Source organism: Tamandua tetradactyla, chromosome X, assembly GCF_023851605.1.
Source record: "Tamandua tetradactyla isolate mTamTet1 chromosome X, mTamTet1.pri, whole genome shotgun sequence".
Taxonomy (NCBI): Eukaryota; Metazoa; Chordata; class Mammalia; order Pilosa; family Myrmecophagidae; genus Tamandua; species Tamandua tetradactyla.
The window spans coordinates 17,869,394-17,941,482 of NC_135353.1; the positions used below are offsets into that span (position 1 = coordinate 17,869,394).

Below are 72,089 nucleotides of genomic sequence, written 5' to 3' on the forward strand. Positions count from 1 at the left end.
TATTTCTAATTCTTTTCATGACGCACCCCCAACACCCCTCATTTCTTCCAGACTTATAACTAGACTAAAGTCCCAACAGGCCCTTAAAGGTGAGGTACAAGGTATCACACATGAGGAGGTATGTTATTCTCCAAAAGAACTGTGTGAGTTTTCCAATTTATATAGACAGTTATCAGGGAATATGTGTGGCAATGGATTTTAAGGGTGTGGAACAATTGTGGGAGGAATATAAAGCTGGATCAGGCTGAATTTATTGACATGGGCCCACTGAGCAGAGATTCTGCATTCAATGTTATAGCTCAAGGGGTTAGAAAAGTCAATAACAGTTTGTTTGGATGGTGGGTTGAAACATGGATCAAAAGGTGGGCCACGTTACCTGAAGTTGAAATGCCAGAACTGCCTTGGTATAATGTAGATGAGGGGATCCAGAGGCTTAGAGAGATTGGGATGTTAGAGTGGAGTTATCATGGAAAGCCTGCTCTTACACCCCAGGAATGTCTGTAGGATACACCTTTTACCAGAACAGTGAGGGATAAATTTGTGAGACTAGCACCATCATCCCTGAAGAGCTCTGTGGTTGCACTTCTCTGTAGGTCAGATATTACTGTAGGAACTGCTGTCACTGAGCTGGAATCCTTAAATACAATGGGGATGTCAGGATCCCAAGTTGGCAGAAGCCAGGTGGCAGCACTTAATTGCCAAAGACAGGGTAGACGTGGCTATTATAATAGACAGCAAACTCAGAGCAGGTGTCAAAGTTATATGACTCGCAGAGATTTGTGGCATTGGCTAGTAAATCATGGGGTACCTAGAAATACAATAGAAGGGCAGTCTACTAAATTCTTGTTTGAGCTGTATAAACAAAAGAGTTCTAGGTCAAGTGAACAGAAGCCTAACCTGAATTACAAAAACACAGAGTCACAGCCCCTTAATCAATTTCAAGACTTGAAACAGTTTACAGACCCAGAGCCCCTTGAATGAAGGGGTGGCCAGGTCCGTTTTGGGGAGAACCCTGTTACACTGCCACAAATTTATACTGTTAATCTTCCTCCAAGCCTTCCCGAAAGGGACCAACAGCCTTTTAAAAGCGTGACTGTGCATTGGGGAAAAGGAAATGATCAGATATTTGGGGGATTATTAGACACTGGCTCAGAAGTGACATTAATTCCAGGGGACCCAAAACGTCACTCTGGTCCGCCAATCAGAGTGGGGGCTTATGAAGGCCAGGTGATCAATGGAGTTTTAGCTCAGGTCCATCTCACAGTGGGTCCAGTTGGCCCCCGGACCCATTCTGTAGTTACTTTCCCAGTTCCAGAATGTATAATTGGTATAGACATACTGAGCACCTGTCAGAATCCCCACATTGGCTCTCTAACTTGTGCAGTGAGCGCTATTATGGTGGGAAAGGCCAAGTGGAAGCCACTAGAACTGCCCCTACTGAGCAAAACAGTAAATCAGAAGCAATACCAGATTTCTGGAGGGATTGCAGAGATTACTGCCACTCTTAAGGAATTGAAGGATGCAAGGGTGGTGATTCCCACCACATCCCCATTTAACTCTCCTATTTGGCCTGTACAGAAAACAGATGGGTCTTGGAGGATGACAGTGAATTATCGTAAATTCAACCAGATGGTAACTCCAATTGCAGCTGCTGTTCCAGATGTGGTATCATTGCTTGAGAAAATCAATACATCCCCTGGTACCTGGTATGCAGCTATTGATCTGGCAAATGCTTTTTTTTCTCAATAGCTATTAGTAAGGACCACCAGAAACAGTTTGCTTTCAACTGGCAAGGTCGGCAACATATTTTCACTGTCCTACCTCAGGGGTATATCAACTCCCCAGCCCTATGTCATAATTTTGTCTGCAGGGACCTTGATTGTTTCTCCCTCCCACAAGACATCACACTAGTCCATTATATTGATGATATCATGTTGATTGGACCCAGTGAGCAAGAAGTAGCAAATACTCTAGACTTACTGGTAAGCATTTGTGTGTCAGAGGATGGGAGATAAATCCAAGAAAAATACAAGGGCCTTCCACCTCAGTGAAATTTCTATGTGTACAGTGGTGTGGGGCATGTCGAGATATCCCTTCTCAGGTGAAGGATAAGTTGCTGCATCTGGCCCCTCCTACGACCAAAAAAGAGGCACAACACCTAGTTGGTCTTTTGTATTTTGGTGACAACATATTCCTCATTTGGGTGTGCTACTCCAGCCCATTTATCAAGTGACCAGAAAAGCTGCTAATTTTGAGTGGGGACCTGAATAAGAGGAGGCTTTGTGACAGGTCCAGGCTGCTGTACAAGCTTCTCTGCCACTTAGGCCATATGATCCAGCAGATCCAATGGTGATGGAGGTGTCAATGGCAAATAGAGATGCTGTTTGGAGCCTTTGGCAGGCCCTTATAGGAGAATCACAATGCAGACCCTTAGGATTTTGGAGCAAAGCCTTACCATCTGCTGCAGATAACTACTCTCCTTTTGAGAAACAGCTTTTGGTCTGCTACTGGGATTTAGTAGAGACTGAACGCTTATCCATTGACCACCAAGTTACCATGAGACCTGAGTTGCCTATCATGAGCTGGGTGTTATCTGACCCACCAAGCCATAAAGCTGGGTGTACACAGCAGTACTCTATTGTAAAATGGGAATGATATATATGAGATAGGGCGAGAGCAGGTCCTGAAGGCACAAGTAAATTACATGAAGAAGTGGCCCAAATGCCCATGGTCTCCACTCCTGCCACATTACTTTCTCTTTCCCAGACCAGAGCTATGGCCTCTTGGGGAGTTCCTTAGACTGAATTGATTGAGGAAGAGAAAACTTGGGCCTGGTTTACAGATGGTTCAGCACGATATGCAGGTACCACTCAAGAGTGGACAGCTGCAGCATTACAACTCCTTTCTGGAGTGTCCCTGAATGACAGTGGTGAAGGAAAATACTCCCAGAGGGCAGAACTTCAAGCAGTGCCCCTTGTATTTTTCTTGGATTTATCTCCCATCCTCTGACACACAAAAGCTTACCAGTAAGTCTAGAGTATTTGCTACTTCTTGCTCACTAGGTCCAATCAACATGATATCATCAATATAATGTTGTTCATTTTGCTTGGAAGGAAAACTGGCCAGAGGTGTGTTTTCATATTGACTCTTGGGCTGTTGCTAATGGTTTGGCTGGATGGTCAGGGACTTGGAAAGACCATAATTGGAAAATTGGTGACAAAGAAGTCTGGGGAAGAAGTATGTGGATAGACCTTTCTGAGTGGGCTAAAAACATGAACATATTTTTGTCCCATGTGAATGCATACCACAGGGTAACTCCAGCAGTGGAAGGCTTTAATAACCAAGTGGATAAGATGACCATTTCTGTGGATACCAGTCAGCCCCTTTCCCCAGCAACTCTTGTTATTGCCAAATGGGCTCATGAACAAAGTGATCATGGTGGTGGGGATGGAGGCTATGCATGGGCTCAGCAACATGGACTTCCATTCACCAAGGCTGATTTGGCTAGAGCTACTGCTGAGTGCCCAATCTGCCAGCAGCAGAGACCTACACTCAGCCCCTGATATGCCACCATTCCCCGAGGTGACCAGCCAGCTACATGGTGACAGGTTGATTACATTGGACCACTCCCTTCATGGAAGGGGCAGCGATTTGTTCTAACTGGAATAGACACATACTCTGCATATGTGTTTGCTTTCCCTGCATGCAATGCTTCTGCCAAAACTACCATCCATGGCCTTACAGAATGCCTTATCCATTGTCATGGTATTCCACATAGCATTGCTTCTGATCAAGGAAAACACTTTACAGCAAATGAAGTGCAGGAATGGGCACATGCTAATGGAATTCTCTGGTCTTACCATGTTCCCCATTATCCAGAAGCAGCTGGATTGATAGAACGGTGGAATGGCCTTTTGAAAACTCAATTACGGTGCCAACTAGGTGGCAATACCTTGAAAGGCTGGGGTAATGTTCTCCAGGAAGCTGTGTATGCTCTGAATCAATGTCTGCTGTATGGTGCTGTTTCTCCCATAGCCAGGATCCATGGGTCCAGGAACCAAGGGGTGGAAATGGGAGTGGTACCACTCACTATTACCTCTAGTGATCCACTAGGAAAAATTTTACTTTCTGTCCCTGCGACCCTGAGCTCTGCTGGTATACAGGTTTTAGTTGCAAAATGGGGAATGCTTCCACCAGGAGAAACAACAATGATTACATTGAACTGGAATCTAAGACTGCCACCTGGTCACTTTGGACAACTTATGCCACTGGATCAACAAGCCAAGAAGGGGATTACATTATTGTCTGGGATGATTGACCCTAACTATCAGGGGTAAGTAGGATTGCAACTACATAATGGAGGTGAAGAAGAGTTTTCTTGGAATATAGAAGATCTCTTAGGGCATCTTTTATTACTACAATGCCCTGTGATTAAAATCAGTGGAAAACTGCAACAACCCAATCCAGGCAGGACTACTAATGGCTCTGAAACTTAAGGAATGTAGGTTTTGGTCACCCACCAGTCAAAGAACCACGGCCAGCTGAAGTGCTTGCTGAGGGTAAAGGGAACATTGAATGGATAGTGGAAGAAGGTAGTGGTAAATATGAACTTCGACTATTTGATCAGTTACAGAAACAAGGACTGTAATGCTGTTTTGTTCATGTTATACTATTTAAGTTGAAAGATATCAAGTTTAAGAACGAATGTCGCCCAAGGATTTGTGCCCCATTCTAGAGAGATTTAATGTGTTTCCAGTTATATGCAGGACAGTTGAGTATTTTTATGCAAAAGTAAAAATGCGCATTTTATTGTTTTTATTTGGAAATTGGGCATGGTTTGAGGTGATATACATAGCTGCCAAGTTGACAAGGGGTGGACTGTCATGGTCAGGTTCATGTGTCAGCTTGGCCAAGTTGTGGTACCTGTTTGTCTGGTTGGGCAAGTGATAGCCTGGCTGTTCCAATGAGGACATTTCATAGAATTAAATCATGTTCATGTCAGCTGTATCCACAGCTGATTCCATTTGTAATCAGCCAAAACAGAGTGTCTTCTGCAATGAGTGATGCTTAATCTAATCATGGAAAGCCTTTCAAGGAGGATTCAGAAGAGACAGGTTCTATTCCTGCTTTGGCTGGTGAGCCTCTCCCGCGGAGTGCATCCAGACCCTCCATCGGAATCACTGGCTTAACAGCCTGCCCTTCGGATTTTGGACTCTGCATTCCCATGGTCACGTGAAACACTTTTATAAATTTTATATTTGAGAGTGTTCCCTGTTGATTCTGTTTCTCTAGAGAACCCTAACTAATACATGGCTTCTTTTTTCTCTTTTATTTAAAAAAAAAATTTTATTGAGAAATAGCCTCACATATACAGTCCAAGGATATTAGACAATCAATGGCTTCTTAGAGGCTTCTTGCATTAGCTCATGCAACTGTCCAAGTTTTTCATCAGGAAAGTCAGTTTTCTGCTGGGAGTAAGGAATTGGAGTATCTAATGTAGTCTTACCTGACAATGCATCCAAAACAGGCCTTTTCATTTGAATTTTGTCTGCTTTCACTAGCTTGCTGCCATAGCACTGCTGAGTATGCCTTCCATCCTTGCAAGAAGCACTAGGCCACGGCAGAACCAAGGGTCTATGTCTCCTAAACGCATTCTTCACATACTGATCCCAAGGGCTTTGAGGTCAGACAGCAGAACTCATGCAGCAGCAAGATGTGATGATACAAGGTCCGGTTGTGGGAGACATGCCTGGCAAGCATCTTGCCATGCGTGGAGTGCCCTGCCACTCTCTTTTAATTGGTATAATTAGACAATTTACATTTAAAATAATTATTGATATGTTAGTGCTTAGGCTTGCGATTTTAGTATTTGTTTTCTTTTTTTCCTTTTCGAATTCCTCTGTTTCCCTTTTTTGCTTTCCTGTGGGCTACTTGAACTTTTTTTTAAAGGATTCTATTGTGATTTATTTATATTGTTTTCTAACATATCTCTTTGTGTAGTTTTTAAAACAATAGTTGATCATGGAGTTACATGGATAAGTTCATATATATACATATATATATAATAGATACATAAATATAAATTTCCTGGAGAAAGGAGAAGACTGCTTCACTCTGCTCCACTGCTGCTTTGGAACTCAGCACCCTACTGAGGGGAAGACAGAAACCAGAATACCAACTAGTCCTGCCATACCATACTCTGTACCACCTGGCTGGTATTACATCGGGGTAGAGGTTCAATGCCCTATGGGCACCACTGACATCAGTGAGGGAGGAAGGAATTGGAGTATCTAATATAGTCTTACCTGACAATGCATCTCCTTGATACTGAGTGTGGGTAATGCTGGCACCAGAAAGCAGGAGAGTGGAATGCTGGTTAGCTCCACCTTCAACTGCTTCATTAGGTTCTTTTGCTGCTGGGTGGGGAGTGGAGGTTCTGCTCCCCAATGTGTCCTGCTATCACAAGTGAAGGGGGTTGACAGGAGTGTTGACTAGCCCCAGTTTGCATCACCTCATTTCGCCTCATTGATACTGTATGGGTATGTAGGTTAAGCTCACCACTGAATCTTATTGACAAGCAGGGTGGGGGGAATCAGAACACAACATGCTTCTTCTGCTAGACCGCTAATGGGAGAGCAGCTCCCAACTCAGCCCCCACTGCTACACCCTGACAGGAGAATCAGAGTACTGGCACCTGCTTCTGCAGGTCAGAAGATGGAAGATCAGCTCCCTACTTTATCTGCCAACACCACACAGCAGGGGATGGGAACTCCTTCTTCTGCCAGGCAGGGAAGAGGGTGTCTGTGTTTATGTAAAGTTCAGCTCACCACTCACTCCTGCTGAAACTGCAGGGAGGAATAAGAAAGTTTTCCACTGGTGCTTGGCTGGAAGGGGGTGAGTATTGTCAAGGCCTCTTGGCTCTGTTAGGCCACCCTTTTCCCTGTACTCTGGCTAGGAGGAAAAAGCTTTTCTTGTTGGCAGTTCTAGGTTGGAGGTCTCTGTAGCACCTAAGATATATGGGGGGGGTGGTGTCAAAAGGAAACCAAGAGAGTTCACCACCATGTCACTCAAGACCCAAGATCCCTAGACAGTCTGCTTTCTTTTTTTCACTTTACAGAGTATTTCTGTGCTTATGTGTTGTGCCATGTTCAGGGTTTGTTAGTTATAAGAGGGAGGACCTGGGAAGAATGGGACTATTCCTCTTGGCTGGAACCCTGCCAGCAGGCTTTTAGGAAAATACAAAAATTATCAACACAAATTGCACTCTCCACCCAATCCCCAATAATAAAATGAATGGAAGTAACAGCTTTATACAATATCCATCTTTTCAAAAGAAGACCTACCACCTCTCACACTAGGGAGGGCAGTGCCATCTGTCTAAATTTTCTGGGGAGCAAAATACAATGTTAGACTCTTCTGGGACCTGAAACTTTTTCTCATGGAAGGCAAGTAACAATTTTCATCTTCATCTCCTAGGAACATCAGAGAACTGGTTTATAAGGGAAGTTCTGCAGAGACATTGCTCATGATGAGGGATCCATCCAAATGTACTTTCTCTGAGGACCACATGGGTTTGGAGAACAACTCACCTTATTTTATAAAGAAAAAAACCAAATTTATGACAAGGCATCAGATTCTTGCTTGGAAATCATCATCACCATGATCATCATCATCGTCATCATTTTATTTGCCAAGATAGCGTATGGTAGATATGGGCTATATGGTCACTATGTGTATCCAAGCAAAAGTCTTCTAAGACGTAGCTTATAGCTCCTTCTGCACTAAACTGACTCCTAATTCATTCAGAAGCACCAATCATCCCTTACCTCAATGGTCCAATATCTCTCTTATGCAGGTTTGTCCACACAAGATGGCAACAGTCTGTTTAAACATCTCTTTCCAGACCAAACTGTTAGCACCATGTAGTAAGGGACAGGGTTTTGTCTTGTTCATAGCTGTATCCTCACTATTGTCATTTTTTGTTTGTCCTTAACAGCTTTATTGAGGCACAGTTGACATACAATAAATTGTACATGCTTAAAGTATACAGTATCAGTGAAACTAATACCATAATCAAGAGAATGAACATATGCATTACCCCCCAAAGTTTCCCTGTAACTCTTTGCAATCCATTCCTGCTGCTTCTCTGTGGCCCACTCCAAGGGAACTACTGGTTTGCTTTCTGTCTTTATAGATTAGTGTGTGTTTCCTAGATTTTTATATTAATAGAATAATATTTTCCTTCCATCCCACCATCCCTCTCCCTCTCTCTCTCTCTCTCTCTCTCTCTCTCTCTCTCTCTCTCTCTCTCAGGTTTCTGGCTTCTTTCACTCAGTATATGGGTGCTGGCACCACCAGTTCATTCCTTTTTTTTTTTTTTTGCTATTGAATAGTATTCCATTGCATGAATATATGATAAGTTTATCAATTTACCTGTTAATGGACATTTGTGCTTATATCAATTATTACGTTTTTGTATCTCAGTTCCACCCTTCAAAACATGCTCTGTGATTGTTATGGTTTGGAGGCTTTATGGATCCCCAAAATGTATGTTCTTAAAGTTAATCTTTCTTTTGGGTGTAGACATACTGTAAGTAGGATCTTTTGACAAGTAGGATCTTAAAATGTGACCCACCTCATTAAGGGTGGGTCTTAATCCTCTTACTGCAGACCTTTATAAGACAATGAAATTTAGACAGAGAAAAAGACACAGAAGCTGAGAGAGAAAGCCACAGAAACAGAGATGAAGCCATTGAAGCCAGAAGCTGGAAACATGAAATCCAGAAGAGAAAGAAGACACTGGAAGACTCTGCCATGTGCCTTGCCATCTGATAGAGAAGTCCAGGATTGCTGGCAACCTGTTCTCAAGAAGAAGGTATCATCTTCATTATGCCTTGATTTGGGTGTTTTCATGGCTTCAAAACTTGTTCTGGTTTGAAATTGTCGTGTACCCAAGAAAAGCCATGTTCTTTCAATCCTGATCCAATCTTGTGGGTGCAACCATATTCTATAATCCTGATTCAGTATTGAAGGGTGGAACATTTTGATTAGGCTTTTTCTGTGGAGAGGTGAGACACCCAATTGTGGGTGTGACCTCTTGATTAGATTACTTCCATGGAGATGTGGCATGCTTAATTGTGGGTGTGGCCTTTTGATTAGCTGGAGATATGTCTTTGCTCATCCAAGATGGGTCTTGATTAGTTTAATGGAGTCCCTTAAAAGGGGAAACATTTTGGAGAAAGCTCAGAAGTGACATAGACACAGACATTTCTGAGATGCTTGGAGTCCTGACAGAGAGGTTTGGAGATTGAGACAGAAAAACCCAGGTGCTAAGCAAGGACTCACAGAAATAGCCAGAACCTGAAGAGAAGAAATTGCTGGTCCCAGGAAATGCTAAACTAAGAGATTAAACCACGAGTTTTGCCCCAGAGCAGCTAACTATGGACCCACAGATGCTTACAGAGGAAGCCACTGGAATTAGTAGCTGGAAGCAACAGAACCAGGAACAAGGACCAGCAGACACCAACCACATGCCCTCCATATGTGACAGACATCAGCCTTTCTTTGGACTCAAGGAATATTTCTCTGGATGCTTTAGTTTGGACATTTTTAAGGCCTGAGAACTATAAACTGGTAACTTAATAAATCCCCTTTATAAAAGCCAATCCATTTATGGTATACTGCATTCCAGCAGTAGTAGCAAACTAAAACAGTACTGTACGCTTGTAAACTAAAAAATTCCCATTTTTAAAAGCTAGCCCATTTCTGGTACACTGCATTTTGGCAGTCTAGCAGACTAAAACAGTGATATATAATAGAACCTCTTTAAGTATTTCTCCTTTAAAGTGAGCATGATATTAAGCTTTTCAGTAGAGAGCACTGGAGGACATTGCAGGAGGAAGAGACTCTGTTTCTGTTTTCAGCATAGGTGATTGAGGAGTGGGGAGTCATTGGAACATGTGTGAGGACTTCAAGTACAGCCTGCCCCAGTTATGGGCCCAGAACACAGTTCCTCTTGTGATCTTGCAGCCTCTGCTTGGTGATAACCATTTTGCAGCCCTTTTGACATGGAAACCACAGCCCCCGTGAAGTCCACATGCTATGGAAACCTCCTGTCCCCCTGAGTACCTGGATACCCACTGCATGCCCAAGCAACAGGTTGCTGATTGCCAGCTCCCCAGCCTGCACTCTAGGAGGTAGCGAGTTGTTTGCCCTGAAGCTCCAGACCAATTCCAACCTGGACAAACCAGCAAACTTCTCTGCTATCTGGTGGCTGAACTACACATTCTCTAAAAATAGTCTGAGTATCTTCCTCTTCCAAGTTTATCTTTCCTTGGATACTCTCCCTCTACCTTAGGGTACCAAATAGAGTTTCTTTATATCTTATAGTCACTCTTTTACCATAGTTAATAATTCTTTATATTAACCCATTGTGTGGTTTCTATCTCCTCATTGGGCTCAAGGTTGTTTCTAGTTTGTGGCTATTGTTAATAAAGTCACTTGAACAAGTACAAGTTTTAAACAACTGGATAGCTATATTTTTAAAACTGACCCTAGATCCATACCTCACACCATGTACAAAATAACTATGTACAAGTTTTTATTTGGAAATTTGCTTTCATTTCTTTTGGGTACATACCTAGGGATGGAATTGCTATGTCATGTGGTAGATGTCTATTTAACTTCATAAGAAGCTGAAAAATTGTTTTCCAAAGGGATTGGGTCATTTTGCTTTCCCACTAGTAGTGTAAGAGAGGTCAATTTGTCCATATCATCATCAACACTTGATATGGTCAGTTTTTTAAATTATAGTCAATCTAATAGGTATGTAGGTGTATCACATTGAGGTTTTAGTTTACATTTCCCTAGTGACTAACGATGTTGAGCATCTTTATATGTGCCTATCTGCCATGTGACTGTCTTCTTGGGTGAAGTGTTTCTTCAAATCTTTTGCCCAGTATTTTATTTGGTTGTTGTTTTATCACGATTGATCTTTGAGACTTATTATTATTTTCTAGAGAGAAATCCTTCATCAGTTACAAATATTTTGTCCCAATTTGTGGCTTGTCATTTCATTCTCTTATCAGAGTCTTCGAAGAGTAAAAGTTTTAAAGGTTGAAGTCCAATTTATGAATATTTTCTTGTACAAATTGTGCTTTTAGTGTTTTTTCTAAGATATCATTGCCTAACTTGATGTCACAAAAATTTTTTCCTATGTTTTCTTCTTGAAGTTTTACGATTTTGAGGTCTGTGATCCATTTTGGGTTAATTTTCTAAAAATATGTTTATTGAGAAATATCCACACACATACATTTCATACATGGTATACAATCAGTGGATCACAATATCATCATATAGTTGTGTATTCATCACTATAAAAATTTTTTAGAACATTTGAATCACCCCAGAAAAAGAAAGAAAAAACTCATACATACCATACAGCTTATCTCTTCCTCTCATTGACCACTAGTATTTCCATCTACCCAACTTATTTTACCCTTTGTCCCCCCTATTATTTACTTATTTTTTATTCATATTTTTTTGCTCATCTATCCATATCATGGATAAAAGGAGCATCAGACTCAAGGCTCCGACAATCATAGTCACACCACAAATGCTATATCTTTATACAATCATCTTCAAGCATCAAGGCCACTGAAACATAGCTCAATAGTTTCAGGTACTTCCCTCCACCCACTTCAATACACCATAAAGTAAAAGAGATAGTGATATAATGCCTAAGAATAACCTCCAGGATAACCTCTTGACTGTGTTTGAAATCTATCAGCCACTGAAACTTTATTTTGTCTCATTTTCCTTTTTTTCCCTTTTGCTTAGGAAGCCTCTCTCAATCCCTTGATGCCAAGTCCTGGCTCATTCCAGGATTTCTTTCCCACATTGCCAGGGAGATTTATACCCCTGGGAGTCATGTCCTACGTAGGAGGGAGCGCAGAGAGTTCACCTGCCAAGTTAGCTTAGAGAGAGAGGCCATATCTGAGCAACAATAGAAGTTCTCCGGGGTGATTCTTAGGCCTAATTTTAAATAGGCTTAGCCTATCCTTTGCAGGAATAAGCTTCAAAGGGGCAAACTCCAAGAATGAGGGCTTGGCCTATGGAGTTGTTTGTCCCCACTGCTTGCGAGAATATCAGGAATTCCCCAGATGGGAAAGTTGAATAGTTCCTCCTTTCTCCTCAGTCCCCCAGGGGACTGAGCAAATACTTTTTATTCACTGCCCAAATCACTCTGGGATTTATCAGGGCCATCACACTACCTGGGCAAACCAACATTTAACACCGTATTCAAGAGTCCATGTACTTATCGTGTTCAACTAAACTGATCATACAAGTTAAATTAGGAAATGCACTACCCACATTTTGGGTTAATTTTTGTACATGGTGTGAAGTATGGATCTGGGTTCTTCTCTTTTCTTTTTCTTTTTGCATGGGTAGGCACAGGGAACCAAACCCGGGTCTCCGGCATGGCAGATGAGAACTCTGCCTACTGAGCCACCATGGCCCGCCCTGCATTCATGTTTTATATGGATAGCCAATTGTTCCAGTACCATTTATTGAAAAACTAACTTTTCTTAAATGCATTGCTTTTGCACCACTGCCAAAAACCATCTATCCATATATTTGTGCATCAATTTCTGGATCCTCTATTCTATTCCATTGATCTTCCTTTTTTAAAAAAAATCCATCTGATGATCTCTGTCTTTCAAAGAAATCCACTGATATCTGCTTAATCCATTGTTTCCAAAATTTATCCTGCCATGGAACCTTCTTTGAGAACATTCTGAGGAACTAGTGCTCTGTGGCATGTACTTTGGGAAAAATTGCTCCAGACACTCATTCAAACTTCAGCGTTTTTTTTTTTTTTTTTTTTTTTTTTTTTAAGAGAGAGGGAGGAAGGGAAGGAAAGAAAGACAGAGAAGGAAGGAAGGATGGAAGGGAGGAAGAAAGGGAAACATCTTTAAACATTTTCTTATTTTATTATATTTTGTTTGTTTGTTTGTTTTTTACATGGGCTGGGGCCGGGAATCGAACCGGGGTCCTCCGGCATGGCAGGCAAGCACTCTTGCCCGCTAAGCCACCGCGGCCCGCCCCTTCAGCGTTTTTTTTAATAGTCAAAAAACTTATATTTAGAATTTTCCAGCTGGACTCAGTTTAGATGATCTCAATTTTGTTGGCAACATTCAAAGCATCATAGTTAGGATCCAGTCGAACACATGCCTTCTTTTCTCTATCAGGCCTGATCAGAGTGTTGACCTTGGCCCATGTCAATGTTATAGAGCTTCTTCACAGCCTGTTTAATCCGATGCTTGTTGGCCTTGACATCCACAATGAACACAAGCATGTTGGTGCCCTCAATCTTCTTCATGGCTGATTCAGTGGCCAGGGGGAGCTTGATGGCATAGTGGTCAAGACTGTTTCTCCTGGGGCGCTCTTATAAAGGACATTTGGGCTATCTTCTGAGATGCAGCGTCTTGGGCTTGGGGGGACTTTGGGTGAAGTGTGGAAATTTTCTTTTTTCTGTCGCTATGGATGTTTCTCAGTACTGCCTTCTTGGCTTTCAAAGCCTTTGCTTTGGCTTCAGTTTTGGGAAGGGCAGAGGCTTCCTTCTTCACTTTTGGCACAATGTTTGTGAAAAGCCTCAAAACTCAGCTTTGAATTAGATGCATCAACATAGCTATTCTGAATAAATACATCATTTGATCATGTCATTTCTCCAACTCAGTTGTAGCTCCTCATATCCCTCCAGTGAAATTTGAGAACTGTAAAGACTTAGGTTCAAATCTTGCCTCTGCAATTCACTGCTTGTGTGCCCTTAGATTAGTCACTTTACCTATTTGTGCTTCAGTGTCATCATCTGTAGAATAGGAATAATTACAGTACCTATCTCACATGTCTATTATGGAGTTAAGTGTCAGAGCATTACAGACTTCCCATTGTGGGGTTTCAAAGGATAAGAACTGCTTCCTGCAACATTTCCTATGGTTTGGCAAGTTAGTAAGATTGCAAAGGTTCTTTTCTGTTTTCAATGTGTTTTATCCACCTTTATTTAACATTGCTATTTAGCTGCCATGTAGTCTCCAGCAATGTATCCAAAATGGATGCAGACTAGGTATAAATGTCTGTAGATAAACAGTTTTATATAACATAAAAAGATATTAAATAGAGAACAGTCGGTTACTAATACTTCTCTTCCTTCTCTAGCCCCATCCCAAAGAAAGATAGAGAAATAACAGATTTTAGAAAAAGAAATACAGGTCTCACAAAGAACTAGATCAATGTGGTGTCTTTCCAATGTTTATTTTCAGTCTAGCTATTATAGAGATACCCGGGCAACTAGTTATTAATTGCAACTTATGTCAGAGGGCATTGGAATGAAAAAAGCCAACAAAGTAAGGAAAGATCATTTAAGAGGATCTTCAAAAACCAGACTAATGAGAAATTGCTGAGAAAAGATAGGTACTCTCTATCTGCTTCAAAGTAATTCTCAAATAGACCATCATTTTCTGCCATCCAGGGAAGATCTGTTCAAGGCAGTAAATTCAAGCATGAACTTTGAAATCAGAAAATAATGGGGCTTAATTTTGTATTTTGCCTCTCACCTGTGTGACTTGACCTGTGTGACATGACCTCAGCAGTGTGACCTGACCTGTGGAAGAAATGGGGATAGTGATACTTAGGACCATGGACTGTGGGAAGGGTTGCATGAGATGATATTGTAAAGAGCCCAGCACTCTGCCTGGCCTGGGGAGAGTACATGCTTGTCTCATCTTTATAATGGGGTTTGTTTAAGCTTTCTAACTATTCCTCTTCTTTCTAAAATGTCTGTTATTAATGTAATGGTCTCTCTTGAGCTTTTAGGCCTACTGCTTCTTTGCAAAATATGCCCTTTCAAATTTTTGTTCTTCCCATAGTTGGTCTTTTCCAGAGAAAAATCATACAACTGTGTGAACTTATGAACTGCAAAATTATCTGGACCCACAATCCTCTTACTTGGTCCATTTCCAATTGCAACCAACTATTCAAAGCCTCACCCCTTTACTGCAAGCCCTGGAATTGACTGCCACATCCCACACTCTCAGGAGAAGACCTTGCTGCCTCCCTCACAGAGAAAACCCTCTAACTCATTATGAGTCCTCTGCTCACTTGTTTTTACCCCCATCTTTTCCTTATCATTTCTCCTCTCAGAAGAAATTTCTTTCCTCATTTTCCTAACCTTGGCTTTGAAGCTCATCCTTTTGGACTCCTTAGAAGCTTCTTATCACCAATTGCCCTCCTCCCTTCTGCATTTAAATCACATGTTCTCTATCGGAATCTTCCAATAATCACAGAAACATGCTCTTTTATCACCACACCACCAAAACCAAATCCTTCTTTTGACTGAACATCCACCCCAGCTACTGCCCTAGCTGTCCCTACTTTTACAGATGATCTTCTTGAAACAGTTGCCTACACTCCTTGTCTCCATTCTGCACTTCTTCCATGTTCTTCAACCCACTGTCACAGGGGTTATGCCCTCACCATTCCACTGAAACCATTTTTATTCAGTTAACTGAGTTTCTTACTGGCAAGCAGTATTAGTGAGGCTAAAGGGTCTGTTGCTATAACAGAAACCCAACATAAGTGGCTTAAACAAGAGAGAAGTTGACATCCCTTTCATGTAACCACTTGCAGGTAGGCAGTCCAGCGCTGGCATAACGACACTGCTCCAGAAATTATCCAGGAGCCTGGGTTCCTTTTATCGTGATAATTTGCCATCTCTAAGATATTCCCCTATCTGTATGGTCAAGGTGGCTTACCATGATGTCCAGCCAATGTAGGAGGGGAAAATAGGGAGGGACAGGGAATATCCTTTCCATTTAAGGCAATGACCCAGATACTGCACGCATCATTTCTGCTCACATCCTACTGGCTTACATTTAGTCTTTTGGTCAACCCTAGGCCTGCAATGGAGGCCGGAAATATACTCTTGATTCTGGGTGCCCACATGCACAGAACAATAGTTTGTTATTATGGAAGAAGGACAGAATAAATATTTGGGAACAACTAGCAGCCTCTATCATGCTAACAACTTCTCCTTAAAAAGCACATGTGTGGTTGGAGGCTGGTTTCTAGAAGTGTTCTTGGATGGAGACATGTGACCTTAGCAGAAACCCCCATTTCTTGTGGACAGTGGCATTTCCTGGCAGTAGATAATTGGTTGGCCACATAGCACACTCATACGGGTGCCAGATGAAAGTAGCTGAAAACTGAAGCTAGTAAGACATAGCCCTATAAGTTTAACCAGTTCAAATCTGATCCTTTCTGAGTGACCCTCTTAGGACTGTATCATAAGGTATAGGCTTTCCAGCAAAGCCTTAGGCAAAAAGTTACAATTTGGAGGTATGTAAGCTGATGGAGGGACCCTTTATCCAGGTGAAAGTGGCAATACTCTACTATAACAAGACATATTCCCTTCATGCAGCCAGGAACCTCACATTGTTCTCTTAGCAAAAACTGTCCGGATTGCACATATGGGACTGACTGCCAATGCCATTCTTCCAGACTTCCTTAAAAATTCCCCAACATTTCAGTGTTATCCAAAAAGTCTTTGGAAAGAGTTAAAATGGCATCATCAGGCAGAGGTGCCTAACAGGGTGATGCTTGAATGTTCTCTGAGTAAATAATTCTGTAGCACATCATTTTGGCTGGGTGTCACAATACCCATTCTCAATCCTTGTCATCTTTCATTATAGAAGCCAGAAAAGCTAAATACTCACTTTCCAGCCTTCCTTAGGGTGGGCCACATGACACAATTCTAGCTAGTGAGTTGTAAGATTCAGTCTTCTGGGGGCTCCTGGGAAAACTTTTGCTACCCTGAGAACAGACAACCCCTTTCCCCTTTTAACTTTCTTGAATACGGACATGATGCCTGGAACCATGGTGGCCATCTTGTGACCATTAGACAACAAGCATGAGGGTGAAAGCCAACATCATCAGAACAATGGAATGTAAAGACGGAGCCTGGGCTCAAGAGCATTGTTGAGCTTCTGAACCACAACCAGCAATTGCCTGCTTTAATTTATATTGTTGTATTTGAAATATTGTTATATCTGAGAAAAATATATTATTAGTGGATTTTCTGCTACTTGCAGTTAGTGTATTCCTAGCCAGTAATCCTTATATGGCTCCCTGTTGGTCTCAGGATAAGGTCTACACTCCCTAGCATGATATTATGATATATAAGACCCTACATGATCTGACTCCTGCCTAAATCCCTAGCCTTGTCTTTCCCCATGTAGTCTAAGCTCCAGTAATACAGAGCTACTTCTGTTACTTTAAGTACATCATGCTGTCTCTTGCCACCTTACTTTCTCTCTGCTGGCAGGGTAGAAGCAAGAGCTGTCTTCCTTGTCTGCAGATCCCTAAAATACAGTAAGTGACATTTAACAAAGGAACTGCACCAAAATGCTATTACTTGACTCTCTTTTGATAACAAACTGATTACTCAATAAAGCTTGTCCATTATATGCATCATATATTTAATATCTCAGCATTTCTTTCTTTATGCAAAGGGATGTGCCGGGCTTATGTACTGACATGGAAAGATCTTTGTGGCATAATGTTAATTTAATAAAGCGAATCTCCAAACTCACCCAGTATGAGTCCATTTATGTAAAAAACAAAACCCAGTAAACTTTTATTTTTGTTGTTCATACACATATATAAGGAGTATGAACAGAGAACGAGCCTTTAAAAGATGGATAACAAAATTATAATAGTGGTACCTCTCGGGAGGGGCAAGGCTGGGGAAATTTTACCTTTTACTTTACAAAAGTCTTTGCGACTTGAATTTTTTACACATGAATGCATTCTTGTGCAACCTAAGAAGTTAAAAAAAAGTACAACTTAAAGAGCAGGAAGGGAAAGGAGAAGGAACATGGGAGATGGAATCCAAGAGCTCTAGGGTCAAGTTCCTGCTCTTCTACCAACTAGGTTGTATGACCTTTAGCAATTCATTACCTCTCTGAGCCTTAGTTTCTCATCTATAAAGTGGTGATTCATTCATTTGTTCATTCATTCACTCAACAAATATCTTCTGAGAGTCTGCTTAAGTGTCAAGCACTATTCTAAGTACTGTCTGAATCCAAAGATGAGCAAATAAATACCTGTCCTGACGGAGTTAATTTAGTAGGGTAGGTAGATATTAACCAAATAGTCACACAAATCACTGCAAAATTGTGAAGGTGCTGGGAAGGGGGAATCTGTGGAGTCCTGACAGTCTGTAACAGTAGAATTTGGCCTTGTCAAGAACGTTAGGGAAGGTTGGGATCTGAAGGGCTCATAAAGGTGGAGGAAGGGCATTAGAGGAAAAGAGGAGAGCATCATAAGATTCTAAAATAAAGGTTGCATGGCTGGAGTGTGTGGGCGTGTGCATGCAATGTGCATGTGCCTGGTAGGAGGGGGTAACTGATACAGGTACAAAATGAAGCTAGAGAAGGAAGTTGGAGTCAGACTTCATATTGATCATGATACTGAGTCAGGGAAGACCATTGTAAGCTGTAAGCAAGGTGATAACATTACAGGATTTGAGGCTGGAAAAGGTAACTCTGGCTGCTGTGAAGGAAGATAAATTGGGGACAGGCCAGACTGGAAGCTTGGAGACCAGTTAAGAGACGACTGGCTGGGTCCGGTGAGAGGTGATGGGGATTTTGGTCATGGTGGTAATGATGGAGATTACCATTGATTGAAGAAAAACATTTAGGACACAAAATCAGCAGAACTTGGTGATGGATTGGATACATTGGGGGTGGGGATTGGGAAAGAGAGATGTGAGAATGGAATCATGGATGACTGTTAGGTTTCTGGTTTGAAAAACTTAGCAGATGAGCACTGGCTGGGAGCAGAATCCAGTTTCCTTCACTTGCTTTGCTGTCTGACCCCGTCAAGCTAGCTGACCTCCACAAGCCTCAGTTTCCTCATCAGCTGATCAGGACTGATGGAAATACCATTCTCACAGTACTGATATAATGTGCTTGGCACAAAGCCACCTCTTCATTCCTAGCATTTAGCCCAGTTGCCATACTAAGGGCACAACAAATCATTTGTCAATGGAAAGTATACCGGACTTGGAGTCAGAAGATACTTACAAGCTCTTTGATTTTGTCCAAATCACACACTCTGAGGATAATCACATCTATATCACAGGGCTGTTGTGAGGATAAAATGAGATAATGAGCTATCAAAAAAGACTATTTATTTATACCCTGCCTCATTCCATGAAGGACCTGTGGCAGCTCAAGAGATACATACCCTTCAACAGGAGAAAAAGAAATGAGGAGAAAGTCTGAAGCAGGAATAAAACAAGGGCAGGGAAGTAAAAAGTATTCAGATCTAAAAATAGTACATAAATCCAGTAGAGTTTGAGCCTAATAATAATGTGACTAGCCATGACACATGGCAGTGGCTGACCTCTCCTCTCGCTGCCCCCTCCCCAATAAAGTCCCACTGAGAGACTCAGCTGGTGCTTAAAATAGCACCAGCCCCAGCCCTGAGCCCTCTCCTCACCAAGATTATTTAGGGTTCTTAACAGAGGATAGGGCTGCCTCTTCCCCAGTGGTTCTTTGGGCTGCCGCCAGCAAATCACAGTTGATCATTTCCTTTCTCATCTCCTCCAGATATCTGGAGAGCTCTTTTAACCTACTCATGGGCACTTTATGTGACAATTTCAGTAAATGTTGGGGTTATGATGAACTCATGCCCCAAGTATTCCACTAGTCTGATGTGGCTGGAGAAAACCCCCTTTCAAACATACACCACCACGACCACCACCATCCCAGCTCAGGGAGAGTTGTTGTTAAGTGCAGATATTGCATGGGTCTTATGCTTTAAGAGTTAGGCAACATTCTGGTTCAGCAACCTGAATTTTGGAACACCCCAGAAATGTTCCAGCATCCTCAAGGCAGTAATTCAAATTCTGAGCAAACTTTATTGAGTACCTTTTAGAATTAGTCACTAAGCCAAAGAAGGGCAGTACAAAGAGCCCCTGAACTCTAGTAGTTCATGGTTTAAGGTGGGGATTTATAAAACCATATTACAAAATTAGCTAAAACTTATTGAGCAGTTACTGTGATGGTTTGAAGCCATATGTACCCCAGGAAAGATCATGTTATTTTAATCCATTCCTGTGCGTGCAGACCTATTGTAGGTGGGACTTTAAAAAAAATTAAAATATTTTTATTGACAAATCTTCACACACATACAGTCCATACACAGTGTACGAACATTGGCTCACAGTATCATCACAGAGTTGTGTATTCATCACCATGATCATTTTTAGAACATTTGTATCACTCCAGAAAAAGAAATAAAAAGAAAAAAGAAAAAAAACATATATTCCATATCCCTTACTCTTCCCTCTCATTAAATGCTAGTATTTCAATCTACCCAATTTATTTTACCTCTTACACCCCATTACTTACTTATTCTTAATCCATATTTCTTTACTCATCTGTACATATCCTAGATAAAAAAAGCATCAGACCCAAGGTTTTCACAATCACACAGTCATATTGTAAAAGATATATCATTATATAATTGTCTTCAAGAATCAAGGCTATTGGAACACAGCTCAACAGTTTGAGGTACTTCCCTCTAACCACTCTAATACACTATAAACTAAAAAGGGATATCTATATAATGCATAAGAATAACCTCCAGGATACTTCTTGACTCTGTTTGAAATCTCTTAGCCACTGAAACTTCATTTTGTCTCATTTCTCTCTTCCTTCTTTTGGTCAAAAAGGTTTTCTCAATCCCATGGTACTGGGTTCCAGCTCATCCCAGGAATTTTGTCACACATTGCCTGGGAGATTTAACCCCTGGGAGTCAAGTATCATGTAGGTGGGGAGTGTAGGTGGGACCTTTAGATAAGGTTATTTGAACTGAGATGTGGCGCACCTCATTCAAGGTGGGTCTTAATTCTCTTACTGGAGTCCTTAAGGATAAAACACATAGAAAAGCCAAGATAAGTTCACAGACAAAGCCCCAGAGAAGCTAAGTGACAAGGAGATACACAGAGGCTCAAAAAGGAGGCCACTGAAGCCAGAAATTGGAAACAACAAAACCTAGGTGAAAGAGGAGATAACAGCAGACATCACCCTGTGCCTGGCCATGTGACAGAGGACCTGATGATCAACGATAGCAGGTCTTCAGGGAAAAGATATTGTCTTGTTGATGCCTTAACTTGGGCGTTTTTACAGTTTCAAAATTGTAAACTTGTAAGTTAATAAATCCCCATTGTAAATCCATTTCTGTATATTGCATTTCATCAGTTTTAGCAAACCAGAACAATTAATGAGTCAGGCACCAGCTTTACATACAGTTATCTCAATGAATCCTCAAAATAACTCCAACTAAGTAGATTCTATTTTTATTCCCATTAAACAGACAAGGAAACTGAGGGCTCCAAGGCTTAGGAGATATATGCAAGGTCACACAAGTGGTAGGTGTTTCTAATCTAGTCTTCTGACTCCATAGCTTGTGTTCTTAAATATGTGGCTACACAAGAAAGGTTGAGTCAAGTTCTTAACAGAAGTACTGAAGGACCTGGGCACAAAGAGGAAACAGAGACCAATGCTAACTGGAGCATGCAGATAATGATGCTGGATATGTCCAAGATTCAAATTTATTAGTGGAGATATTTGACCTGAATCAGTTAATTTGGCTATGCCAAAGGCAAGGATGGGGAAAAGCCCTCTGGATTATGGGGTGACATCTGCAAGGGTACAGAGGCAGCAAAATATAGGGTGTGTTCAATGAAGTGGGCAGAGAATAGGATGGGGGCTAGATCATGGGGTGGGGGAGCAAATAATGGGATTGTGTTTGGAAAGGAAGCCTGGGGATGGATATGGGTAGAAAGTGTCAATAAGGTCGTCAATACCCCAGGTTAAGATTAACCTTAATTTCTCTGGGCCTCAAAGAGGACCCTAATTTGGCTTGCTATCTTGCATTGAATCTCTCCTGGCATCTGGACACATCCAGCCATGGCCTGATTGTCAATTCCTGGCCACCTATTCAAGGCCCTTGTCCCAAGCAAACTGTTCTGCATCCTTCAGGAACCAGCTCATGCCTCCAGCAGGAAGCAGAGCTGCTGACATTCTGCTTGGTGCACTTGTGGTTTCTCCCTAACCACAGGCTACAATTGTCTGGCACATGCCTGGAGACCACCACTTGACTGCTCCTCCAAGGAAGTGCATGAGGTGTGTTCATCTCTCTATCCCCAGGGCCTGGCACATGATGGGGCTCAATATTCTGTTACTGACTGAAAGGAAAGTAGTGGGGAATTTCCACTCGCACCCTAATAAGATCATAACTAAAAATATTTAATGCCATAAAAAGGGAAAAATAACAATCCTTCTGTTTCCACACCCTTTTGTGTTTTGTGGTTAACAACATCCACAACAATAAAATCTACTTCCTCTTGAAAAATGGTTGTAGACTCCCACGAGGGCTAGAGAGACAGGGTTTGGAGGGGATGGTGGTGGTAGAAAACATTTGCTCCAGTAAACTTTGGGGACCAAATATTCACAAGACTGTGCAGAACGTTAGAACTCTTAATTGTTGTTCCACTGCTGCCACCACCAAGCTGGCTCGTGTTGGCCATCTCAGGCTTGCCATCTTCTTTATTCTCATTGCACAGTAGCTGTTCAAATGACAGTGGGCAGGTGGGAACATACCTCCCTCCCACACCTGTTCCAGCAGCACAAAGGGAAGAGATGATAACTCATTCCTTAACTTCCTTGTCCCTCCTTTCATGCTCTCACTTGCTTAGAAGCAACGACTGGGATAATGTGGCTGGAGTTGCTCTGCTTTCCCCACCCCCTAACCTCTCTATTCTCCATCCTGAAAGATGGGGTGCAGAGGCTTGATATATAAAGAGGCACATAAGACAAACAGGAGCAGTCTAGTACTCCCCGAATTGCAGCAGGTCATTTTCTTCTTGAGTCTGCACGGTAAATTTGTCTCCCTTTTAGAGATGAGTGAATGGAAGCTTAGAAAGTGTGAGGCCATTAGTTAGTAAGGAGAGAGCTAGGAGCAGAGCTCAAACTACCTGGCTCTGTAGTTGTGCTCTTAACTGCTCTACCCTTTACTGGTCATAGACACATGCTCTCATTTGATCCTCTCCATACCACATCAAGGTATGGAGACTGATGAGGAAACTGACGCTCAGAGCCTCTCTTACCAATCGGTTCTAAGCAAGGAGACTTGGTCTAGAGAAGATAATGAGCTTAGTCCTGGCCCAATTCTATTCTCGCTGCTATTGCCTGCCCTCCTTTCTTGCCCATCCCAAACAAAGATTCTATCCCCTCCTGAGATCCATGTGGCAGCACAGTGTGGTCAGAAGGGCATTTTTATTTCCATTTTTGGGGGCATGGGCAGGATTCGGGAATCAAACCCAGGTCTCAGGCCTGGCAGGCAAGAATTCTGCCACTGAGCCACCATTGCCTGCCTTCCATTTTATCTTTTATTACAAAGTGAAAATGGCTTTCTTTTTCACTCTGATGAGTCAAGCAATGCACATCACTGTAAAGTAAAAAAAAAAAACCCAGAAATCCTAAACAACCACTGAAGTCTAAAGAAGAAAATAAAAGTCAATCCCAAGCCCACCACCAATGAGCACTGTCAATGTTCTTGCAAACCATTTTTAAACACAAACACATGTTTGCAAAAATAAGATTACATTAGTCATGGTATTTTGTAACCTCTAAAGAAAACTTATCAATACATGAATTATCTCATTCATTCCTTACACTAACCCAGTGATATGGGTATGATTATCTCCTTATTCACTGAAAGGAAATTGAGGTCTTAGAGTTAAGCAACTGGACTGAGGTAAAGCTTAGTAAAACCAAAGTTTGTCTGCTCCTAAAACCCACGCTTTCCCTATCAGATGTTCACATTTGTTATAAAGTGATATTAGCTCACATCATCAAATGATGGGTGTTGTTTTAGATGCCTGATAAGGAACTTTAAACATGTTAGAACATTTTATACTGCAAACAATCATCTACTGCAGGGGTTGGGAAATTTTTCCTATAAACTTCAAGAAAATAAAATATTTTAGACTTTGCAGGCCATATGGTCTCTTTTGAAACTATTCAACTCTGCCATTGTTGTGTGAAAGCAGCTACGGAAAACACATAATGAATGTGCATGGCTGTGTTCCAATAAAACTTTGTTTACAAAACTAAGTCATGGGCCAGATTTGGTCGGTGGACTGTGGCTAGCCAACCTCTGATCTAGGCCTCAGTCCTCCAGCCCCAGGCCCACGTGCCTGCTCAATGCCACCCCACCCCCATCACCTTACAGGCACTTGTTGAAGGAGCAGGTGGCCTAATTAATAGGCACTTATTCTAGGTGCCAGACAAGTCTCAATCTCTTCTGGAAATTACTGCCGCCACTAAATCAGTTTTAAAGTAAAAGATGAAAATGTGATGCTTGTAAGGAGGGACCAGGCTGAGGAGCTAGCCCCAAGAACCATGTCTGAAATAAAGCCACAATTATTATAAAGTCAAAGGATAAGAAGATAAAAGGTAGATCCTTCTGCTTTTATGTTTAAACTGGAATCCAAATAAAGGCAATGTCTTTGTATCTCTCTACTCCTATTTTAAAGTTTCAGTGTAAATTCAAATGAATCTCATTACATTGCACTATTGAAATAGTATCTATCTAATTACAACTGAATTGTGTGTGTGTGTATCATTCATCTTCCAACTATTAAGGAACACACATTCATAGCTCAATGCTGCTGATTTCAGGACATTAATCTATGCAATTCCCAACACAGTTACAACAAATCCCAATTTTGACCACAAAAAAGCAGGCTCTGCAAATGCCAACTTTGGTTCTTGAACTGGACCATTAGGTTCCATACCGGGCTATGTACTGGTTAATTGTCACAGTTTATTTATCATTTTCCTCTAAATGTCATCCTAGAGCAGCACCCTTGGATAAACGTCTTGAATATCATCACTTGATCAGACAAGCTGGCAATTTCAAAATTTCTAGGGACTTGATGCCCAAAACAATGGATGTGCCTTTTCTCTCACTGGCCCTCTTGATGACCAATGGCTGTGCAACTGGAGACATGTTCTCCATGGCCTTTCTACATTGACATTCTGAAGAAAGGACGGTTCTTCTTAGGGAAGCTGAAAGAATTCATTTTGGGGCAGGATGAGGACTTTCAACCAGGACAACTCTCCCAACTGAAGACAACATTATTCTCCTCCTTCTCATCATCATCTTCATCACTTATGCTTACATCTTACTTACTCTGTGCCAAGTACTGCTCTATGCACCCTTGTGTCATTTAACTCATTAAAGCCTCACAACAGCCCAAAAGGTATTATCTCCATTTTACCATGGCACACAGTTTATGTGACTTGGGCAAGCTTTCACGGCTATAATGTGGTATAGCCAGGATCCAAACTCAACCCAGTATAGCTTGAGTCCAGGCACTTCACCACTAAACTATGCAACAATGCTTTATGGGTGGGTTTTACAGGGGATAAATCTTAGTTGTGGCTTATTAACCAAACTTCTATTAAAAGTACTATTATGTTGCAAACTATGGATTATAATTAACAGTAATATCTTAATATTTTTGCATAAGCAGCAACAAATGTACCACACTGCCAGTTTGAAACTCTTATGTACCCCAGAAAAGCCATGTTTTAATCTTGACCCAATCTTGTGGGGGCAGCCATTTCTTTTAATCCTGATTCAACACTGCAGGGCGGAAACTTCTGATTAGATTATCTCCAGAGAGATGTGGCACACCCAATTGTAGGTGTGACCTTATGATTAGATGGAGATGTGACTCCACCCATTCAAAGTGGGTCCTGATTAGTTCATTAGAGTTCTTTAGTAAAGGATTAAACATAAAAGCAGAATGATCTGCCTTTTATCTTCCGATTCATTGACTTTATAATAATTGTGACTTTATTTCAGAATAAAGGGGAAATACTTTGGAGAAAACTCAGATGAAGACTCTTGGAGAACAGCTGCTTCAGAGGTGACAGAGACACGGATGTTTGGGTATGTTTGCAATGCTGACAGAAAGAGCAGATGCCTAGACATAGGCAGAGCCCAGCAGACATTGCCATGTGCCTTCCCATGAGATGCTAAGCAAGCCAGAACCCAGAGCTATGTCCCAGAGGAGCTAAGTGAAAGCTCACAGATGCTTAGAGAGGAAACCACTGGTTTCAGAATCTGGGAGCAATGGAACCAGTAACAAGGACCAGCAGAAGTCAGGCACTTGCCTTCCCATGTAACAGACATCGTCCTTTCTTGAGCCAAGGAATCTTTTCCTGGATGCCTTATGTTCTAGTTTGCTAGCTGCTGGAATGCAATATACCAGGGATGGAATGGCTTTTTAAAAGGGGAGTTTAATAAGTTCCTAGTTTACAGTTCTAAGGCCGAGAAAATATCCCAGTTAAAACAAGTCTATGGAAATGTCCAATCTAAGGCATCCAGGGAAAGATAATCTTGGTTGAAGAAGGCCGATGAAGTTCAGGATTTCTCTCTCAAGTGGAAGGGCACATGGCGAACACAACCAGAGTTTCTCTCTCATCTGGAAAGGCACATGGTGAACACTGTGTCATCTGCTAGCTTCTTCTCCTGGCTTCCTGTTTCATGAAGCTTCCCGGGAGGCATTTTCCTTCTTCATCTTCAAAGGTCGTTGGCTGGCGGACTCTGCTTCTCGTGGCTATGTCGTTCTGCTCTGCTCTCTCTGAATCTCTCTCATTCTCCCAAATGTTTCCTCATTTATAGGACTTGAGAAACTACTCAAGACCCACCCAAATGAGTGGAGACACACCTCTACCTAATCCAGCTTAACAACCACTGTTGATTAAATCACATCTCCAGGGAGATGATCTAATTACAGTTTCAAACATACCATACTGAATAGGGATTAGAGGGAATGGCTGCCTTTACAAAATGGAATTAGGATTAAAACATGGCTTTTCTAGGGTACATACATCATTTCAAACCAGCACACCTTAGTTGAGATATTTTTCTGGGTTTAGAACTGCAAATTTGTAACATAATAAATTCCCTTTATAAAAACTATTCCATTTCTGGTATGTTGCATTCCAGCAGCTTTAGCAAACTAAATACATACACCAATACTAGGGGTCAATAATATGGGGGCAGATAAGGGCTATGGGGTTTTCTTTTTTCATTTTATTTTATTTGAGGGGGGATTAATGAAAATGTTCTAAAATTGATCATGGGGATGAATGTTCATTTTATGTGATGATATTGTAAGCCACTGATTATATACTATGGATGGCTTGTATGGTGTATGAAGATATCTCAATAAAATTGCATTAAAAAGTACTATTATTAGGTTCCTTGTTATGTCTTGAAGTATTTCTATATAGTTAGATCCAGTTTTGTTAGACAAAAGCCAGCTTTCTTTTTTTCCCTAGGAGGAGGAATATACCATCTTCATAAAATTAGCCCAATTAAAGAGATATGAAACTTCCCCTATCTTTTCTGCTCTTACTTCTCATATTAATACTACCAAGCATCTTCATGTATGTTTTCTAAATTGAGGCAGACAACACAGAGTGAGGTAACTGAGGCTCAGAGTCTTAAGTAACTTGATCATGGTCACACATCAGTAAGTAGCAAGGCCATGCTTTTCCATTTACCTGATGGTCTTCTATGTCATGTACAAACTGATTCGGAACAAACCATGAGTGTCCTATTCAAGTGACTGGACTTATTCAATTTCACTATATTTGTAAAAATCGCATTGTTAGTATCTCCAAAAAATATATAGTTTTAAAGGTGTAAAATGCTCCAAGTTACTTTGGAGCCCATTTGTTCTTTCTGCTTCTGGGAATTAAGGGGGTCAGGGAGGTTGGGACCTGACTGGCTACTCGCAGGATCAGCTTTTGCATTTTACTATTCTCAGAAAAAGCCACACAACCTATGTGTATCCTCCATGAGTATTTTCTTTGTCTTGTTCCAACTGAAAAGCAAGATATTCTTATGGTCCTATTTATCAACCCATTCCCCATGTACATTTCAAAAATCAGTTGCTTATTAACAGGAATATAACTAAATAATCTATAAAGTGACACAGAGTCCTACTTCCGGAATGGCAGTGTGAAGACAGAATGCCGAGTCCATTCTTCAATGAAACAAGGATAATTAATGAAAAAATATATTAAAAAAACCAACCATCACTGGATTTTTTCCTGAGAACATACAGCAAACAAAGAAACATTTTTTCTTCAAAAATATCTGCTAAATATTGGTAAGAATGGCAAGAGTCTTTGCCACTTCAGCCATACCTCCTCCTTTCCCCCACCAAGCTCAATTTGATGGAAGCTACATGCTGGGAGGGTATAGCCAGAAAACAGGACTCCCTCTCCCTCCTGCTCCCAATAAAGGCATATACTATCTCACCTAACAGACATCTAAACAACACTCTACCTAACAACAGAGGAATACAAATTCTGCTCAAATGCACAGGGGACATTCTCCAGGACTGATCATAGGCCATGCCAGAAAACAACCCTCAATACATTTAAAAGGACTGAAAGCAAACAGTGTATGTCCTATGACCACAATAGAGTGAAATTAGTAATCAATAGCAGAAAAGAAATTTGTGAAATTCACAGATATGTGGAACATATGAGGCAATTCAACAGCATACTCCTAATTAACCAATGAGTCAAAGAGGGAATCACTAGACAAATTATGAAACAGTTTTAGATGAATGAAAATGAAGACACAACATACCAAAACTTATGGGATATAGCTAAATTAATGTTTCAAAGGAAATGTACAGCTACAAAGTATTATATTTAAAAAGAGGATCTCAAACCATCTTCCATCTTATGACAGTAGAAAAAGAACAGCAAGTTAAGCCTGAAGCAAGCAGAAGGAAGGGAATAATAAAAATTGGAGCAGAAATTAATGAAATGGCAAATAGAAAAACAATAGAGAAAATCAATGAAACTAAAAGCTGGTTCTTTGAAAAGTTTAGCAATATTGACAAATCTTAGATAGACATTTTTAGCTAGAGATGATCAAGCAAAAAATAGGGAAGATTCAAATTATTACAATAAGAAATGAAGGAAATTGATGAGAACCTTAGAGAAATAAAATGGGTTACAAAGAATACTATGAATAACTGTATGACAGCAAACTAATAATTTCAACGAAATGAACAAACACTTAGAAAAACACAAACTACTGAAATTGAATCAAGAAAAATAGAAAATACGAATAGGCCTATGTTCTAGTTTGCAACTGCCAGAACGCAATATACCAGAAATGGAATGCCTTTTAAAAAGGGGAATTTAATTAGTTACTAGTTCACAGTTCTAAGGCCGACAAAATGTCCCAATTAAAGCAAGTCTATAAAAATGTACAAATTAAAGCAGCAACAAGAGGCTACCTTCACTCAAGAAAGGCCGATGAAGTTCAGGGTTCTTCTCTCCACTGGAAAGGCACGTGGCGAACATGGTGACGTCTACTAGCTTCCTCTCCAGGTCTCTTGCTTCATGAAGCTCCCCCGGGGGCATTCTTCTTCATCTCCAAAGGTCACTGGCCGGTGGACTCTGTGGTTGTCTCGTCATTCTATCATGGTTCTGCAGCTCTCGCCTTGTTCTCAATAGGTACTCTATCCAAAATGCCTCTTCTTTTATACGATTCCAGTAAACTAATCTAGACCCACACACAATAGGTGGAGACATGTCTCCATCTAACCAAGTTTAATACCCACAATTGATTGAGTCATGTCTCCATGGAGATAACCTAATCAAGTTTCCGATTTATAGTGCTGAATAGGGATTAGAAGAAACTGTTGCTCCCACAAGATTGATTAGGGTTAAAACATGGCTCTTCTAGGTATATAAATCCTTTCAAACTGGCACAGCCTATAACAAGAAACTGAATTAGTAATTTGAAAATCTTCCCACAAAGTCACAGAGGGCTTCACTGGTGAATTCTATCAAACATTTAAAGAATAATTAATACCAATTCTACACAAACTCTTCTAAAATATACAAGTAGAGGAAACATTTCACAACTTACTCTATGAAGTCAGTATTACCTGATACCAAAACCAGGGAAGACTTCACACAAAAATATAAATATCACTTATGAATATAGATGAGAAAATCCTCAATAGAATATTATCAAGTAGAATCCAGCAATATATAAAAGGATTATATACCATGACCAGATGAGATTTACCCCAGGACTCAAGGTTTAACGTCTGAAAACCAATTAATATAGTATTCTATATTAATAAAATAAAGGACAGAAACCACATGATAATTTCAATAGATGCAATAAAAGCATCTGGCAAAATTCAATGCTCCTTTAGGATTAAAACACTCTAGAAATTAAGAATAGTAGGAAACTTCCTCAACCTAATAAAGGTCATCTATGCAAAGCCCACAGGTGACATCCTACTCAATGGTGAAAGACTGAAAGCTTTCCCTCTAAGATCAGGAACAAGACAAAACTGTCAGGCAGGCCACGGTGGCTCAGCAGGTAACAGTGCTTGCCTGCCATGCCCGAGGACCTGGGTTCGATTCCCGGTGCCTGCCCATGTTAAAAAAAAAGACAGAACTGTCCTTTCTATATGATGATGAATATGCAACTATGTGATGATATTGTGAATTGCTGATTATATATGTAGAACAGAATGATCAAAAGTTAAGAACATTTGCGTTTGGTGTTTCTTGGTATTTAAAAAAAAAACACCTAAAATTGTGAAACTGTAACCCATGTCAAAGTCTGAAATATGTTCTACAACTAATTGTAGTGCTGTGCTTGGAAATTTATAGCTTTTTTGTATATATGTTATTGTTCACCAAAAAAAGAAGGAAAAGACAGTCGATTGTGATAATAAAAAGGTATTTAAGCCCTCTAGCCTCCTATATTCCAGAGCAGCTAGAAGGAAAAATATAAGAGGATCGTATGGTAGCCCATGACAAACTCTAGGATCTATCTTGTAACCACGTTTTTTAAGAGTGATTTGAAAACTATTGCTTTTTTATTTCTTTGCTTTGTATGTATGTTATACTATACAATAAAAAAAGTTTTAAAAAAACAAACAAAAAACTGTCCTTCTCATCTATTCAACACTCTACTGGAGGTTCTAGCCAGGGCAATGAGGCAAGAAAATTTAATGAAAGTCATTCAGATTGGAAAGAAGACACTAATTTATCTCTAATTACACATGAAATCATCCTGTATGTAGAAAATTCTCATGAATCCACCAAAAGACTATTCAGACGAATAAATAAATTCAGCAAGGTTGTAGGATTTAGGATCAATATAAAAAAATCAATTACACTTTTGTAAAGTAGCAATTAAAAATACGAAAATACAATTAAGGAAACAAGTCCACTTGCAAAAGCATCAAAAATAATAAAATACTACACAATAAATCTAACAGAAAAAGTGTAAAACCTGTACTCTGAAAACTACAACACATTGTTTAAAGTAACGAAAGAAGAGAGAAATAAATGGAAAGACATCCTATGCTCATGTATTGGAAAACAGTATTGTTAAGATGGCAATACCTCTCAAATTGATGTATAGAAATCCCACCTGTCTTCTTTGCAGAAAGTGACAAGCTATTCTTAAAATTCATGTGGAAATCCAAGGGACCCAGAACAGTTAAAACAATCTTGAAAAATAAGAACGATGTTGGAAGACTCGTACACTTCTCGATTTCAAAACTCACTATCAGTCTCCAGTAACCATGACTGTGTAGTACTGGCGTAAGTATTGACATATAGAGCAATGGAATAGAATCGAGAATCGAAAAATAAAACCATACTTCTATGGTCAATTGATTTTCGACAAAGGCACTAAGACCATTCGATGGGGGGGTTAGAATAGCATCTTCAATGAACGGTGCAGGGACAATTGGATACCCATATTGAAAAGAATGAAGTTGCACCTTGGATTACAGCATATACAAAAATTAATAAAAAATAGATCAAAACCTTAAAAGTAAAAGCTGAAATTATAAAAGCCTTTTTCAAAAACCACAGGTATAAAGCCTCATGATCTTGAATTAGGCAATGTTTTTAAAAATATGGCACCAAAATCACAAGTAACAAAACAAAAACAGAGATAAATTGGATTTCATTAGAATTAAAATCTTTTCTTCTTCAGAGGACACTATCAAGAAAGTGAAGTGAAAACCGACAAAATGGGAGAAAATATTTGCAAAACACATATGATAGTATGTAATGAACTTACAACTCCATAATAAAAAGACACATCTCCCAAATAAAAAATGGGCACATGATTAAACACACATTTCTCCAAAGAAGACACACAAATGATCAGTAAGCACATAAAAAGATGCTTAACATGATTAGCCTTGAGGGAATTCAAATTAAAACCAAAATGAGATGCCTCTACACATTCAGTAGGGTGGCTTAGTGAAAAAGATGGATAATAACCAGTGTTGATTAAGATGCAGAGAAATTGTGGGCAGGCCACGGTGGCTCAGCAGGCAAGAATGCTTGCCTGCCATGCCAGAGGACCCGGATTCGATTCCCGGTGCCTGCCCATGTAAAAAAAAAAAAAAAGATGTAGAGAAATTGGAACCCTCTTACACTGCCAGTGGGATTGCAAAATGGTGTGGCCACTTGGGAAAACTATCTGACATTTCCTCAAATACATAGAGTTACCATATGATCCAGCAATTTCACTCCTTAGTATGTCTCCTAAGTATAAGAGAAATAAAAATACATGTTTTAAAAAAACTTGCACATAAATATTCATAGCAATATTATTCATAATAGCCAAAAGAAGCAAATCAAATGTCCACTAACCAATGCAAGGATACACAAAACATGGCATATCCATACAATGAAAGAATGTATGGCAACAAAATGGAATGGAGGACTGATACATGCTACAACTTGGATGAACCTTGAAATCATTATGGTAAGTGAAAAGAACGTCACAAAAGATCACATATTTTAAAATTTCATTTATTTGAAATATCCAGAATAAGCAAATTTATGGAGACAGAAAGTAGATTAGTGGCTGCAGGCAGGGGGTAAGGGTGAGGGATTGGGAGTAACTGCTAATGGGTTTAGGGTTTCCTTTTGGGCTGATAAAAATTTTCTGGAATCAGATAGTTGTGATGGTTGTACAACTCTGTGAGTATACTAAAAACCACTGAACTGTCCAAAGTATGTGGATTATATCTCACTAAAGCTGCTATTCAAAAAGTCATACAACTAAAAGGAAAATCCACCGTCCTGTTTGCCTCTCCTCAAAAGTCATTTTAGAAGGACATAAGCCTGCAATTCTTTTGTGTGTTTATTTTTCTTCCATTTACCACAGAAGTCACAATATTTGTCCAAAGGAAAGCCATGCGTCTCTGTTGTACAGTCCTATGGATTTGGTTATTTTTCATTTTTATTTTACTAACATATATAAAACCTAAAATTTCCCCTTGTAACCACATTCAAATATATAATTCAGTGCTGTTAATTATGTTCTCAGTGTTGTGAACACAAGCAGTGAATCCTAATGTAAACGGTGGACTATAGTTAATAGCACAGTTATAATTCTTTCATCAACTGTAGCAAATGTACCATACTAACGCAAGGTCTTAATAACAGCGGAGCTATATGGGAATTTTGTATTTTAGTCATAACTTTTCTGTAAACCTACATCTTCTCTAATAAAAAAACAGAAGGGGGGGAGGAAGAGTAGCTCTTATGACAATTTTGGCAAGTTAATCCTTCTGTCAGAGCATTTTGGAGCACAGGTACCTTGGGCACTGGAATAGCAGGAACATCAAACAAGGAGACCTGGGGCAGGTTGAGAGGGTTTGATAAGGTTGGTTTTCCCACTCTGTGCCTGGAGGAATTCTTTTTTTTTTTTTTTTTCACATGGGCAGGCATCAGGAATCGAACCCGGGTCCTCTGGCATGGCAGGAAAGCATTCTTGCCTGCTGAGCCACCGTGGCCCGCCCTTGGGGGAATTCTTGATTTTGGCTCTAGGCCTGCATTGAAGTCTGCTTTGAAGCCTATTTGAGGTTACCAGATTAGACTCTTCTTCCACCCCGCCCCCTCAAATTTAGATCAGAAAAGAAGAAATAGCAAGCTCTAGCACTTCTGCAAAATCCCTTTCTCTGGGAGCCACTGTTATACATGGATAATCCAGAAAGAACTCAAATTCTTTATGTCCAAAATCGAATTTCTCGTCCCTTCTCCACCCCTGCTACTCTTGCTTCTCCTTTACTCCCAATAGTGCAAATAAAGCAGAAAACTTGTAGTCTGAACCAGCGGGTGTGCTCAATAGATGTACTGCCAGACAGGGCTCCAAGCTGGTGCTGGGTCAATGTTTAGTGAATTTCAACTTTCTGACTCTATTCTTAAAAAATATTTTATTGAGATATCTTCATGTACCATACAGTCCATCCAAAGTATACAATCAATGGCTCACAATATCACATAGTTGTGTATTCATCATCATGATCATTTTTAGAACATTCGCATCACTCCAGAAAAAGAAATAAAAAGACAAAAGAAAAAATCCATACATCCCATACCCCTTACTCCTCCCTCTCATTGACAACTAGTATTGCAATCTATCCATTTTCTTTTACCCCTTATCCTCCATTACTTAGTTTTGTCCTTATTTTTTTTACTCATCTGTCCATACCCTGGTTAAAGGGAGCATCAGACACAAGGTTTTCACAATCACATGTTCACACTGGAAAAGTTATATAGTTATAGAATCGTCTTCAAGAATCTAGGCTACTAGAATACAGTTCAACAATTTCAGGCACTTCCCTCTAGTCATTCCAATACACCATAAACTACAAAGAGAGTGGCCCCATCTGAGCAACAAAAGACAACTACTGACTCTTGACATTTGATGAGGTGGTTGATACTAACATGCCCCTCCTCTGTTTTCAGAGCTTCTGTCAGTACCCTATTACTGGGATTATCACCTTGGAATTTTAAGGCATTTCCTTGATTATATATTTGTTTGGCTCCTCAGTAGATGGGGTGTCAGCTCCCAGAAGGATTCAGGTCTCACCGTGTTCACTGCTGAACCCCCAGTTCAGAGCTTGCCTGGTAAGCTCATTACATGGCAGAAAGTACCTTCTGAGAAAGTGAGCAGATGTGAAAGGAGGGATTGCACTGGGCATGCGCAATTCTTTCGCTCCACCCCACCCACCAGACGGAGTGTGGAAGAGATGGATATGTCACTATAGCAGAAATCTTTTACAATAGAAATGCGAGTCCAGGGAAAGGGAGGATCCCACTAGCAGTGACTACCTGCTTAGATTAAATTGTGGGACTCGACTTTCAATATGTTCCAGTTGTTGACACAGAAAACTCTCGGAAGGGGTTTTTCTTCCCTGGGAACTACTGAATAGTAAGGGTAAAGATAGGAGGTGGAGAGAAAACGTAAAATTGCCTCAGACGGCTACGGTGAAAATTGGACTAATCTTTGCGAATGAGCATCAATTGTAACTGACAGTACTTTGAATGCAGAATTTTAAAGGAGCAGTATCTACGGTCAAGTAGAGTTTGAAACAAAGAATTGTGATAGTGTGCCAGTGTTCCATATTGAGAAAGTGAAATGCCTCCTCTCCTATGCCCACTTTCATGTACCCCTGTCTCCTCAAGAGTTTACAGCACATGTATATCAGCGGAATTATAGGTATCCCTCTAAAAGCCAAAAATGAAAAAAAATAATTTAACCACCCCCCAATGATGCTACTGTGAAAACACAAAGGCATATTGAATATTTGTCAGTGCTGGGGTTATCTGGTTCAGCCCCCACAGTGGCGGGCAAATTTTGTCAATCCTCCCAAATGAGCCAGTAGCAAAGGGAAATGTTATTTATTTGAGCAGGGTCAATCCACTGTCACTTGAATAAAAGGTGCTGGTCCCATATCCCAGTGTAGACCAATACAGAAAAAAGCTTTGCACTGAACCTTAGTCCAGAGAAAAAAACTCCTTTGTAGTTTGGACTCTGGGATATGTGAGTTTATCATGCATCCACCCTATTAACCACTGTGCTGGTTTGAAGCTAACATGTACCGCAGAAAAGCCATGTCCTTTAAGCCCCATTTAATATTTCTGAGTGGGATTTTTTTAATTGTTTCCATGGAGATGTGACCAACTGTGGGTGGTAAGTTTTGATTACTTGGTTTCCATGGAGATGTGTCTCCACCCATTCAAGGTGGGGTTGCTTATTGAAGCCCTGTAAGGGGGGAACCATTTTGGAAAAAAAGTTTTAGAGCCCCCAGAACCAACAGAGCCCAGGCAGCCAGAGACCTTTGGAACAGAAGGAAAACACCCCAGGGTAAACCTTATGAAACGAAGAGGGAAAGTTAGCAGACATTGCCAGGTGCCCTCCCAGCTGAGAGAGAAACCCTGAACTTCATCGACCTTTTCTTTGGAGCTAAGGTACCTTTCCTTTGATGCCTTAATTTGGACATTTTCACGGTCTTAGAACTGTGAACTTGCAACTTTATAAATTCCCTTTTTTAAAAGCCATTCTTTTTCTGGTATATTGCATTCCAGCAGCTTTTACAAATGAAAACACCCACCCCTTAGAAATTCTAACACTTTCATTCAGTTTCAAATTTATTTGGCTTTAAAAATTTATTGTAAAATATCAATATTTACAAAATGTTGGAAATTATACTCTTCGCAACTATTTAAACTCATGATGAAAAATTTTCAATACCAACTTATAAATGTGAGAGGATACACAGTTATTTTATGAAACACACTAGCCAAAATTTTTGAAGTTCACTATATAAAGTATCTCTTATTTATTTCTCAAGTGAGGATTGAATACAAATATTTTTGTTTGGGCAATTTCTTGAGACGTCCTGGGATTACCAGAGCCACCATAAAGTGGGAGTGGTGGTGGGGTAGAGCCCTAAAACTAGACTTTGCTCCCTGAGAAGAAGGGAAAGTGCCCTAACATTTGTTGAGTGTCCATTGTAAATCAGACCCTGTGCTAAGTATTTTACATTCGCTCTCTCCTGGAACCCTTGAAATAATTCAATGAGGTAGGCATTCAGGTCTCTATTTTACAAATAAGGCAATTAAGGCTGAAGGAGAATAAAAATTCACCCAAGCTAACCGGCCATCAACTGGTAGAACTAGTGTTACAGTTTCCAACAGATAAAACAAATACCATAAATTGAGTAGGTTTAACAACAGGAATTTATTGGCTCAGGCTTTCAGAGGCCAGAAGGCTTGCTTACTTTCAGTACTGTTATCTTCTGGCTGGCCGGAAACCTTTGGGGTTCTTTGGCTTTTTTTGTCACATGGTGATGCCCTCTCCTTTCTCCTCTGGGTTCACTCACTTGCAGCTTCTGGCTGCTTCCTGTGTGGCCTTCTCTATGAAGCCTCCAGCTATAGGCTTAAGACCCATCCTGATTGAGTTGGCCCACACCTTAACTGAAGTAACCTCGTCAAAAGGTCTTTTTTTACAATGGATCCACATCCACCAAAAGGTGGAGCAAGACCAAGGACATGTCCAAACTGGAGTAAACAATTTAAACCTCCTCAACTACTATGGACCCCAGCTCTGGCTGACTCTAGAGTGCATGTCCTTGCTCCCCAGTCCACAACGTGGTCCCTTTGTTACTGGTGTTGAGACAACTACTTCTAGCCACAGGTGATTTGCCACCTGTACAAGTTAATATTTAAGAAGATTACAGATTCAAGCAGCAATTGTTTTAGGATGGCTTTGACATTTGCAATGTGGTTGTGGCTGTGGATTTCCCACTAACCACAAAAGAGTGGCATGTTGTATGACTTTAATCACTGCAATGCTTGAAATAAATTCTACATGATCTCAACACCTTCCCTTATATTGCAAAGTGTAGACGGTGATGCTGTAATGGAGCACATTATGCTGAAGGCCCATTTAGGCTTTCACCAAATTCGTTGAATTGTAAGTCAAACACTGAATGGAGGGACTTATTAGGAAAACAGTTAAAAATGCACAACTTTCTTGAAAGGCTGCTAACAGTGGATGCTCATAAATATGTGGGCAGGAGCGATACATTTTTAATTTACAATCTGTAAAGTTTAACCTCCAAATACCATTTTTGGGGTCTCTAATTGGGCAGCATTCCAGAATGAGTACCAGGGGTGGGAGGGATATTCCAAACCCATACCTGTCCAGATAAATGGAGATATCATATTAGTGACAAGAAGTAGGTGATCATGGCTTCTCTCGTTTTTCATAAATTACACTAAATAACCATAATGCTGCAATTTAACGGTCCAAAGTTCATTCTATTCAGCGGGCCATCCATAGTCAACAGTTTAAAGAAAAGGGACCTGCTGAGAAAATAGTGGTCTAATCAGATGCCATAAAATTGAGCTGATGAGATGAGTCCCATTTCTTTCTTTCTTTCTTTCTTTTTTTTTTTGTAAGGGGAATCTAATGAAGCAATGCTCGGAGGGGATTCGTAACTTTGGGCCCCCTGTTTCATTATTCGGGTTTGCCTGCACCCAGTTTCAAATGAAGCTAGGGAGCCTAATTCCACAGGCTATTTGTAGACATACTGGGTTATGCAGGGAACTTATTAAATTCCAATTTCTTAGTTGCCAAATTGTACACATTGTCTTCGTTCCCATAAGGATTATGAGAAAGCTTTGAGGGAAAAAGACAAATCAAAGGGAACAGTAATCAAATGAGAAGTACCAAAGGATGGCACCTCATAAATGAATTCATTAGATGCTGAAAGCAGGAGACAAGAGGGCTCTATTTGTGTATGGTACCATAACCACTGTCACGATAAGGTAAACATCTCTGAGGCTCAGGTGGGCAAACACAGGCAGGTTCAAGAGGCAAGTTTCCATGACACATCTAGCACATCTTCCTTTCTGGAAACAGCCTGAGAAAGGAGGGGAAGGCAGGATGGCCATGTACCTAGCATCAGCCAGTCAGGCCTATGGGTCTCAAGAAATTGTCCACCTGCAGATATATGTGTCTCTTCCCAGGGTGGCTGAAACAGCCCAACTAGTGGTTCCTGGATTTAGTTCATTAATACTTTTCCATTGGATTACAATTCCCCACGGGGATGATATTTAAACAAACACCCATACGGTAAGTGGAAAATACATATATTTTCCTTTTGTAAACCTGAATAGATTGGGGATATATATACACATTTTTTTGGTATGCTGTATGGCGGAGGGTCACATTTCATTATTTTTCCATGTGACTATCCCATCATTGCAGCACCATTTGTTGAATTTTTGTTTTGTTTGCTTTCTTCTCTGTTTGTTTATTTCTTTTTGGGAAGCGCATGGACCAGGAATTGAACCCAGGTCTCCCACATGGGCAGGTGAGAATTCTACCACTGAACTACCCTTGCACCCCCTGGGGATATATTTTTAATGTCCCACCTTCAGCACTGGAAATGAGACAACCCAATCAGTCAGCATCTCCTGGGGAGCAGGGAGTCTTCCTGTTGCAGACCTGGGCTGCTGCCTCTTCAGATCCGCCCCCCACCACCACCAATTAGTTACTTACAGGATAAACTGAGGCCCTGGAGAAGAAGGAGCTCATGCCATTGTTACAATCACAGCCTTTGCATGCAAGGCTCTCAGCAAAGTGCTTGGCATATCATAAGTACTTAAGCAATAGCTATTATGATGATGTTGATTACTAATTATTACTATAATTAACGTAGGAGGGGGTGTATCACTTTTTTAAACTTTTTATTGTAGTAACATATACATAACTCAACATTTCCCATCTTAACCACTTGCAAGAGTACAATTCAGTGACATTAATTATATTCATAATATTGTGCTACTGTCACCAACATCCATTGAGGTGTATGACACTTCATATCTTGAATGTTAGGTAGGAGTTTTGTTTTCTGAGATCTTGTCGACACTTTATGTGGGCAGGCTGGAATCAGCAAAGTGAGCTCAACCTGTCTTGCCAGGTGAAGTCCCTTCAGTACAGTTTGATCCCCTATTCACCAAATAATAAGTCAGGTATCAGAGACATATACATCAAATAAAGCGGAGGATTTCTTTTCGACAAAATATATGGCTTAGAAATCAAGACTCAGGGGTAGCCCATCCCTGGATTCATTCATTAAGTCAATCAATATAGGTTGAACATCCCTGAGGGACCAGGTCCACTGGTGGGTGCTGGGAATAGAGTGGCAAACAAAAATAGACAACACTCTCTGTCTCCATGTAATTTTCAATTCAGGGGTGAGGGTGGAGTGGGTTGAAACAGACATTGAACTTAATGCTTGAGAAAACATATATGGCCCCAAAATGATTACATTCAAATGGAAATTTCCTAGGAGAAATAACAGCAAAGGGCCTCAGTCTGCCATTTCTGGAGCACTCGTGCCTTAGGTCAATCCTTTGCCTCTCAAGACATATGCAAAATAAATCACTAAACCTTATCTTAGTTCTGACATCTCCATCCAGAGGAGGAAGCCAAAAGCATGGAAGGAAACTTCATGAAATCACTCCCACCCCTCCTCTGTACCATATGAGGGTGACGTTAAATACACATCACATGTAACCTCACAAGACTACAGGAGTGAAAAGAGGTGCTCCACACTGCCTTCACTGGTGACTCACTATGGTCATTCATCCATTCAGTACATATTTCCTGAGCTCCTACTATATACCAGGGGATACCCAGTGATCCATGCTCTCACGGAGCTTGCATTCTAGTGATTGGTCCTGAATCACCAGTTAATGGCCAGCTTTGTGGCCCATGCTGTGCACAGTGGCTCATCTATGTTCTTAGGGGTAGGGGATAGCTAAATAAAGATGGGGGTAGATTTGAAAATGGTTCCAGGCAGAGAGAACAGTAAATACAAAGGCCCGGAGATATGAACAAGTTTAGAATGTGTGATGGTTTGAGGTTGTGTGTACCCCAGAAAAGATCATGTTCTTAAAGCTAATCCATTCCTGTATGGGTAAACTTATTGTGGGTGGGACCTTTTAATGAGGTTATTTCAGTTAAGGCATGCCCCAGGTGGGTCTTAAATCTTCTAACTGGAGTCTTTTATAAGATGAAAAAAAGAGAGGAGAAAAAGAGAAAATATACAGAGAAGTTGAGAGAGAAAAGCCAGAGAAGCTGAGTGAGAAGACACACAGAGGCAGAGAAGAAACCACTGAAGTCAGAAGCTGCAAGCAATGAAACCCGGGACAGAAGGACCAGCAGACATCACCATGTGCCTTGCTATCTGACATAGGAGCCCAAGCTTGTCAGTAAACCAGTCTTCAGGAGCAGGGAGAAGGTATCGTTCTGATGATGCCCTATGTGGACATTTATATGGCCCCAGAACTGTAAACTTGTAAAGTAATAAATCCTCTTTGTAAAAGCCAACCCATCTCCGGTATATTGCCTTTCAGCAACTTTTGCAAACTGAGACAGAGTGTAAGAGTGACAGAAGAAAGGCCAGTGAAATTGGAACATAGTGGGTGAGAGAGAGATTGGTGGCAGAGAAGACTGGAGAGGTTTCTGGCTTGCACACCTGTGTACACAGTGGTGCTAATCACTGAGACAGAGACCAATGGGAAGAAGATGTCATTATAAATTCCCACAGTTCCCTTCTCACTACATAGTTTTGACAATAGGACATGCTAGGCTTAATGTCACCAAGGCTACACTCAACATACTAACAGGCAAGCTTTCAAAATCTGTTTGTGAGGCAACTGTTTAAAATCCAGAGTTTGTTGTCCCCTAAAGTAATGTTGTATGTGGCTGGTAGATAGGTCATTGAATTGTCTAGTATCCAAGAGTGGGGCTGAAGTGAGCCTGGACAAAGTGCCACCCGTGGAGGTGTTCGCCAACGTCAAGGCTCTGGAGCAGCCAGTAACATCATGAGTGCTGCCTGTGGCTCAGTTAGTGCTCAGAAAGTACTGATGTGCACCCCACATTTCCTAGCCCTTTTCTAGTTTGGCAGGACCATGTGATTAGCTCAGGCAAACAGACCAAGAGCAAACTGATGCATTCAATGACTGGTGAGTGACCCTCTGTCTGGATGGCAACTGAAGAGGGGAAATCACCTAGATGGAACAACACAAGGTAGAAGAGACTCTGTCAGTCTGGATCTTCAAATGATTCTGTCACAAAGCCGCAATGACCCATAGGACATGCAGTATGAGTGAAATGCAATCTGTACTAAGCCACTGAAACTGGCATTACCTCAGTGTAAGCTACCCACCCTGACTAACCAGTGGCTATCTGGCCCTTGGCTCTCTAAACACATCCAGTTCTCCCATGTCCCATGCCCCTGGTTGGAGGAGGGAATCAAATTGACCATGAATACTACACCTGTTTCAGATATCTAGGTAGGCTTGTCCTTCTACATGCATTCTCCACATGCTAATGTTTACTCTCATCTCACTGTGGCTTCCACTCCCTGGATACATGGCCTGGCTTTCCATAACTGCCCCTGCTCTGCTTCATGATATCATTGTAAGCCCTTTTCTGACTTAATTGACTTTGGGTTCCCTCTGCACAATGTCTTGTTTTTTGACCACCCTTTACAGCTCTATCTAGGAGACTTACCAATACCTCCAGCACTGCCAAGGATTCTTCCACTCTCATCCCCACCAGGTAAGGGAATTCTGACAGTAGTAAAGTAGGAAGTCAGTGGCTTTAGCTAGGAGAGTAGCACTAAACATGAGGTATATAGGGTAAAGGTGAGGTTGACAATTAAAAATGAGACTAAATGCCAGGAGGCCTGGGAACTAGTGCAGAGTGTGGAATGGCTCAGGTGCAAAGCTCTGAGTGACACCCAGGGGACTGGGATGTACCCGTCAATCCACTTCCTTATGTGGGACCAACTGTGTGGTGTAGGGCCAGGCCTGATGCTTAAAAAACAAATTAAGAAAACAGGGAGAATCTGGAATCTATAAAACTCAAGACTTCAATAACATGACTTCTCTAACAAATTTCTACCAGGGTTGTACCTTAGCCTGCAAGAGTCCTGGCAGCTGCAGTAGGGATATGCCCTCCCCAGCCAGCAGAGGAAGTAGGAACTACTGGCAGTGATATCTGTGGCAGAAGGCAGTTTCCAGTGTTGGGGCCTAGACTGAAGTCTTGGAATATTCCTTCCTTTCACAAAGGGAATCTGCTTAAGGTCATACATTGGCAGCTGCATATAGTCTGCTGTGTTTACGTCTAAATCAAATTTGCATCAGACCATCCATACCAGTATTGTGAGCCCTCTTTTTGTGTACAGTGTTTTGGTGACATGTGAACAAGGAGATTTTTTGTCCCCAGTTGAGGCAGGTACTGGGACCAGAAACAAAGGACACCAGGAGATATTAGCTCCATTCACAACTGGCTAGAATGCTCAACATCTCTAGTTCTAAGCCGTCATCTGTCTTTCCCTAATTTGTCACTTTCTCTGTCATAGATACATGACCCAATGTATTTGGAGGAGGAGCAAAAGCCACTGGCTATTTTCTTCTCTTTTACACCATCTCAGCATAACACCTCGCACTTAGTGGTTGCTCGATAAGGTTTGTTGATCTGAGACAATGTCTTCATCTGAAGAGCCACTACCCCAGTACCTTTCTTTTTCAATTCTAATGAGCCCCCAAACCATCTCACCTTGTTTTACTTTGCTTTCATCAACCCTGGAAATACCAAAACACTGTGCATCCAATGGAAGTATTAAGATTTCCAAAGGAATACACGTTTCTCTTCTCCCTCAGAAACTCACCAGGGGTGCTGGGGAGTCAATCAACCAGCAAGTATGTACTGAACACCTACAGTGTGCCAAGTAGGTGAAAGACAACTGAGGGGAGTTACAGCTCCTTGGAGAAAGCTCTAGATACAAGGTATTATGCCATTAATGGTTTCCATGTCATTTACATTCTCCACATATTAAAGTACTGCTGGTTCTAATTACTCAGTATATCTTCCTTGCATTGGTTTTGTGTTTCCGTGTGTTTTCATAGACATGACAGTTCTAGATATTATAGCAGGTAAGAGGCCAACGAAATGCAATTCAGTTTGATTAGTTAGCATTTGTAGAACACTTTCTTGTTTTTATAAAGGGTTTTCACAGACACTTCCCAGTAGCATGCTGTGCCAAGAACTTGACAAGGAATGATATGCTGACATGTTTTAAGTTGACATTCGTCATGAAACAATGTTTTAATACAGGGTTCAACAAACTAGGGCCCATAGTCTGAATCCAGCGCATGGCCTGTTTCTGTAAATAAAGTTTTATTGGAACACAGCCACACTCGCTAGTTTACATATTATGGACAGCGGCCTTCCTGTGGCAATGGCTGGGAATGGGTATGTATCCCAGAGAGCTCTAAGTGCAAACAAACCAAATACCTCCCATGTATCAAATGCCTATTATTTGCTATGGCCATAATATTCATTATTTCTATAATTCACAAGATCCCTCTAATGTAATTACAGCTGGCATTCATTGTGCTGATCAGGGTTTGGCTCTTAATCCTGCAACCATAAATTTAGATGGAAACAAAATTACATCTTGATCTCCACTAACCTCCAACTAAATTCAAGCATGTATTTCAATTATGAATGTAGGTAACAAGCCAAAGTCATATTAGCAATACTTGTGACTTTATGACCAATAAAAATATCACAGTTACTTTTGCAGTACATTATGTTGTTGTAAATACCTTACTACCATTCATTCATTAATACTATTCTTTAATACCATTCATTTCACTTATTAGTCATTCATTCATTATTCCTACAGTGTTATATCATACCATTCATTATGGTAAATAATGAATGAAATAATGGTAAATATTACATTGATTGTCAAATATTCTTATATATTTAATGTGCTGCTAAAGAAGCGATAACATACTTGTTTTTTTCATATTTATTCATCTTCCCTTTTTTATTATTTGCTTAATTTTTTATTTTGAAATAATTTCAAACTAACAAGACAGTTGCAAAAAAATATAAATCCCATAAAGAGAACTCCAATGTAACCCCCCTAGCCAGGTCCACCAATTTTAACATTTTCCTACCTTTGCCGTTTCTTTTTTCCTCCCTCCCTCTCTATCATCTATCTTTCTATGCTTTCTGAACATCTGAAAGCAGGTTGCACACATCATACTCCTGCAACACAAAATACTTCCATGCACATTTCCTACAGACAAGAATATTCACTTATAAAGTCACATTAAGTACAGTTATCGAGTTCAAGAACTTTAGCATTGATATAAAGCTTGCATTCTTTATTCCAATTTTTTATATCCCAATAACTCCCTTTTGAGCCTTTTCTCCTTCATTTTTAGATCCCATCTAGCATCCTGTATTACATTTAACAGACATTATCTCTTTAGTTTCTCCTTTCTTTTTCCATTAATTATGCAAACATATATATATAACATAACTCTTCCATCCCAACCCCTCCATTCAGCAGGATTAATCATGTTCAGAGTATTGCAGTACCCTCCCCACCATCTATTACTAGAACTTTCCCTTTGCCCCAAACAGAAACCCTATGCCCATTTTCCATTAACTTCCCATTGCCTCTGCCCCCTACCCCAATAACCTGTACTTTACTTTCTGTCTCTATGAATTTTCACATTCTCTAATATTTTCTTTGTGGTTACTATGAGGCCTAAATTTAACATCCTCAATCTATAACAATCTCAAGTGCTTTGACACTTCAATAGCATACACACACTATGTCCCTATACCCCTCTGTACCCCCCCACCTTTATGTATTTCTTGTCCCAATTACTTGATTACTTGTTTCTTACCTTATGAGTACAAAACCACTGACTTATTACATGTTGTGTATTTGCCTTTTAGTAACTGTAGAAAGCAAAAAGTGGTGTTACCAACCAAAAATAGAATAGTACTGATATATATATTTACTCATGTCATTACCTTTACTGGAGAGCTTTATTTCTTCACGTGGCTTCAGTCAATTGTCTAGTGTACTTTCCTTTCAACCTGTAGAACTCACTTTAGCATTTTTTATAGGGCAAGGCTAGTGGTGACAAACTTCCTCAGCTTTTGTTTAGCTGGAATGTCTTACTCCCTTCCTCATTCTTGAAAGACAGTTTTGCCAGATAACAACACTTTAAATATGTCTTCCCCCTGCCTTCTCACCTCCATGTTTTCTGAGGGGAAATCAGCACTTAATCTTACTGAAGTTCCTACTACATGACACATTGTTTCTCTCTTGTAGCTTCAGAATGCTCTCTTAATCACCAGAATGCCACAGGTTGAGTACAAGGAGGTGTACTGTGGGTCTATTTGGGTTTATCCTGTTGGGAATTTTTTGAGCATCTTGGATATGTACATTCCTTTTTTTTTTTTAATTGGGGAAGCTTTCAGCCATTATTTTTTGAGTATTCTCTCTGACTCATTTTTTTCTCTCTTCTCCTTCTGAGATTCCCATATTGTGTAAATTGGTACACTTGATGATGTTCCACAGATTCCTCAGGCTCTGTTCACTTTTCTTCATTCTTTCCTACTTCTGTTTCTCAGACAGGATGTGGCCAAGTGTCTTCTCATCAAGTTCTCTGATTCTTCTTTCTGTCAGCTACAACCTGCTGTTGAACCTCTCTAGGGAATTTTTAGTTTTTGTGATTGGGGTCTTCAGTTCTGTCTGTTTCTTGTCCATAATTTCCATCTCTCTAGTGACACTGTTTGGGTTCAACTATTGTTTACCTGATTTCCTCTAGTTCTTTGCCTTTCTTTTCCTTTAGCTCTTTGAGCATACTGACAATCATTTTTTAAAAGTCTTTGTCTGGAATGTCCCAATCTGATCCTCTTCATTGATGGTTTCTAATGCTTTAGACTTCTCCTTTACCTGGGCCACTGCTTCCTACTTCTTTGTATATTTTGTAACTTTTGTTTAAACTTGGACATTTTGAAATTTTAATGTGTTATTGCTGGAAGTCAAGCTCTAAGGTGTCTGTTCCTTAGGCTTGTATCCAGCTAGTGTTAGGATAGAGCTTTCCACAAAAGCCAGGAACTAACAAAAGAAAAAAAAAACACCTTTCCCAGTGTTTGCTGATTGATCTCCGTCAGTGCTCACCTTCAGAGCTTATTCATACAATGAGTTTACAGAATAACTTCAGGCCAAATCATAGGGGTTTCCATAGTCCTTTCTGAACATGATGGGCCTACACATTTGGCCCCAGGAATTGCCCCATTTACACAGATACAATTGTCCCTTTCTCCCCAGGAAACAGTTTCCTCGTGGTGCAGGACACTAAACTGTATGCCCTATAGTCAACAATTCCTCTTCCAGGCAGCCACTGGACTGCTTTCCAACAGTGTTCTGAAAGGAGAGTTCTGTGAGGCACCTACTATGTGCAGGGCAAGTTCTGGAACAGTGAGTTCCTCAGCCCACTACCAGACAGACTGGTCCAGATATACATGCTCCCAGTATGTGCGTGAAGATTACTCTGCTCCCTCCGGACCTGAGACCAGGGATCTGTATTGGGAGTGTTCTAGTTTGCTAGCTGCCGGAATGCAATATACCAGAAATGGAATGGCTTTTAAAAAAGGGAATTTAATAAGTTCCTAGTTTACAGTTCTAAGGCTGAGAAAATGTCCCAATTACAACAAGTCTATAGAAAGGTCCAATCAAAGGCATCCAGGAAAAGATACCTTGGTTCAAGAAAGCTGATGAAGTTCAGGATTTCTCTCTCAAGTGAGAAGGCACGTGGCAAACACAGTCAGAGCTTCTCTCTCAGCTGGAAGGGCACGTGGCAAACACAGCGTCATCTGCTAGCTTTCTCTCCTGGCTTCTGGTTTCATGAAGCTCCCCAAGAGGCATTTTCCTTATCTACAAAGATCACTGGCTCATGGGTTCTGCTTTGTGGTGCTGCAGCATTCTCTGCTCTCTCCGAATCTCCATTCTCCAAAAAGTTTCCAGAAACTTATCAAGACCCACCTAAATGGGTGGAGACATGTCATCACCTAATCCAGTTTAAGAACCACTCTTGATTTAATCACACCTCCAGGGAGATGACCTGATTACAGTTTCAAACATACAGTATTGAATAGGGATTATTATGCCTTTACGAAATGGGATTTAGATTAAAACATTGCTTTTCTAGGGGGCATACATCCTTTCAAACCAGCACAGGGAGCATGGGCCCACTAAATGCCGAGCTGGTGAGGGATGGGATGGGGGCAAGCCAGGGCCCCAGGGGATCCTAACATTTTTAAGTAGCCTTTTTCTAGATTTGGCGCTTGACCTGTTACTTCAGCCCTTTAACTATTTTCTGGAACTTTGAGAATGATGTTTCTGCTAGTTCTTGTTGGTTGCTCAAAGCTTCCGTGTGGGGGACAGAGCCCTGAAACTTCTCATTCTGCCATCTTGACTGGAGCAGGAAGCACACGTTTATTTTTAAAAAGTAGTTTGATAACTTTATTTCATTATAACTCCTTTCTCGTTTGTAACCCAATGTACTGTACTAATGGATTTAAAAGTAGTATTTTGAAAAGAGGTCCACAGGCTTCCCCAGACTGCAAAAGGAAGCCCCTTGCAAAAAGGTTAGGAAGCTATATGCTGAGTGCATTAATTCATTGAGTCCTCCCAACCAACTACCCAGGGTGATGGGTACTACGACCCCCTGACCATCCCTCCCTGGAGGAGGACCACAAAGAGAGAGGAGATGAATTAAATTGCCCCAGGTAACATGTCGAGTGAGATTCAAACCCAGACAGTCTGAGTCCAGAGTCTTTGTTCTTGGCTAATATCCTATGCTATGCAATACCACCTTCATTGTAATGTCAATATCCCCATTTTACAGGTGAGGAAATGGATTCTTTCATAAAAGAGAAAGTTGAAGGCTACTTGTGATTATGAAAAAGGAATGAGCCTTTTTTGAGCCCCTACTGTGGCAGGCTGTTTTCATGCAGATGTCCGTTTATCTTCATAATAGCCCTCAGGTTTTGACGGATGTGTGAACTGAGACCTAGAGAGCATAAGCAACTTGCCTGCAGTCATACTGCTATCAAGCCTTGGAGCCCACTTCTGTCAGCTTCCAGAGCCTGGCACTTGCTCTCATGTTCTCTCTCTCAACTACACCATGCTACCTAATTAGTATGTAAATTATCTCATGCAATCCTGAGATTTCATTCATGGGTTTTTAAGTGGGGGAAAAATATTACAAGGAAATATCCCTGCCCTCTTTCCTACTACAGCCAAGACATTTTTCATCAAAACAGACAGGTTAAAGCAGTGTGTATCTGCACGGTACATTTTTAAGAAAAAATATTTCATGTGAGGTTTAAGAATGGCACAAAACTTCTCTTAAGAACATAAATTTAAAAATAAAGTGGTAGCTTGATATTTGTTAGTGCAATGAATGCTTCAAATGAAAACGGAATACTGTCAAGGAATACTTTCAAGCAAGAAAACTGACCTCAGTACAAAGAAATAAGGGGAAAAAAAGGAATTGAAATAAATTATCATGCAAACCATTTCAAGGGATTCCCATTAAATGATTTAAACAATACTAGCTTAACATTAAAGTATATTCTTGCTTAATTACTTGGCCTGATTCCCTCAGTAAATTTGAAATCAAGTCTGAGTTTAAAATATTTTTGTATCAGTTACAATTTACAGATCAGGGAAGGCAGCTATGGATGGGAAACTCTCTTTCTGAGTAAGAACTGCTTTGCTCAGATCTGAACTGTTTATACTCACAAATCACAGTGTCATTCAGACATGGGCTAAGCTTTTCCTTGGCAATAATGCTGAAGTCTACCCTAAGAGAATGCAGAAGCCCCACCCCCAGGACGCCGTTTCATTAGTAGCCTGCCTCTTCCTGCTAGCAGAGCTTGGTTTCCCAAGGCTCTCAGTGGTCATAAACCACTTTCTAATGCAACTAAAAGATTCCTCTTCACGGACACTTAATGATGCCGAGTGTGTCATTACGACAATAACAAACAAAACCTTGTGTCTTCAGAAAGGAAATCTAGGGCCTCATAGTCCAGAAATGAACACAGATGAGTGAAATGAAATAGCCCCTATTTGAAGAAGCCCTTCAGGATTCTATGGAGCGTTGGGGAAGGAGCCCTGGATTTGCATTTGGCAGATTGCAGCCCTGGCTATGCAACACTTGGCTTCTCTGAACCTCGGCTACCTCGTTTGTTTGAATTGCACCAGCCTGCCACCATGCAGGGGCAGATCCAGCTTGTTTTTGTTTTTGTTTTGTTTTGTTCTTTAAATTCAATGCCATGTGCCAAGCCCTGTGTTAAGCACAGGGTGATTGTGTAAACAATGCAGATGACCCATGCATGTGAAAATACTAGCTACGTGCAAGATATCTTCATCCTTATTACGTTGTCAAGAGGTCTCTCAGGCCTCTCCCTTCAGCCTGTTTCTTTTCTTTTTTGAACAATGTTTGTTTGTTGGTATTTTTTTCTTATTATATAAATAATCTGTGACCATGTTCAATGATCTGGAAGACAAAAGAAAGTACAAAGAGGAAAATAAAAACACCTACAGTCATGTTAAAGGAGACAATGACACACAGTCAAAAATACTCCTTAGGCAAGAACCGAGGGAGCAGAAACCCAGCAGACTGAAAGACAGATCTGTGTGTGTGTCCTTCCCCCAGCCCCTCCAGTTTGTCCCTCCCTCCATCCCATAAACAGTGTCAGACACTGTGCAGGTGCCGGGTCTGTGAGAAGCGAGGCATGGTGTAGGACCAGTTATCTGTGCCTCCCCAGACGCGGAGAATGCAGCAGGGCCCCAGAGAATGCGCAGTCGCCCCCTCCGTCTTTCCCAGAAGAGCTAGAGAACATCTCTGTCCTGTGTTCACCCCTCACAGAAACAGTGGGAGGCGCATTCCTGCCCTGGCCCCTTGGGTTCCAGGGCCCTCGCTCGATCTGGAGGGCCCTCGCTTAGGCCGGGAGATTCCTTCATCTCGAAGAAAAGCGCCTAATCTGCGGCCAGCGGCCCCTGCAGACCTCCACACCCCCATCCCACCCCCGCCTCCTCCCTGCCCCTCCAGCCCCCTCCCGCAGCCGTCCGCTGGCTCGGGATTGGTTCAATGCAGCAGAGAGCTCTTGGCGGGGCTTTCGTGCCCTGTGATCGGCCAGCCCGGGGCTTTAAGGGAATGAGCGTATCAATTCAGGCCCACTGAACTGTATTTCCCCAGCCCCGGCCCGCCCCCGGCCTTTGTGGCGCGCCCGGCCCGCCCCCTTTGCTCACTCTCCCTTCATGCTTTGTTTGGCAAACACAAAACGCCAGGCCCAGCGGCGGGCCCTTTTCAAGCTTCGCAGCCAAGCACTTGAAGACGCCGCGAAGCTGGGTACCTGGGAACACCTCTGGGGCCAGGCCGAGGGGACACCGGGCGGCCTGTACCCACGCCGGGCTGGGCCGGACGGCGCCCACTGAGACGGCCGGCCCGGGCTTCCCCGCAGCGCCACCCCGGATGCCCCTGGGCAGCGACTTCTTCCAGGCGTCGTCGGCGTCCCCTTTGAAAACCTGGGGCACTTCGGGGTGGGGGTGGGGGGCCCTCACCTCGCCTCGCCTTTGTGTTTTAAATGCCCCAGAAGTTCACTTGACACAGAATTGAGAGGTCTGCGAACCGGTTTGGATGAAGCACCCGGGGCTCTAACCACGGCGACCAGCTCTGGCCAGGAAAGGCTGCAAGGGCTGTGGCTCAGGAAGGAGGAGCAAAGCAGTGATGTCGGTGGTAACAGCAGTTACCATTTATTGAGAGCTTACTAAGTGCCAGGCACCATGCTAAGCGCTTTGCAAGTATGATGACATTTAAACCTAATTTACAACAACCTCCTGATCGGGGGGGGGGGGGGGGGGGGGGGGGGGATTAGGACCTCTAGTACTAAGGGTAGTGGTGGGGGGAGGGTGGGGGTGTTGAGGGCAAGGAGCTTGCTCCTAATCACGACCACAAAGTCACTTTTAATGTCTTCTTTACTTAAATAGCAGAATTCCTTCAGATCTCTTGGCCCCTAATAAGAGATTATGTATAACTCTCTGCCAGGCTTTTGCCAGTGGTCTTCACAGCTTGAGATGAAGGGGCTTTTTTAGGCATTGCAATATAATGATGACTATTAGAGAAGCCACAATTTGTTGGAGATTTATGATGTGCCAGGCGCACTGTGTCAGTGGACCTCACAACAGTCCTCTGGGGTAGGTTCCACTATTGTCTCCATTTTAATACAGCCCAGGAAAGTCAGCCAGCCCAAGTAATATGTCCAAGGTCACACAGCCAGCAAGCACATGGAAGAACCAAGGTCTGTCTGAGGCCAACGCCTGGTCTCTAAACCATTGGACTATATTGCCTCCTATTGTTATTAGTTATGCCTTAATGTCTGTAATGCTTCAAAGGAGGGTTTCCCCTCAAAAGAACTGCCTTGCAAGTTAACTTAATTGGCGCTACATATTATTTAAGTCCCTTTGGGATTATTCTTTCCTTGAAATACTAAAGTCATTTCAAACTGCAATAACAGTGAAGGGGAACAAGGAGAATGGGGCTTCTTACTTGAGTGCTTGTTGGGGCACAGAACGTGACTGATGTCCGATTAAAAAGTTTTAGAACTCCCTCCACCATTTATATAGCCAGAGTACACAGCATCGAAGAAAAATGGTACAGCAGGCTGACTGACTCTGAGTTCAAGAATTACCTAGAGCTGGAAGCTCTTCGATCACCTTGTCCAACTCCTTCATTGTATAGATGGGGAGATTGAGGCTAAGAGAGGGGTGGTACTTGGTCAAGCTTAAACAAAGGGTGGGAGAGCCCCCCTCCCACCACTACTACTAGAACTCAGGTGTACTGACTTAATATACCATATCTCCGGGATTCACCTGATGCTAACCAAGTGCCTACTGTGGGCCAAGCACTAAGCTAGGTACTGGGGAAAGATGTAGTGAGCAAGAGGATAGGGTGCCTGCCTTCACAGAGCTTCCATTCTAATGGGGCGAGACAGACAATGAATAAGTAAATCTGTGACAAATAACAGCTGTGGTGACGGCCATGCAGACGAGAGGCTGGTTCTCTAAGAATCTATTGTGAGGAGATTTGACTCGTGGAGCTCAGGGGCAGGCTTCCCTGTGAAAGCTACCATTGACTGGTAGCTCAAGGATGAGTAGAAGATAACTAGGCAAAGAGGGGAAAGAAAGAGTATCCAAGTCAAAGGGAAAAGCACGTGTGAAGGCCCTGTGGTAAGGGGGCAGGGCAAATTCTAGGGACTGAATGCCCCATGTGTCTGGAGCATGAAAAACAGGAGGAACATGATGTGAGGCAGAGTCGGAGGGGTGCATATGTGCTGCTGATGATTTGAGCCCTTCCCCCCAGATCATTGGAAAGCCACTGAAGAACTAATCAAGCAAAAGGGTGACAGCATGCTTACAAGATCACTCACAGTTGAGTGTGGAGATCATATTGGGGTGGGGCAGAGGAAATTAGGGGAATCAAGAAGGAGGCAATTGTAGTGGTCCCAGCAAGAGATAATGGTGGTTTGCACTAGGGTGATGACAGTGATTTTTACTAGGGGCTCCTCACCTTCTCAGAGCCTCAGTGTCCTCACCTTCCAACTGCCCCCAATAGCATCCATCTAACTCACAGTGGTGCTATGAGGGTCAATCAAGAAAGCCCTATACAGCACAAGCCATCAATTTAGCATTAACAATAATCCAGGTCTAGTGATATTTTCAATCCTAATTAAATAACATCTACCAGTTTTCATCATCATGTAATAACTTGGCAGAGCTGTGCCTTCTTCCTTGTTAACTGTTAAATATACAAGAAACACCTGAATACGTTCTTGTATTGTAAAGCCTTAAACCATTAGAGATAAGGCTAAAGTCTCCCTTGACAACCACCCCAAATCCTGGTCCCCTTTTCTCCGTTTAGAGGCAGGTTTTTAAAAAAAATTTTGTTGTATAGTATAACATGTATACAAGGCAAAGAAATAAAAAAGCAATAGTCTTCAAAGCACTCTTCGAAAAGTGGTTACGGGATAGATCCCAGAGTTTGTCATGGGCTACCATACAATTCTCTCTTATTTTTCCTTCTAGCTGCTCCAGAATATAGGAGGCTAGAGGGCTTAAATACTTTGGAAGCAGCGTTTTTAAAATGCTTGAAATTTGGATTTCACAAAACAAAATGATGAGCAGACCAGCCATTTGGACCCAAATTCATCTGGAAGCATAATATTGGGATCACCTGGCAATACCTAAAAGAGGGGCCAACTCTGTCAGGACATCAGATCTGTAGTGGACATCTGTGTTCATGGCTGTCCACGTTCCAATGTGACCAAAAGTCAAGAAGGATCCCTGCAGGGTTAAATATCCCCCACTGTTCTTTATAACAACGACCTTTTCAAAGCCACCACCTCCTTTCTAGTGACGAATATTGTCCATATAGAAAATAAGTGTATAGCTCAATTTATCATAAAGTGAGCATGCCTGTGAAACTGCACCCAGGTCAAGTTCAAGAAAAAGAATATTACCCGCACTCCAGAAACCCTGCTTGGGCCTCCTCTCTGTCACTACCCTTTGTCCAAGGATGACCACCGTCCTGATTTCTAACAGCATAGATGAGTGTTGCCTGTTTTCGGACTTTACATAATGGAATCATACTAGCTGTACCATTTTGCGTCTGGTTTCTTTTGCCTGACATTAGGCTCGGAGACCCACCCATGCCCTCTATGTGTAGCATTAGTTCATTATCAACACTGTGTTCCACTGTGTGAACATGCCCAGGATATATTTGTACATTCGACTGTTGATATTTGGGGTACTTGGTTCTACTGTATTTTTAATTATGCCAGAGCAGGGATTTTCACCTTTAAACTTCTGACATCAGAATGAATACTCCCAAAATAAAGCTGATCATTCACCCTCTCTTGCTTTGAGTCCTCTGTTGGGTCTCCCCTCCCTTCTTAGAGAAGAACACCAGAATTCCTTACCCTGGCATTCAAGGCCTTGCCAACATATCCCAACCTAAATTTTGAGCCTCATCTCCTGCCACCAGACTCCTGCAGGAATAACACTTCCTGTTATTCCCCAGACATCCCATGCCCTTTCATGACCCTGTGCCTTTGCACATGCTTTTCCTATGATTTTGGATGTTTTTTTCTTTACCTAGAGAATGTCCCTTGTTTCTTCAAGATCCTACTCCAATGTCACTTCCTTTACAATGTTTTCCCTAACACTCATAGGTATAATCAAATGACACAATACTCTGGGTCCCCAACCCCCTCAGAACTGGTTTATCCTATTTATTTTATTCTTTTTGAACACTTGCATAGTATTTACTGCATGCCAGCCACTGTTCTAATCACTTTAAGAAGATGAACTAATTTAATCCCCAGGATAACCCCTATGATATAGGTACTTTTGTCATCTGGGGAAACCAAAGCACAGAGCAGTTACATGACTTGTGCCCCATAACTGAGGTAAAAAGTGGCAGATTCTGGCTCCACATGGAAGAGGTCCTGGCCCAGAGTCCAAGCTGCTGCACTCAGTGCAGTGGCACTGATCACTTTGGGTTGAGACAGGTCAGCTGGCTGGACACAGTGGTCTCCCCCACTAAACTGCACCCCTATGGGCAAGCTACTATATCATGCCTCTTTGTGTCCTGAGAGCCAAGAGTGCTCAAGAGAGAACAGAAGATGGCTGGTTTCACAGAGAGGAGAGATTCAGAAGAACCCTGGGTATTGCTAGGTGTGAAACACAAACAGGTTTATGAAGCAATTAACTCAAGAACATGTTAACCCAGGTGTAAGGGTTATAGGGCTTAAAGAAGATAATGGGTGTAAAGTGATTAGCCTAGTGTTGGCACATGGCAAGGGTCAGGGAAATGTGAGTTTGCACTACGCTAATAATAACAACACCGGCTCACATTTAACAGGCAATTACCATGAGCCCAGCACTGCTCTAAGTGGTTTATTTAACTAATTTATTCCTCATGATAACACTATAAAGTAAGTACTATTATCCCCATTGCATCAGTCATGGTCTAAGCAGTGAAACAGAAACCACTTCAAATGTAAACACCAGAGGGAATTTAGTGCCAGGAATTAAAGACACAGGTGAGGGAAGAGCTGAGAAAACAAAAAGGTTGAAGAGGTAATGTGGGCATGAGCAACATGCAGGGAGCTGCTACTGCCAGCAGGCTGGAAGGACCATAGGAGGAGACAGTGTTCCAGAGCCCAGGGGCTGGGATCACCCAGTGGAAGCCAGAAACAAGGGGGAAAACTTTGGGACAGGGGAGGGAGCGAATGTCCTGCAGGAGCTGGAGCCTCAGAGGGGACCCAGTCGCTGAAGGAGAAACTACTTGTGGGTGACCAACCCTCCAGGTTTGCCCAGGAAAGTGGGGTTTCCCAAGGGGTATGGGACGTTCAGGCCTGAGAAACTGGGAAAGTCCCAGACAAATTGGGACAAGCCAAATATCTTAGGCCACAGAGAGGAGGGGGAAGATATTCTCTGGCTGGACCCAGTAGGAAGGGAGCCTGGGAAACAGCCTGCAGGTGTCAGACCCCCTGCCACAGAGGAAAGGGCGAGGAATGGACTTGGTCTACAGGCCCGGGACGGGCACAGCCACATTACAGATGCACAAACTTCAGTACAGAAAGGCAGCAAACCATTTGCAGGCTGGCTCGGACTGCCCTGATCTACAGGTATCCAGGGCTGAAAACTGGCTGCTGGGTTCCCGGTGGTGTGGGGTTGCAGGGTTGGTACTGATATAAACCAACCACGTTACTAAGCATAGTTTGGTTCAGCTAGATATTTTATTTTGGGAGCAGGACTGTTTTGGTGAAGCAAGTCATACGTTAAATTACATCCATTTGCAAGCTCCTTATCATATCATGGAACCAATAGCTCTGGGACTGACACCCATGTGTGGGCCCCACTTGGGTTGGTCTCGTCTTCGGGGAAGCATTGCAATATAAAAGTTGAGATGAAAAAGTAACAGATCAGGGCTCATTCTCTGCTTCTCTTACCAACTGTGTGGGCACATCACTTCACCCCTCTCTTAAGGACACTCTCCTCCTCTTTCAGAATCACTACAGCAAGCTGCCCTGCTGAACACACCACGTCACTGTGAGGCTCCGAAAGGTGCCCGGGCAGTACTAAAGATCCTACATCTCTGAAGGCCATTTCCTTCATTGTAAAGCTGAACCCATGACTGGATGGGAAAGGGGATATTATATTCTGAATGTGCCACAAAACTTGTGGTGGGAAGGCATAGACTTGCAGGGACACAATCACACTCACTGACACAGTGCTCTGAAGGACAGAAATCACATCCAGAAGTGATGGCACACAATGATCCAAATGCACTGATGTTGAGACAAACTGTATGTGTGTGTGTGAGAGAGAGAGAGAGAGAGAGGGTTATGTGTGTGTGTTGAGGGATGGGGAGGTATGGTGGGGTGCAGACAATGGAGAGGAGTGGGGGGAGTGAGGTGGTGAAATTGAGAGAGCTGCTCAAGCGAGGGACAAGCAGGGAAATGAGGATGCAGGGAGAGTCCAAAGGGGGCCAGAGGAGAACTGCCCAGGTGGATGGGCATGTTACCTGGCAATGCAGACAGGTGAGAACCATGTGTGAGCTGTGCTGGATCATGCCAAAGGTGCAATAGAAGTGGGGGCAGGTTGTGGTCTGCTGGGGTCCACATCCTAGCAAAGACTCCAGATGGGAGACAAATTGGCATGCCCTCTAAAAATGTGGGCAGCACCACCTTGGCCTGGGCCCCCAAACGTCACATCAGCCTGGGGTGTGGGGAAGGGGAGAGCTGACGTGCACCTGTGAGTTCACTCACAACAGCTGGGCCAGCTCTTTGAGATCAGCCTTGTATTCCTCTGGTCAGAGGCCAATTCCCCCTTCCCACCCCAACAAACAGCCTCCCCAAGCTCCTGGCTCGGGAAGGGACTCAGGCTATTAGTGAGGCCAGAAGGAGACAAAAGGGACCCTTTTGTGTCTCCAGATCTTGCAGCTTCTCTAGATGCTCCGATGGGTACACAGATGTCTGCAGGCTCTGTGAACCTTGTCTGGTAGCCAAGGAGGGCAGTGGGCCAGGTCAGGGAACCGGGACGCCAGCCAGCACTGTCTGCCCTGGAACACTGCCCAGTCTGGGTCTTTTCTGCCAGAACCTACACCAAGGGAATGCCCAGTGGCAAGATCCAAGCATCCCAAGCTCTCCAGTCCATCCCGAAGCTTTTGAAGGAAAAAACACTATCCCTGTTCTAAAAGTACCAACACAACATGTTAGAAGCTAGGAAAGAGTGTGCCTCAGGAGCTCACAGCTCACCTAGAGGTGAAGAACACCCCTGGATCTGCAGGGAGTTCCAGGGATCTAGCAGTTCTGTTGCTCTGACAGACCGGCCCCATTTGTTGAGATCAAAAGTAGCCCCCACAGAGAATTCAGAGTTCCTGGGATCCAAACCTCAGGCAGAACTTGCAAGCCATTTCTCCACTTCTCTTCATCTCTGCTGGCTTGATGCTGGTCCTTCACTTAATCTCTCTTTCCCTCTGTCTCCTACACTCCTTCCAATTTGATGCCTAGTACTCAGCAGCTCTGGAGGCTCACCGCCATCTTCGTTCGAGTTGTCTCCTCCCTGATGGTGCCGTGCTTGTTTCGAATGTTTCCCCAGAAAATCTTGCATTTGGCTTAGCTCCCGCACTAGGCAATTCCAGAGAAGGGGCGGGGCTCATTTCTGGCATCATGTTGAGGCTGACGCAGGTCCAGCTTCCCATGCTTACTTCCTGGACAGAGGTGCCCATGGCTCATGGCAAGGGTAGCAGCCAACTGTTCTATTCACTTCACAAGGTAACAGACAAGGCATTGGCTCTGCTGTGTCACATGTGTGACACGACTGTCTGGGAGGGACTGGAGTCTGAAACTAAACCTATTCCCTAGGGGGACTAACAGGGGAACAGCTCAAGTCCAGGAGAGAGAGTGCGCCAATGGGCACAGCACGGGCATCAAAGCAGGCTGATGGCAGGCAACAGGGTTCTAACTTCTGAGCTGAATCCAAGGGCAAGTCCTAGGAAGCAGGTGCCCAATCCTCAAATGCCGCAAGCACTAGGCCAGTTGAATGGGGACTTCTGGGTCCAGAGGGGTGTGTTGGAGGGAACAATGACTTTGCTTTGAGCATAAGAGGCTTGGGTTCAAATCACAGCAACGACACCTATAAAAAACTGGGTAAATGATTTAAACACTTTGTCAGTTTCCTCATCTGTCAACTGCAGACAATTCTACTTAATTCAAAGGTTGATTTGTGAGGATCAAATGGGGTAGTGGTACTTAGGACACTGACTGACATTATTTTTGAACCTTGAGTTTTGCTTTTATTAAATTTTTTTATTGTATAGTATAAAATATATACAAAGCAAAGAAATAAAAAAGCAATAGCTTTCAAAGCACTCTTCAACAAGTGGTTACAGGAAAAATCCCAGAACTTGTCAGGATGGAATTGTTGATCCCACCGTGCCAGGTCTGGATTCATCCCTGGGAGTCCTCTCCCACATCACCAGGGAGACGTCCACCCCTGGATATCATGTCCCATGTAGCAGGGAGGGCAATGATTTCACTTGCAGATTTGGGCTTAGAGAGACTGAGGCCACATCTGAGCAACAACAGAGGTCCTCCAGAAGTAACTCTTAGGCATGCCTATAGGTAGTCTAAGCTTCTCTGCTACCTACATAAGCTTCACAAGAGAAAGCCTCATGATTGAGAGCATGGCCTATTGATTTGGGTGTTCCTAAAGTTTGACACAGTATCAGGGGATTCCCTGATGGCAAGTTTGAATAGTTCCATACTCTTTCTCCCCTCCCTTAGGGAACTTTGCTAATACTTGCTGATTATCTGCTTAATACACTCTAGGATGTTTCTAGGCATTACAATAATCTATACGGGATTAAAGGGCCTCTTTCTTATTCTGTGCTTCACGTGTTTCAATTGTTAAAACGAGCTACAAAGATAGGTTGAATTAGATTATGCACTACAGAAAATTTCAGTTCCAGATCAGATAAACATTTCTTCCATTGGTCTCAAAGAGTTTGTGTGGTTCAAAATGTAGACACTGTCTTCCTTACTCCTATGTTATGAATTACTTTAACCCCAAGCTGTTTGGCTTCATTCTTATCTCTAAATATCAGGTTATATATAAAAAACAGCCTCTCAAAATCCAGAAATAATAGTCACCACTCCAGACTTAATGTGTCTGCTTTAAAAGCTTACAATCTAGGCCCCTGTTTTCTTATAAGCATTTTCTGAAGGTGACACTACCATTCTTGTTTTTTGGTTTCTGGCTTGTTTTGTCTCACCAAATGTCCCACATGTTCATTCATATCGCGCATTCATCATGACATTGTTCCTTTTTGTAGCAGCACGGCCTTCGTTCATATGTATACACCATCATTCGCCAATCTACTTCTCCGTCAGTGCATCCTTCAGCCACCTGAATTCATCGGGCGTCATGTAGAAGGACCAAAGTTCACAGTCCATCAACATTTTCAATTTTAGATAATTTCATTGTTCCCAAGAGACAGAAAACCAATAATACAACTTGCCAAACAGGAAATCTAAACCTTTCCTTAACTCTTGCTTCTCACCCCATTACTTACCTCTGCTGTTGCTGTGGTAGTGCTGATGGTTTCCTTTTGAACACAGCTCATAGTATGCAACAGCAGTTTTTCCCCTGTACCCTGGACTTAAACACTCTTTATACATGAATCATACCTTTGAAGTAATTCTTACAATAACTCATGCATATTTCTAGTCTGAGTCAATGGGACACATAGGTCTATACAACCCCTTTGAATCTTGTTCATCTTCAATATGGTACTATTACTTCTAGACCCGCTAGAGAATCATCTTTGCTCCTATTTATTCCCTTACATTGGAGTTCAACCTCATTAGATAACGGTTCACCCATCTCTAGCTTCTATGTATCTCTAAGTCCCCTATATTCTGTAATATAAGCCTCTGATTATACCTTTATCTGGTCATAAAAGTGGAATCATACAGTATCTATCCTTTTGTGTCTGGCTAACATCACTCAGCATTATGTCCTCAAGGCTCATCCATATTGTCATGTGCTTCAGGATGTCATTTTGTCTTACTGCTGCTTAATATTCTATTGTATGTATATGCCACATTTTGTTCATCCACATGTATGTTGATGGGCATTTGGTTTGTTTCTGTCTTTTGGCAATTGTGAATAATGCTGCTATGAACATCGTTGGGCAAATGTCCGTTTGCGTTATCACTTTCAGCTCTTCTGGGTATACATCAAGTAGTGCTATTGCTGGGTCATAGGGCAACATGATATTTAGTTTCCTAAGGAACTGCCAAACAGACTTCCATAGTGGCTGCACCATTACACATTCCCACCAGCAGTGCGTAAGTATGCCAGGTTCTCCACATCCTCTCCAGCATTTATAGTTTCCTGTTTGTGTAATAACAGTGGTATCTCACTGTAGTCTTGACCTGCATTTCCCTTAGAGCTAGTGGAAATGAGCATCTCTTCATGTGCTTTAGAGCATCTGCATTTGCTCTTCAGAAAAATGCCTATTTATATCTTTAGCCCATTTTATAATTGGGTTGTTTGTTCTTCTGTTGTTGAGTTGTATCATTTCTTTGTATATATAGGAAAACAAACCGTTGTCTGCTATGTGATTTCCAAATATTTCTCCCACTGAGTTGGCTGCCTCTTCACCTTTTTGACAAAGTCTTTTGAGGTACAGAAGCATTTGATTTTGAGGAGTTCCCATTTATCTATTTTTTCTTTTGTTGCTTGTGCTTTGGGTGTAAAGTTTCAGAAGCTATCTCCTATTACTACGTCTCAAAGATGTTTCCCTACATGTTCTTCTAGAAGCTATATGGTGCTAGTTCTTATATTTAAGTGTTTGACCCAATTTTTAAAAAAATTTTTTAATTTTTAAAAAATATAACAACAAAACACATTCTTAACATATGATCATTCTGTTCTACACACATAGTCAGTAATTCACAATATCATCACATAGTTGCATATTCATCATCATGATCATTTCTTAGAACATTTGCATCAATTCAGAAAAAGAAATAAAAAGACAACAGAAAAAACTTCATACATACCATACTCCTTACCCCTCCCTTTCAATGATCACTAGTATTTCAATCTACTAAATTTATTTTTTTATTTTTATTTTTATTTTTTTATTTTTTTTGAGGAAGGGAAGGAAAGACAGAGAGAAGGAAGGAAGGAAGGAAGAAAGGGAAACATCTTTAAAGATTTTCTTGTTTTATTGTATTTTGTTTGTTTGTTTGTTTTTTTACATGGGCTGGGGCCGGGAATCGAACCGAGGTCCTCCGGCATGGCAGGCAAGCACTTTGCCCGCTGAGCCACCGCGGCCCGCCCCTACTAAATTTATTTTAACATTAGTTCCCCCTATTATTTATTTTTATTCCATATGTTTTACTCATCTGTTGATAAGGTAGATAAAAGGAGCATCAGACACAAGGTTTTCACAATCACACAGTCACACTGCAAAGGCCATATCATTATACAATCATCTTCAAGAAACATGGCTACTGCAACACAGCTCTACATTTTCAAGCAGTTCCTTCCAGCCTCTCCATTACATCTTGACTAAAAAGGTGATACCTATTTAATGTGTAAGAATAACCTCCAGGATAATCTCTCAACTCTGTTTGGAATCTCTCAGCCATTGACACTTTATTTTGTATCATTGCTCTCTTCCCCCTTTTGGGTCAAGAAGGTTTTCTCAATCCCTTGATGCTGAAGTCTCGGCTCATTCTAGAATTACTGTCCCACATTTCCAGGAAGGTCCGCACCCCTGAGAGTCATGCCCCATGTAGAGAGGGGGAGGGCGGTGAGTTTACTTGTTGTGTTGGCTGGAGAGAGAGACCACATCTAAGCAACAAAAGAGGTTCTTTTGGGGGTGAGTCTTAGGCTAAATTTTAAATAGGCTTGACCTATCCTTTGCGGGGTTAAGTTTCATATGAACAAACCCCAAGATTGGGGGCTCAGCCTGTTGCTTTGGTTGTCCCCACTGCTTGTGAGAATACCAAGAATTCTCCACCTGGGGAAGTTGGATATTCCCCCTTTCTCACCGTTCCCACAAGGGGACTTTGCAAATACTTTTTAGTCACTCACTGTTCAACTCACTCTGGGATTTATTGAGGCATCACTCTGGACAAACCTACAAAATCTTATGCCCTACTCAAGGTTCCATGTACTTATGGTGTTCAATTAAGCTGTCCACATAAGTTATATTAGGAACTGCACTAGTCAAAATATAAATTTTGTACCAAATAAACATTTTTTGCTTTAGTCTCATACATAGTTAAAAATTTTAAATATAAATTACCATCTATTTTCAACACCCTGAAGTATTGACATTCCTTTGTTCTCCCTCACGCAAAAACATTTTTAAATTTGTACATTTAGTCACTATCATTATACACGCTAGGCACTCCTAGATTATTCCATCTCATTCTTTATCATCTATCTTTCTTTCTTATTTCATTTGTGCCCTCAGGCCTCCTTCCTCTATCATTCTCACATTCAGCTTCAATCAGTGTTCTAACATTATTGTATCACAGTTAGGTAGTATTGTGGTATCCATTTCTGAAATTTTACAATCAGTCCTGTTGCACAATCTGTATCCCTTCAGCTCCAATTACCGAATATCTTACCCTATTTCTATCTCCTGATGGTCTCTATTACCAACTGAAATTCTCCAAGTGTACTCACCAATGTCAGTTCATATCAATGAGACCATACAGTATTTGTCCTTTTGTTTCCAGCTAATCTCACTCAGCATAATGTCCTTAAGGTCCATCCATGTTGTTACATACTTCATAATTTTATTCTGTCTTACAGCTGCATAATATTCCATTGTATGTATATACCACAGCTTGTTTAGCCACTCATCTGTTGATGGACATTTTGGCTGTTTCCATCTCTTTGCAATTGTAAATAATGCTGCTATAAACATTGGTGTGCAAATGTCCATTTGTGTCCTTGCCCTCATGTCCTCTGAGTAGTTACCTAGCAATGTAATTGATCGGTCATATGGCAGTTCTATACCTAGCTTCCTGAGGATCTGCCAAACTGCCTTCCAGAGCAGTTGTACCATTTGACATTCCTACCAACAGTGGATAAGTGTGCCTCTTTTTCTACATCCTCTCCAGTACTTGTCGTTTTCTGTTTTATTGATAATGGCCATTCTGGTGGGTGTGAGATATCTCATTATGGTTTTGATTTGCATTTCCCTAACAGCCAGGGAAATTGAACATCTTTTCATCTGCCTTTTGTCCATTTGTATTTCTTCTTCTGAGAACTGTTCAAGTATTTTGCCCATTTTGTAATTGGGTTGTCTGTCTTTTTGTTGTTGAGTTGAACAATCTCTTGATATATTCTGGATACTAGACCTTTATCTGATATATCATTTCCAAATACTGTCTCCCGTTGTATAGGTCGTCTTTTTACTTTCTTGACGAAGTTCTTTGATGCACAAAAGTGTTCGATTTTGAGGAGTTCCCATTTCTTTCTTTCTTTCTTTCTTTCTTCAGTGCTCTTCCTTTGGCTTCCTATTATAAGATTTATAAGATATTTCTCTACATTTTCTTCTAACAGTTTTATGGTCTTAGAGCTAATGTTTAGGTCTTTGATCCATTTTGAGTTAACTTTTGTATAAGGTGTGAGATATGGCTCCTCTTTCATTCTTTTGCATATGGATATCCAGTTTTCTAGGCATCATTTTTGAAGAGAAGGTTCTGTCCCAGGTGAGTTGTCTTGACTGTCTTATCAAAGACCAATTGTCCATAGATGAGAGGGTCTACACCTGAACACTCTATTCGATTCCCTTGGTCAGTATATCTATCTTTATGCCAGTACCATGCTGTTTGACCACTGTAGCTTCATAATATACCTTGAAATCAGGTAGCGTGAGACCTCTGACTTCATTTTTCTTCTCAGGATACCTTTAGCTATTTGGGGAACCCTGCCCTTCCAGATAAACTTGGTTATTGGTTTTTCTATTTCTGAAAAGTAAGTTTTTGGGATGTTAATTGGTATTGCATTGACTCTTTAAATAAATTTAGGTACGACTGAATTCTTAAGTATAATTAGTCTTACAATCCATGAACACAGTATGCCCTTCCATTTATCAGGTCTGCTGTGATTTCTTTTAAGAATTTCTTGTAGTTTTCTTTGCATAAGTCTTTTGTCTCTTCAGTTAAATTTATTCCTAAATATTTTATTCTTTTGGTTGCAATTGTAAATGGAATTCTTTTCTTGATTTCCCCCTTAGATTGTTCATTATTAGTGTATAGAAACACTACAGATTTTTGAGTGTTGATCTTGTAACCTGCCACTTTGCTGTACTCATTTATTAGCTCTAGTCATTTTCCTGCGGATTTTTCGGGGATTTCGACATATAGTATCATATCATCTGCAAACAGTGAGAGTTTTACTTCTTCCTTTCCAATTCTGATGCCCTGTATTTCTTTTTCTTGTCTAATTGCTCTGGCTAGAACTTCCAATACAATTGTTGAATAACAATGGTGATAGTGGACATCCTTGTCTTGTTCCTTATCTTAGGGGGAAAGTTTTCAGTTTTTCCCCATTGAGGATGATGTTAGTTGTGGGTTTTTCATATATTCCCTTTATCATGTTGAGGAAGTTCCCTTCTATTCCTATCCTTTGAAGTGTTTTCAACAGGAAAGGATGTTGGATTTTGTCAAATGCCTTTTCTGCATCAATCGAGATGATCATGTGGGTTTTCTGCTTTGATTTGTTGATATGTTTGATTCACTTTGAATTAATTTTTGTGTAGGGGGTAAGATAGGGGTCCTCTTTCATTCTCTTGCCTAATGATATCCAGTTCTTCCATGCCCAATTATTAAAAAGATTATTTTGTCCTTGTTCAAAGGATTTGGGGGCCATTTCAAAAATCAGATGACCATAGATTTGGTGGTCTATTTCTGCACTCTTGATTCGATTACATTGGTCAATGCTTCTGTGTTTGTGCCAGTACCATGCTGTTTTGACCACCGTGGCTTTATAATAGGTTTGAAAGTCAGGGAGTGTTAATCCTCCCACTTTGTTCTTTTTTAGGATACTTTTAGCGATTCTGGGTCTCTTTCCTTTCCAGATAAATTTGGTAATTAGCTTTTGCAAATCTTCAAAGGAATTTGTTGGAATTTTGATTGGTACTGTATTCAATGTGTAGATCAATTTGATATGAACTGACATCTTTACTATATTTAGTAAAGCCTTTCTATCCATGAGCAGGGAATGTCTTTCCACCTATTTAGATCTCCTTTGATTTCTTTTAGCAATGTTATATAGTTTTCTGTGTGCAAGTCCTTTACGTACCCAGTTAAGTTCATTCCTAAGTATTTGATTGTTCTAGCTGCTATTTTGAATGGAATGGTTTCCTTAACTGACTCCTCAGCTAGGTCATTACTTGTGTATATAAATGTTATTGATTTATGCACATTAATTTCATATCCTGTCACCTTACCAAATTTGTTTATTAGCTCAAGTAACTTTGCTGTAGATTTGTCAGATCTTCCAAGTATAATATCATATCACCTGCAAATAATGAGAGCTCTGCTTCTTCCTTTCCAATTTGGATGACTTTTATTTCTTAGTCCTGCCTGATTGCTCTCACTAAAACTTCTAGCCCAATGTTGAATAATAGTGGTGACAGTGGGCATCCTTGTCTTGTACCTGATCTTAGGGGGATGGCTTTCTGTCTCTCTCCATTGAGTACAATGCTAGCTATCGGTTTTTCATATATTCCCTTTATCATATTGAGGTAGTTACCTTTGATTCCTATCTTTTGGAGTGTTTTTATCAGAAAAGGATGCTGAATTTTCTCGAATGCTTTTTCAGCATCACTTGAGATAGTCATTTTTCTCGATCAATCGAGATAATGCTTTTTCCCTTTTGATTTGTTAATGTGATGTATTACATTAATTGATTTTCTTGTTTTGAACCATCCTTGCATTCCTTGGTTATGGTGTATAATTCTTTTAATGTGCTGTTGGATTCGATTTGCCAATAATTTATTCAGAATTTTTGTATCTATGTTCATTAGGAAGATTGGCCTGGAGTTCTCCCTTCTTATAACATCTTTACCCTGCTTTGGCATTAAAATTACATTAGCTTCATAAAATAAATTAGTTCCTTTTTCATAATTTTTTTGCAAAAGTTTGAGCAAGATTAGTTCTTTCTAGAATGTTTGATAAAATTCCGCTGTGACGCCATTTGGCCCTGGGCTTTTCTTTGTAGGAAGATTTTTGATGACTGATTGACTCTCTTTACTTATGATTGATTTGTTGAGATCTTCTATTTCTTCCTGAGTCCGTGTAGCTTGTTTGTGTGTCTCCAAGAATTTTTCCATTTCATCTAAGTTGTCTGGTTTGTTGGTGTATCCTCTTATGGTTTCTTTTATTTCTTCAGGGTCTGTAGTAACGCACCCCTTCTCATTTCTGATTTTGTTTATTTGCATCCTCTCTTTTTTAATTCGTCTTGCTAGTGACCTATCAATTTTGTTGATTTTCTTAAAGAACCAACTTATGATTTTATTGATTCTTTCTATTGTTCTTTTGTTCTCTCATTCACTCATCTTTGCTTTAATCTTTGTTATTTCTCTTCTCCTATTTGCTTTGGGTTTAGTTTGCTGTTCCTTCTCAAGTTCCTCCAGGTTTACTGTTACAAAATCCTCGATTTTTGCTCTTTCTTATTTTCTAATATAGGCATTTAGGGCAATAAACTTCCCTCTCAGCACAGCCTTTTTTGCTGCATCCCATAAATTTTGGTAAGTTGTATTCTCATTTTCATTCATCTCCAGATAGGTACTGATTTCTCTAGCAATTTCTTCTTTGACCTACTGGTTGTTTAAGAGTGTGTTATTCAATTTCCATTTATTTGTGAATATTCTCATTCTTTGGTAGTTATCGAGATCCAAGCTTCATCCAATTGTGATAAGAGAAAGTGCGTTGAATAATTTTAATGTTTTTAAATTTATAAAGACCTGCTTTGTAACCCAGCATATGATCTAACCTGGAGAATGATCCATGAGCACTAGAGAAGAATGTATAACCTTGTGCTTTGGGGTGCAATGACCTATATATGTCTGTTAGGTCTAATTCATTTTTCAAGTTATTTAACTGCTCTGTTTATTTGTAGATCTTTTGTCTGGTTGTTCTATCTATAGAGGAAAGTGGTGTATTGAAGTGTCCTACTATTATTGTGTAACATCTATCGTTTCCTTCAGTTTTGCCAACGTATGTCTCATGCACTTTGGAGCTCCTTGATTGGGAGCATAAACATTTATGATTGTTCTATCTTCTTGGTGAATTGACCCTTTAATTATATATAGTGTCCTTCTTTGTCTCTTACGATGTCTTTACATTTACAGTCTATTTTGTCCAATATTACAATAGCTACTCCTGCTTTCTTTTGGTTACAACTTCATGGAAAATCTTTTTCCACCCTTTCACTTTCAATCTATTTGTATCCTTGTGTCTAAGATGAGTCTCTTGTAAGCAGCATATAGCCACATTGTGTTTCTTAATCCATTCTGCCAATCTGTATCTTTTAATTGGTAAATTTAGTCCATTAACATTCAAAGTTACTACTGAAAAGGCATTTCTTGATCCAACCATCTTATCTTTCTTATTTTATTTGTCAGATCTATATGTTCTTTTCCCTCTTTCTCTTTGTATTCTTTAAATTACCCTTAGTGGTACTCTTCAATTCTGTGCCCTCCTCCAGATCTCCCTCTCCTGTCTTATTTTTTCAGCCAGCAGAACTAGGTTTAGTACTTCTTGTAGGGTCAGTCTCTTGTTGACATTTCTTTCAGGACTTTGTAAAATCTTTAATCTCTCCCTCAGTTTTGAAGGACAATTTGGCTGGGTACAGAATTCTTGGCTGGAAGTCTTTCTCTTTCAGGATCTTGAATATATCATACCACTGCCTTCTCGCCTCCTGGGTGCTAGTTGAGTAGTCTGAACTCAGTCTTATTTGATTTCCCTTGTATGTAGTAGATTGTTTTTCTCTTACCATTTTCAGGATTTTCTGCTTCTTGTCAACATTTGACAGACTGATTAGTATGTGCCTCTGAGAAGGCCTATTTGGATTTATTCTGTTTGGAGTTCTTTGAGCTTCTTTGACTTGTATATTTCTGTCCTTTATGAGGGTTGGTCAGTTTTCTCCCATTATATCCTCGCCTATTCTTCCTAGCTCTTTACTCCTCTCTTCTCCTTCTGGGACACCAATGATGTATATTTGTGCACTTTGTTCTGGCTATCATTTCCCTGAGTTCACATTCAATTTTTTTCCATCATTTTTGCCATTTGCTGTTTTGAGTCTTCTAAGTCAATTATCCCATCCTCTATATCACTTATTCTTTGCTCTGTCTCTTCAAATCTGGTGTTGTGTGCCTCCAGTATGTTTTTTATTTGGTCAACAGAGTCTTTAATCGCCACATTTCCACTATTTTTCTATTTATTCTTTCAAATTCCTCTTTGTGCTCTTCTACTGTCTTCTTGATCTCCTTTATGTTGTTTGCTATCCCACTCATTTTATTAAGTAGAGTTGTATGAACATCTTTGATTTGTTGTTCCAACGTTTGTGTCTCCTCTGGTGTTTTAATTTGGTCATTGGGCAGTGCTATATCTATCTGCACACTGTGATATGCTTAGTGATCTTCTGCTGTCTTCATGGCATTCTTGATTGATTTACTTTGGGAGTTTATTTCTTTCAGTTGTCTAAGGCCTTGTGTTTGCAGGATGGTTGTACAACAGGGAGCAGGGCATGGGGTGGATCACTCAGTATGGTGATTTGTTTCAGGGCAGGTATAGGCACAGGTTGGGGATGTTATGCTGATGCTTGTGAACTTAGGTGCTCAGCAGCCAGGGAGGATGTAGCTGTCTGGGTGTACCGGTCTGGGGGTTGTAACCCTGGTGTGCACTGGTCTAAGGCATGGGGCACCTTGTGCATATGCATAGAGTTGTGGCAGCAGGTCAGCATTATGCCTTCATGGATTGGAGGCAGATGTCACCCAGCAGCACAGGTTGGCACTTTCTCAGATCTGGGATGTGAGGCTGTGTGCTGTGTGCATGCACAGTTCTAGGATTGCTGTAAAGTGCGGTTCCCAGAGCTGAATGACATGATTAGGCGACTGTGCACATGCATGGGCCTGGGAGTGCCTTAAACAGATGTGCTGAGCTCAGGGAGGGCAAGGTGAGGCTGTGCAGCACTATGGGTGGGGGGCGGGGGTAGCCTTGGTATGGAAGTTAATGCTTGCAACCTTTATGGGCTGGCAACAGCCTGCAGGGAAGAGGGAGGGGGGTGTAGTGCTCAGCAGGGGTGCAGGAGAGGTGGGTCCAGCTGCACTTGGGGTGCTGGTGTAGGGCAAGTACGTGCCCTGGGGGCTGTTGGGGGGGGGGGCGCCTGGAGCATAGGGAGTGTCAGTTCCTCGGCCTCTGCAACCAGGGTTTCTGCATGTGGTGCAGAAAGCTCTCCCAGGTCAGCCACACTCTCGAATTGCTGCCTCAGTCACCCTCAAGTCCCTTCTCTAACTTTTTCTTGGAGCAGGTCTAATCTTGAGCTACTCTAGTCGGCCATCTTACTGGAAGTCTCAAACCTTGAGTTTTAATGTAGGAATGGAAATACCCTTGGAAAGAGGGCAAGCTCTTAACATAGGCTGCATCGGAATAGATTTTCCAAAAGAGAACATGCAAACCAATCCCAGAGCCTTAGCCTGAGGCTACTTACAGACCTCGGAGGGGAAATGGAGACTTTAAGCAGAGAAGTTTCCCAATCAGACTAATGGAGGGAGAACAGAGGTTTTGGAGCCAGGCTAACTTGAGTTTGATTTCCCAGCTCTGGAATTTTGTAGCCATGCAGCAATGGACAGCTAATTTAACTTCTCTGGGCAGCCTGTGAAATGCGACTAAAGATGCCTACCTTTGAAGGTGATTAGACATAATCTAGGCACTCAATAAATGGTGGCTTTTATACATCTCTAAATATGTTCCCATTTCTCACAAAAGATCGTCCCACCTGTCAGCATTTTCTTTAAGAAATGTTCCACACTCACTCTCAGAAGATTATCTTTTATACCTTCTAAAGAAAACTGGAGCAATCAGATGGAACTTCCTCAACTCCTCCCTCCCCTCCCTGCAAGCCAAGGTATTTATATTCAGCCACACCCTTTCTTCCTGTCACATGGAAGAGATAGATTTCATTACCCCTGAAGGTGAATTTCTTCCCTTGTACCCTGCATCCTTTCTCTGTTCCATGACATTATCCCACCTGTTTGCTGTATCATTAATCTCTTCTTGCATAACATATAAATATGTGTAAGTGTTTCCCATATGAAAAACAATCCCATATCCTTTTCTGGAATACCAACCTCTCTTCTTTCCTTCATAGACAAACTTTCTGTAAGAGTTGTCTATAATAAGTGACTCCACTTACTCAACCTCCATTCACTTCTCAACCTATTAAAGATCTGTGTAACAAAGAAGACACAAAAACCTAACCAAACTGATTTACATCATAATGGAGTTTATTGGCTTATTTGATTGTAAAGTCCAGAGGTAAGGTTGCAAAATATATACCAGCAGCATCCAGGGCTACCTTAACCCTCTTTAATGTCCAGGAGGAAAAAAAATTCTATTTTCCTCAACTGCTGGACAGAGTACTTAAGCTTAACTCTAATTGGAACACTCCAGAAACAAGCACTGTGGCAAGGGGAATTAAATGAGGGTTCCCTGCTTGGATGAGGCAATCACACCCATGCTTGCAGCAGGGATTTGGGTCAATGCTAACAAAACTGCATGGATTGCAGTTGGGGTTGCTTCCGTCTGAATTGCACAACTGAAGAGCAATGGAATGGTTCAGGGCAAGACAACCACATTGCCCACTGCATCTGGCTTCTGTCTCTTCCACCTCACTGCAACTGGTCTTGCTAACATTAATAAACCATATTTTTGTTGCAAAGTTGAGTAGATATTTGGCAGTGAGGTACATGCCTCCTCTTTCT

General features: G+C 41.3%; 1 pseudogene; it reads right to left on the minus strand.

Moving 5' to 3' along the window:
- Positions 1-13,167: 13,167 nt before the first annotated feature.
- On the minus strand, positions 13,168-49,966 carry LOC143671697 (large ribosomal subunit protein uL23 pseudogene; annotated as a pseudogene).
- Positions 49,967-72,089: the final 22,123 nt, after the last annotated feature.